The 69,410-nt window shown below is 41.9% G+C and overlaps 3 protein-coding genes across 3 annotated transcripts; all 3 read left to right on the top strand.

The window, feature by feature from the left end:
• Nucleotides 1-3,747: 3,747 nt before the first annotated feature.
• Nucleotides 3,748-7,327, top strand: LOC134318459 (transcription termination factor 1, mitochondrial). Its single transcript, XM_062999413.1, has 2 exons — nt 3,748-4,077; nt 5,882-7,327. The coding sequence occupies exon 2, from the start codon at nt 5,908-5,910 to the stop codon at nt 7,084-7,086; it is 1,179 nt and encodes a 392-aa protein (XP_062855483.1). The 5' UTR covers nt 3,748-4,077; nt 5,882-5,907; the 3' UTR covers nt 7,087-7,327.
• Nucleotides 7,328-10,102: 2,775 nt separating this feature from the next.
• On the top strand, nt 10,103-33,806 carry dus3l (dihydrouridine synthase 3-like (S. cerevisiae)). Its single transcript, XM_063015558.1, has 16 exons — nt 10,103-10,144; nt 11,558-11,629; nt 15,822-16,098; nt 18,238-18,359; nt 20,730-21,051; nt 21,250-21,333; nt 21,411-21,452; nt 22,199-22,351; nt 26,444-26,560; nt 26,782-26,847; nt 26,965-27,075; nt 27,224-27,320; nt 32,172-32,247; nt 32,409-32,597; nt 32,702-32,827; nt 33,611-33,806. Exons 2-16 carry the CDS (start codon nt 11,559-11,561, stop codon nt 33,681-33,683), a joined length of 1,926 nt encoding a protein of 641 aa, XP_062871628.1. The 5' UTR covers nt 10,103-10,144; nt 11,558; the 3' UTR covers nt 33,684-33,806.
• Nucleotides 33,807-37,002: 3,196 nt separating this feature from the next.
• On the top strand, nt 37,003-45,105 carry LOC134318452 (transmembrane protein 42). Its single transcript, XM_062999401.1, has 3 exons — nt 37,003-37,312; nt 39,587-39,733; nt 44,127-45,105. Exons 1-3 carry the CDS (start codon nt 37,136-37,138, stop codon nt 44,268-44,270), a joined length of 468 nt encoding a protein of 155 aa, XP_062855471.1. The 5' UTR covers nt 37,003-37,135; the 3' UTR covers nt 44,271-45,105.
• The last annotated feature ends 24,305 nt before the right edge of the window (nt 45,106-69,410 follow it).

Below are 69,410 nucleotides of genomic sequence, written 5' to 3'. Positions count from 1 at the left end.
GAATGGACAAGTGATTGAGGGAGTGAATAAGTGAATAATTGAATGAGTAAGTAATTGAGTGAGTGGAAAAGGGATTAAGTGAGTGAGTAAATAAGTAGAAGATTGAGTAGGTGAGGGAGTGAGGGAGTGAATAATTGAGTGAGTGAGTGAGTGATTGAGGGAATGGAAAAGTGATTGAGGGAGTGAATAAGTGAATAATTGAATGAGTAAGTAATTGAGTGAGTGGAAAAGGGATTAAGTGAGTGAGTAAATAAGTAGAAGATTGAGTAGGTGAGGGAGTGAGGGAGTGAATAATTGAGTGAGTGAGTGATTGAGGGAATGGAAAAGTGAATAATTGAATGAGTAAGTAATTGAGTGAGTGGAAAAGGGATTAAGTGAGTGAGTAAATAAGTAGAAGATTGAGTAGGTGAGGGAGTGAGGGAGTGAATAATTGAGTGAGTGAGTGATTGAGGGAATGGAAAAGTGATTGAGGGAGTGAATAAGTGAATAATTGAATGAGTAAGTAATTGAGTGAGTGGAAAAGGGATTAAGTGAGTGAGTAAATAAGTAGAAGATTGAGTAGGTGAGGGAGTGAGGGAGTGAATAATTGAGTGAGTGAGTGATTGAGGGAATGGAAAAGTGATTGAGGGAGTGAATAAGTGAATAATTGAATGAGTAAGTAATTGAGTGAGTGGAAAAGGGATTAAGTGAGTGAGTAAATAAGTAGAAGATTGAGTAGGTGAGGGAGTGAGGGAGTGAATAATTGAGTGAGTGAGTGATTGAGGGAATGGAAAAGTGATTGAGGGAGTGAATAAGTGAATAATTGAATGAGTAAGTAATTGAGTGAGTGGAAAAGGGATTAAGTGAGTGAGTAAATAAGTAGAAGATTGAGTAGGTGAGGGAGTGAGGGAGTGAATAATTGAGTGAGTGAGTGAGTGAGTGAGTGGGTGGTGGCATGTAATGGATTGCTGCCCTCTTCTGTGTGTTACTATTTTTGTTTGTGCCCAGTGTTAATAAGAATAAAGGAAAAAGTAAATAAACACCTCATTGAATGAATGAATAAATAAATGAATGAATGAATTAATTGCTGGGCGAATTAAGTCGCAACCGACAGATGGCAACAGCAAACGATCCAGCCACAATTAATACACACTGTACAAGAATATTGGCTGAGTCACAAATAGGTTTCTACTAATGAAACAGTCCACTACAAATGATGTAGGGACATTATTTATTTAATAATAATAATAATAATTTATTTTATTTGAAAAGCGCCTTTCATGACACCCAAGGACACTGTACAATAAGAATATAGAAAATCTAAGCAAAATAAATAAAATACACATTTACTAAGCAAAAAAATAAATAAAATAAAATACACATTTAGCAATAAATAAATAAAATACACATTTACTAAGCAAGAAATAAATAAAATACACATTTACTAGGCAAGAAATAAATAAAATACACATTTACTAAGCAAGAAATAAATAAAATACACATTTACTAAGCAAGAAATAAATAAAATACACATTTACTAAGCAAGAAATAAATAAAATACACATTTACTAGGCAAGAAATAAATAAAATACACATTTACTAAGCAAGAAATAAATAAAATACACATTTACTAAGCAAGAAATAAATAAAATACACATTTACTAAGCAAGAAATAAATAAAATACACATTTACTAGGCAAGAAATAAATAAAATACACATTTACTAAGCAAGAAATAAATAAAATACACATTTACTAAGCAAGAAATAAATAAAATACACATTTACTAAGCAAGAAATAAATAAAATACACATTTACTAGGCAAGAAATAAATAAAATACACATTTACTAAGCAAGAAATAAATAAAATACACATTTAGCAAGAAATAAATAAAATACACATTTACTAAGCAATAAATAAATAAAATACACATTTACTAAGCAAGAAATAAATAAAATACACATTTACTAAGCAATAAATAAATAAAATACACATTTAATAAGCAATAAATAAATAAAATACACATTTACTAAGCAATAAATAAATAAAATACACATTTACTAAGCAATAAATAAATAAAATACACATTTACTAAGCAATAAATAAATAAAATACACATTTACTAAGCAATAAATAAATAAAATACACATTTACTAAGCAATAAATAAATAAAATACACATTTACTAAGCAATAAATAAATAAAATACACATTTACTAAGCAAGAAATAAATAAAATACACATTTACTAAGCAAGAAATAAATAAAATACACATTTACTAAGCAATAAATAAATAAAATACACATTTACTAAGCAATAAATAAATAAAATACACATTTACTAAGCAAGAAATAAATAAAATACACATTTACTAAGCAATAAATAAATAAAATACACATTTACTAAGCAATAAATAAATAAAATACACATTTACTAAGCAAAAAAATAAATAAATAAATAAAATACACATTTAGCAATAAATAAATAAAATACACATTTACTAAGCAAGAAATAAATAAAATACACATTTACTAAGCAAGAAATAAATAAAATACACATTTACTGGGCAAGAAATAAATTACACATTTACTAAGCAATAAATAAATAAAATACACATTTACTAAGCAATAAATAAATAAAATACACATTTACTAAGCAATAAATAAATAAAATACACATTTACTAAGCAAGAAATAAATAAAATACACATTTACTAAGCAAGAAATAAATAAAATACACATTTACTAAGCAAGAAATAAATAAAATACACATTTACTAAGCAATAAATAAATAAAATACACATTTACAAAGATAGGAAACACCAAACATGTGGCACAGTTCTGAGTCAGCTGGAAAAGATGTTTTGAGGGTTTTGAACGCTGCTGCAGATGAGATTTCTGTACTTCTGGTGGGAGGAGCCTAGCATCACCTTGACAACCTCACGGCGTTGCAGTGACCGGAGTGAGGGAATGTTGCTGTTAGCATGCTGTTGGTAAACAGAAGTCCGACCTGAGGCTCGGTGGGAATATTTAGGCCTTTGCAAAATACCAGGGTCGCGGTGGAGCAGTAAAGATGTTGGAGGTTTATACCGTGAATGTCCCAGAGCATAGAGTTCACTGTAAGAGCGCTCCATCGTCATGATGAGACGTTGTCTAGACCAGAAAAGTTGCAGAGACTCCAGCCATCCAATCCCAGCAGCCAAAGGAGCAATTCGAAACCATCCACACTGACAGTTAGACACAACAGCAGATGTTACACAGAGCAGCGGACACAGAGAACAGTTAATCCGCTAACTCTCACTGCTCCGGATACACCGCTCCACATCATAGAAGCATCAGCAGCACAAGCACAGTAAAAAAGATCCCAAATCCAATGCATAAAATCCAGTCAAATGTTTCGTGCAATGTTTCCGTTCAAACAGTTTCACCGGGGGAGAAGCGGCATTCAAACGCACCAGCATTATCTCTCACGACCCAAAAATGCACAAATGGCTAGTGACCACAGGAGTGTGCGAAAAGATGAAAATGAAAGAAAATTACGATAAAAATAAAATAAAATAAAACAAAATACGGCAATTTACCTTAAATATGCAAAAGTTAAATCATATTAATATTCATATAAGTTTAAAGCATTTATCATAATAAAGTTTACTGTATAACATGTAGAATTCGATATTTTAAACGAAATGAAGTGCACCTATGTAGGGAACGAGTGGATATTTGGGACTGAGCTCAAGGAACTGCCTCTGTTAGCTTAGCTAGCATTACTACTCGATGCTAACCTCTTATACCAGTCAGAAACGTTTATAGTGAACATGAAGTGTTTTATGATTTTGTTTTATAAACGAACAGCTATTAATCCGTCCGTATAAAATCCAATGAATTGATTGATTTTTAGTTTTTAGGGTTGTTTATTTCGAATTAGCTAGTCAGCTGAACGGCAAGTGAGTCATGATTTCGGCAGAGTTACAAATTGCGTTAAGCAACCTACGTAGACTCAGTGTTGCGTAATGACGTTTGCACCCTATCTAGTGGACTTTAAGTCGGTGAAGGAGTTATTTGGAATGCAGCCTTGCCCATAAAGTACATGTGTTATTATGGTAAGTATAAACATATAAAACAGGTTTTTTTATGGTTCGTCTTATTTTAAATCTTTACTCATATTAAAATATCACTATTGTTTTTTATATAGAATAAATTAGCATCTAGTTTAATGACAGAATGTACTTGTGTTGACTGAAAGAAGTGGTTTATAAGGACACAAATTCACCACTTAGTAACAAAAATTTAATGGAAAGCCATAAATACAGCCGAAGTCAAAGTTATAATACAGCAGTCTGCGTACAGTATATTTAAAAACGAGGTAATCTTCCTCCTTCGTTGTTCTGTCCACTTTCTGATATGTATCGCCTCCACTGGCAGTGAAACAGCCCCAGCGTACTACCACCACCACGCTTCAGAGTAGGTACAGAGTCAGGTTTGACTGCCTCACCTCTCCCCTCCTAACATGCCTTTAATCATCGTGACTAAATAACTCAATATTTCTTTTATCCAGCCACAAAACTTTCCTTTCTCGCAAAATGAAACTAGTTTATATACGTTTTAAAGTAGGTGCTACTTTCCTGCGCGCCTGACTGTGGACAATCGGGTTCTAATTGAATATTTTCTTTTATGGTTACAGCTAGGGTGACCACTTCCATAACCCCAAAAAGGAGGACATCAGACCTCAAAAAGAAGGGTGCGACAGTGGAGAGTCAGGATCGTGTCTACAGCACATTCAACGAAATTAAAACCTTAATTGATTTAATTGTGATGAAATTAAACGAAGTATAAAATCAGCACGTTAATGAAGGTTCTGCTCACCACGTCTAGAGTCGACTTGTGATACTTTAGTACAAGAAGAATAAAATTAATCTTTCCTGAATCTTCCGAATGAGTCGGGTGCTGAGCGACCACTCGGAGCTGGACGCTGTTTTTGGTTTTGACATGTCGACAGCGTGAGCGGTTATTAAAACTTAGTCATTAATGAGCATTTCAGGGCTGGACGTTCTGCAATAAAGTGGTGGACGTCCTCCTAAAAAAATAGTGGCTTTAAACTGATGAAATACGAGTTGTTTCTTTAAATATTGGTAAGCCAATGAGAGGCAAATAAATTATGATCGTTACAAGCGTCCGCTTGTCCAAAGGAGGACAAATACGTGTCCATCCAGGCATTACGCTGGACTGCAGATGGGCAGATGAAAAACTGGTCCTTCCTCCCTAAAAATGGACACCCTAGTTATAGCATGAGGTGACTTCAGTTTTTCTACCCAACGTTGTCAGAGAGACCACTGCTCCATGTTCTTGTACAGAACAATCGACTTTTGTTTTCTGAGCTTTGGGTAATATGGAGTTTACTTATTAGAACAGACAACTAGTTTTGAACTGCTGTCTTCAAATGTACTGGCTCACAATTGATGTCCCAATGCATCCTAAAAGTGATTAATGGAGCTACTCTGCAAACCTCCTTATGGAGCTTGATGGAGGAGAAAAGGACCTTCAACAAACTGCAGTGACAAAGTTAAAAGCGAATAATATGTAATTTATTGTAAATGTGATACTGTGGGGTCATCCAAGACCAGAACTGAGCCCTTATTCCTCAAAAAACAACTGACAGACGCACTACCCCGTGTCTGAGTGCCCATGTCAACCCCGGTCCTTATTCCAAAGTGTCTACAGTGGGTGTGGATTCATTATTCATACATTTTTTGTCTTTGTGCTGTCTGTGCTGTCAAACTGTCCATTTATTTATCTTTCTTTCTTTCTGTCTAGTCTTCTGTCTGTGTGTCTGACCTTAACTTTCTCATTTCCACTTCAAATTCCCATCTATAAATCTTAATATAAATGTTTTATGTGTTTTTTCAGACTCTGTTGTGACTCTGTGGTGAAAAATGGCTTTGCTGCAGATTTTATTATCGCTCAGGCCTCACTCGAGCCGATTATTACGGCCTCTTACCGCGTGCAAACACTTCGACACGACAAAAGCGGACGACTATGAAGCCAAACCGGACTCGAGCGATGATAAAACCGACCCACCCGTGACCGGTTACGAGAACACGTCTCTGCTGGAGAACCTGAGCGTGCTGGGCGTGGACGTACAGATGGCGCAGCGACGTCAGCCTGGAGTCTTCCGTAAGATCCAGACCAACGAGCGCGGGCTGGTGGACTTCCTGGGCAGGAAAGGCGCCAGCCGGGACGTCATAGCCAGCATCATCTCCCGTTTCCCGCGCGCCATAACACGGACCGAGGAGCACCTGGAGGAACGCTGGCGTCTGTGGCGCAGCATCTTCAACAGCGACACCGAGGTGGTTCAGATTTTGCACCGCTCCCCGGAGTCGTTCTTTCGCTCCAGCGATAATGAAAATCTGGAGAAGAACATCCGCTACATGAGCTCGCTGGGGATCACGCCCAAGGCGCTGCATCGCCTCCTGACGATGGCGCCCAGGATCTTCTCCAATACCCTGGAGCTGAACCAGATGATGGTGGAACTTCTGGAGAACGTGTGCACCAGCCTGGGCGGAGAAGACGGCGAAAACTTCGCCCGCACCATCATCTCCAGGAACGTTTACATCCTGATCCGGAGCACGAAGCGAGTGAGGTCCAACATCGAGTTCCTCCTGAGCGCCTTGGAGCTCGGTGACGACGAAGCCCTGGCTCTCATGCAGACTCACGGAGCCAAAATCCTGGACCTGTCGCACGAGAGCCTGAAGACCAACTTCCGGAACCTGCAGCAGAAGATGAGCTCGCTGGGCCGCGGCCAGGCCGACGCGAAGACCATGGTTCTGAACTACGCCCTGGTGCTCTTCGTCTCGTCCGAAACGCTGAATCAGAAGCTGGACTGTCTGATCGAAGGCGGCATCGACGTGAGGCGCGTCGTAGAGAAACCCAGAGTGCTGGACTACAGCGTCGCCACGTTGAAACAGAGACTCCAGGACCTGCACCAGCTCGGTTACGACTTCGAGCTGAACGGAATCGCCGTTTTGGACCTGAGTAACAAACGATTCCAAGCCAAACTGGAGAAACTGCGAGAGCTTGGAGTCTTAAAGACTGGCAACCAAGAACTTTATTAAATACGAACGAGCTATCGATGCCTCTGAGACGAACCTTGGTGGAAGGTTGCAAAGAGTCACGGTGGTCCCAGGTTTTCATTCCATCTATAATTAAGCCGTGTCTGATTCCACATGATTAAAGGCCCTTAACCCTCTGGACTCCAGGGGCGCCAAACAAGCTGGGATATGTAAAAGAAAATAATTTAATCGTACTGTACACCAGTATATGTATATATGACCAATAAAGACAATGTTCTAACTACTTGTTGTCTCATTAATTAAAGGTGTGGCTCCTGTTTGACTGAAATAAAAAGGACGCCTGGTCCAGGTGAGAATGATCATGCTTGAAGCATAGCTTAGTGTTCAAGGCTAAAAGCAATTTGTTTTGGTCCTGTGAGTATCCCATGTTTCAAAACGTGAGAGTCAGTAGTGAACTAATTTATTGTATAATAGTTCCAAACTAGCGGTGTAGAGCCTCCTGATGCACCTCTCACACTGCCTCGCTACACCTCAGTGAATCCGGCCAGCTCATGCTCTCTTTTGGATCTTGGTTCCAATTTTTTTCCAGGAGAAAGGGATACCAACATTGCTATCTATAGCCACTGGTCAAAACCCGCAACGGGCATCCTTTAGGTGTGACGTCACTGGTTTATGATGCTCTATCAGGAATTTCCAGGCAGCTTGTTGCCTGCCAGCCTCTCGCAACATTTTCACAAGTCTCTGTGAAAATTTGTATCTGTTCAATATGAAGAGCATCGGCCAGACATACAGACATACAGAAAGGCCTGGCTCACAGTCATTTCAGTGGGTGGCTCGGTGGGTAGCACTGTCGCCTCACAGCAAGAAGATCTGTGTGGGTTTCCTCCGGGAGCTCCGGTTTCCTCCCACAGTCCAAAGACGTGCAAGTGAGGTAAATTGGAGACACTAAATTGTCCATGACTGTGTTTGATATTAAACTTGAACTGATGAATCTTGTGTAATGAGTAACTACCGTTCCTGTCATGAATGTAACCACAGTGTAAAACATGACGTTAAAATCCTAATAAACAAACACTCACTGTCCATTTTATCAGCTCCATTTACCATATAGAAGCACTTTGTAGTTCTACAATTACTGACTGTAGCCTATCTGTTTCTCTGCATGCTTTTTTAGCCCCCTTTCACCCTGTTCTTCAATGGTCAGGACCCCCACAGGACCACCACAGAGCAGGTATTATTTAGGTGGTGGATGATTCTCAGCACTGCACTGACACTGACATGGTGGTGGTGTGTTAGTGTGTGTTGTGCTGGTATGAGTAAATCAGACACAGCAGCGCTGCTGAAGTTTTTAAACACCTCACTGTCACTGCTGGACTGAGAATAGACCACCAACCAAAAACATCCAGCCAACAGCGCCCCGTGGGCAGCGTCCTGTGACCACTGATGAAGGTCTAGAAGATGACCGACTCAAACAGCAGCAATAGATGAGCGATCGTCTCTGGCTTTACATCTACAAGGTGGACCAACTAGGTAGGAGTGTCTTATAGAGTGGACAGTGAGTGGACACGGTGTTTAAAAACTCCAGCAGCGCTGCTGTGTCTGATCCACTCATACCAGCACAACACACACTAACACACCACCACCATGTCAGTGTCACTGCAGTGCTGAGAATGATCCACCACCTAAATAATACCTGCTCTGTGGTGGTCCTGTGGGGGTCCTGACCATTGAAGAACAGCGTGAAAGCAGGTTAAAGGTGAGAGAAAGATCATGATTCTTTCATTTCGTTGTTTGGTTTTAGCATTAATAATGAAATACTATGAAAAATTGGGAGTATTTGGTAGTTTAGTCGTTTGGCACTGACATTTCATACTTGTATTATGAGGATTTTATAGTCTGTGAGCTTTAACATTTAGAGTCTGTCTTTGTTTAAGACAGCTGTAATAAAAAACGTTGGGAGATGAGGATGTATGTTAAACTTAGGATGTTTGTTATTTTAAACCAGTTGATTATGATAATACAGTGTACCGCAGTGTACCATCAGCAAATAGTGTGTGTGAAGGTGTGTCTGTGTAAAGGTTACTGAGGTCAGGCTGCTGAAGAAGGGCTGGCTTACAACTGATGTTTCAATTCACCTCAGAAATGCCCAGTATGGCTTTGTGGAGGCTGCTGGAGTTCCTCTGTACCAAACTCATGTCTTTATAGACCTCGCTTTGTGCCTTTATCACACTGTTGGCAGCATATCATTTATTATATATGGCATAGAGGACAGTGGTAGCCTAGTGGGTAGAGCTTTGGGCTATCAATCTAAATGTTCAGTTAGATCTTAGATCTGCCATGCAGCCACTGTTGGACCCTTGAGCAAGGCCCTTAACCCTGTCGCTGTAGGGGTGCCATACAATGGCTGACCTTCTAAACAAGCTGGGATATGCAGAAAAAAGGGAATTTCATTATACCGTACACGTGTCTGGCTCGGTGGGTAGCACTGTCGCCTCACAGCAAGAAGGTCCCGGGTTCGATCCCCAGGCGGGGCGGTCCGGGTCCTTTCTGTGTGGAGTTGGCATGTTCTCCCCGTGTCTGCGTGGGTTTCCTCCGGGAGCTCCGTTTTCCTCCCACAGTACGAAGACGTGCAGTCAGGTTCATTGGAGATGCTGAATTGACCTATAGGTGAGTATAGGTGAATGGGCGTGTGTGTGTGTGTGTGTGTGTGTGTGTGTGTCTGCCCTGCTATGGACTGGCGCCACGTCCAGGGTGTTACTGTGTGCCTTGCGCCCATTGAAAAGCTGGGATAGGTTCCAGCACCCCCTTCCCAAACCCTAACGTGTCTACGAATATATGACAAATAAAGGCGTTCTATTTCATCTTGGGATTCAGAGATTCTTGTCCAGTAATTGAACGATTAAATGAACACACACTTCTTCATACCACCTCCCAGGACATGCAGAAGGTGGATTGGCTCCCCAGTCGTACCTCTAACTGTGAGTGAGTGAGTCTCCACACGTTACTGTATCTTGTATTGTGGTCGGAACGAAAAGCGGAGGGATGCGTTTCGAGCCGAGCTTGTGTCGGAGTCACACAGCTACACTGCACGCTTTAGCAGGTGAGTTGCAGGACTGTGATTATGATTTAAATGAGTAAAAAAATAAAGTAAAGAAATTAATCTGGATTATTTTACTGCATGCTTTATGATAAGTATAAAAAAAATCTGCATTTTAATAAATACTGTCTATAATCTAAAGAGGTATACACATGTGTAACAGTGTTCCGCACAGTTACTTTTATAGCTAAATTTAATATTAACTATAGTTTTTAAGTGTAAATTGTTTTGAAGAAAAAAACATTAGTGTATGAAGGTTGCATTGGCATTTGTTTGGTCTGGGAGCTGATATAATTAACATATAACTTTATGAAACTGTTGCCAGCTGTGCGGAACACTGTTACACTGTTGTTCTTTGGTCTGATCAAGAATAGTAAAATAAATACATTATAAAGTACAAATGGCTTTAAGTTTACACCTATAAATAACTATCTGTATAAATACACTGATCAGCCATAACATTAAAACCACCTCCCTGTTTCTTGCACTTTGTAGTTCTACAATTACTGACTGTAGTCCATCTGTTTCTCTGCATGCTTTGTTAGCCCCCTTTCATGCTGTTCTTCAATGGTCAGGACCACCACAGAGCAGGTATTATTTAGGTGGTGGATGATTCTCAGCACTGCAGTGACACTGACATGGTGGTGGTGTGTTAGTGTGTGTTGTGCTGGTGCTGATGGAGTTTTTAAACACCTCACTGTCACTGCTGGACTGAGAATAGTCCACCAACCAAAAACCTCCAGCCAACAGCGCCCCGTGGGCAGCGTCCTGTGCCCACTGATGAAGGTCTAGAAGATGACCGACTCAAACAGCAGCAATAGATGAGCGATCGTCTCCGACTTTACATCTACAAGGTGACCGACTAGGTAGGAGTGTCTAATAGAGTGGACAGTGAGTGGACACGGTGTTTAAAAACTCCAGCAGCGCTGCTGTGTCTGATCCACTCATACCAGCACAACACACACTAACACACCAGCACCATGTCAGTGTCACTGCAGTACTGAGAATCATCCACCACCTAAATAATACCTGCTCTGTGGTGGTCCTGTGGTGGTCCTGACCATTGAAGAACAGCATGAAAGGGGCTAACAAAGCATGCAGAGAAACAGATGGACTACAGTCAGTAATTGTAGAACTAGAAAGTGCTTCTATATGGTAAGTGGAGCTGATAAAGTGGACAGTGAGTGTAGAAACAAGTGTGGCATCTAAAAGAGTTCGAATTGTTCCTTTTAACCGGTATATTACATTTATCCCATAAATAAAAGTCGTGGACCAAAACTGGCCAGTTGTTTTCCTTCTTGTTAAGCTGAACTGGACTGAATTTGTGCAGAACTGGTCAGGGGTGTGTAAACTTTTGCATGAGAGTGTCTCAGCGATGTGATTCTTTATTAAAGTGATTCTTGTTGAATGTTTCAGGATGGAGGAAGAAAAACAGAAGAACACTTCAGTACAGAATGCTGACCGAGGAGAAGTGGCTCTCAAAACACAGTGAGATCATTCATTCATTCATTCATTATTAGTTCAATCTTAAAAGGAACAGTGGAAGCCTAGTGGGTAGAGCTTTGGGTTATCAATCAGAAGATTGTCGGTTTAAATCCAGGCTCTGCTATGTAGCCACTGTTGGACCCTTGAGTAAGGTCCTTAAGGCTCCAGCTTCCAAAGTCTCAGGACGCTCTTTTATTTCAGAAACGAAAGGGAAAATGACATCTCTGAATACCCCAGGAAGTAATGGGTGAGGAGGCCTATCTTTTAGGCTATGTCCGGAACATGGCCGCCATCTTGAAAGCCGCCATATTGGTCAGGTTGACCTCACCACTGACATAAAAATTGGCCTGGTCACTGAACAGAATGCCCTGTGCGGATGCGGGATCCCGTTGATGTTGGTCTAACGCCCAGGTGCAGAACTCGACACGTCTATCAGGGTCGTCCTCTGGTAGTTTCTGCTGCAGCTGGATCTTGAAGCCACTTATTGGTATGAAGAATCCGTACAAGGGACGACCGGCTGACACCAGGGCTGCACGATATTGGAAAAAACTGACATCGCAATTTTTTTTCTTCCTGCGATATATATTGCGATATTAAAAAAATATTAATAATATTAGTAATGCATGTATCTTACTCTAAATAAGGGGCTCATCTGTGGAAAAGCGTGGTGCCTACAAGGGATACAAAAGATTATTATAGACCAGCTACATCTTTGTACTGGGTTGAAACTGAGCATTAAACTAAGAAAGCTTCAATATCACATGTGGGAATTAACAGGATCGACAAAATTGGTCATTTAATATTTTATTTCACAATCAAAACCTCTTCAAGTAGTAAACATTATTAAAATAAAACTCTACAAACAAAAGAGCAGCTGTACACCCGTTCCAAATCCCAGATGCCTTACTAAGCTCACGAGTGAGAATCGGAAGCGTCCTTAGTGATTAAGGCAATCCCAGAATTCATTGCGGCATCTCTTCTCTCAAAAAAAAAAAATAAACGTGGCTGACGGTGCGGACAAAGTTATTTTCAAACGTAAATAAATAATTATTGATTTTTAACGAGTGTTTTTATTAGCAAGTTTGGGCTCGTCAGCAGACGTAAGAGTTTTCTGTACACGAATCCAGATGTTATGTTGACATGTTAGCGCCGTCCCACCTCATTCCATTGGTTTTAATGGCAAGATGCTAAATGCTAAACGCGAAACCCGATGGAATAAAAGTCAATGACTGATTAGAATCCTCTCCACTGAGGCGGCTGCACGTGTAGGCAGTAAGACGGCGAGGCGGCTCACTGGGTTTTCGAACACACTGGTGTAGATACGTCATGGAAAATGAGAACGCTGTGAATTTTCGTTTTGTGTCGAGCAGCAAAAAAGGTGTAGCGTGACGTATTTGATTTAATTTGCATTAAGTGACATCGCACGTCCCGCCATGTGACTATCGCGCATGCACACATCGCGATGACGATGCTGAAACGATTTATCGTGCAGCCCTAGCTGACACCACATTCTGCTGCGAGACGTGGACTTTTCGCAAAGGTGGCCAAAACCATCGTTGAGGTTAATTCGGCGGTAGCGGTCTTCGTAGGCTTGTTGTCCACAGTCCCGGTTTCTCGGAATTTGACTATGAGGGATGCAACAGTGCTGTGTGAGATCGGTGGTGTTTCTGGGTGTCGGTTGTTGAGGTCTGCGGCTATGATACGGCAGCTGCGTTCCCCGGACATCAGAATCACCTCGATCCTCTCTTCTTTCATCGATTCCATCTTCAGGTACCTGTAACCAACAACATAATGTTGAACTTTCTGTGTTGATAACTTTTGAACCGCAAGAGATATTGCAAATCTGATCGCGGCAATCGATTTCTGAGAAGATTCTGGTCTACTTCGATATGCTACATGACCACCTTCCCATTGGAACAACTTGCCCTTGATCCGATATGGCGGCTTTCAAGATGGCGGCCATGTTCCGGACATAGCCTAAAAGATAGGCCTCCTCACCCATTACTTGCTGGGGTATTCAGATATGTCATTTTCCCTTTCGTTTCTGAAATAAAAGAGCGTCCTGAGACTTTTGACTCACCCTGTATATGACAAATTCCTCTTTGTTCATTTTAAAAACCCCTAGATATGATTAAGGGGATGAATGCATGATGATGTGATTGCACAACGAATCATTAAAAACATCCAGTCCACCTTCTGCAACCCCAGATCAGACGCTCCTCCATTCTGTGATACCTGGCATATAGCCATTTCAATCAAACATATACTAACTGAATGTTCTAAATACTTACAGCAGCAATCTAGTGCAATACCAAAACCCAAATACCATATAATCAAAGGAAAAATTGGTCTAAAGTAGCGCATCTAAAGAAAAACACTTGACAAGGACTATAAACTGTAATATGAGAATTACTTATCGTGTAAACACGGCATAAAACATAAACTCAAACTCAAAAGAAGCTTTATTGGCATGACAAATAAGGACATTCGTATTGCCAAAGCAAGTTAGAGAGAAATAATAAAAATAACAATAAGAACAAAAATATACAGAACAGTTACATGTACAGAAAATAAATAATAAATAAATAATAAATAAAATAATAATAAAAACAGTGCAAATAACAATAAAAAAGGTGACATTTACATTTACATAGATATGGTCACCCACTGTCCCTCACCCGGTGACAGGTGTGTGTATAGAGTGCTGCTAGTGTGCAGCTCTCTCTGTGCTCCCCCAGTAGGTGGGGCAGTGTATCGGGGTCTGGGAGGGAGGTAAAGTTAAGGATGATGTTATTAAATTAAGGGAAGAATTGGGAGCGGACGTGGTGGTACTTGGTACACCGGGTGAGGAAGTGCAGCTCCGTCTCTACTGTACTGAGAGTGCAGTGCTGACACGACCTCTCCTCCCGGGGCAGCCAGGACCGGGTGTGTCGCCCCGTCTCCACGGCCAGGTCGTGTGCGCTCAGTCTGTACCTCTTACAAAATAAATAAACAACCCCAAATCAGAAAATAATGAGTGTTACTTACTTTTATTTGATGTCAGACAGGATGAAGATGAAGATATTTCATGTTTTATCTGCTCAACTTCATTTCATTTATGAATAAACATCCATTCCTGCATTTCAGGTCTGCAACACATTGCAAAAAAAGTTGGGACAGTAAAGCATTTACCACTTTGTAATGTTGCTGTTCCTATTTACCACTTAAAAGAGGTTTTGGCACCGAGGAGACCAAGTGATTTAGTGTTTCAGCTTTTATTTTGTCTCGTTCTTCCTGCAAACACGTCTTAAGATGTGCAACAGTACCGGGTCGTCAGTGTCGCATTTTTTGTTTTACAATTCTCCACACATTCTTTATTGGGGACCGGTCAGGACTGCAGGAGAGCCAGTCCAGTACCCGTACCCTCTTTTATTTGATGCATTTGTTCACAAACAAATCCTGGAGATCTTCTGGTCATCTTTGCCAATCAAAGACTCAGCCTTTCCTGGATGCTGCTTTTGTACCAAACCATGATTATAATCACCTGTTTACATCACATCATTATTTCGTTTTTTGTTTCTTACTTCATTATAACCCTAAATTGCCCCCATCCCAACTTTGGAGAATGGGACAAAATAAAAGCTGAAACACTAAATCACTTGGTCTCCTCGGTGCCAAAACCTCTTAAGTGGTGAAAAGGAACAACAACATTACAAAGTGGTAAATGCTTTACTGTCCCAACTTTTTTTGGAATGTGTTGCAGGCCTGAAATGCAGGAATGGATGATTATTCATAAATGAAATAAAGTTGAGCAGATAAAACATGAAATATCTTCATCTTCAGGTTCATCCTGTCTGACATCAAATAAAAGTCAAAGTAAATGTAGAAAACACTCTATTTTATTAGCATTTTCCATACTGTCCCAACTTTTTTTTTGGTTTTTAGTTGTACATGCAAACAATTATCATTTTAATAAATGAATACTAGCTTTCAAGGGAAATTTGATGACTGATTGACAAGAATGATAGATGCATGACCATAAAATCCTTCAGATGATTCAGAAGGTTCCAGTTTACCCACTAAACTAACTGAGGAACCGCTGAGGAACCTTCTGAGTGTTTCCACCTTAGAGCACCGTATCACTAAAGCCTCTCCTGCGAACCCTCTGGTGCAAGGTGTGAGAACTAAACGATCTTCACCGTGTGTAAATCTTCAGGTACGTAACGACCAAAGAGAAGTTCTACGAGTTCCTGGCTGCCGGCTGTGAGAAGAGTGAGAACGCCGGCGACGAGAAAGCATCAGGAGAAACCACTCGAGATGGAGCGGAGGAACCAGGCGGAGAACCGGAGACGAAGAAGAGGAAACTGGACGATAAAGACGAGGCGAGAGACGAGAAGGAGGAGAAGAAGAAACGGAGAGGGCGGAACAAGGCGAGACCTCACATGAAACCTCACAGCTATGAGAATCGCCGGCTCTGTCCTTCGATCGTACAGGTAACACTCACACCGTAGAGGGACCGTTAGTAGTTCAGTGGGAGGTCGCTGGTTCAAGCCCCACATCCGCCAGTAGAAGTGGGCGGCGTTTCTGGACGTTGTTGATATTTGGAGTCTGAACTTGTGTTTGTAGATGCAGTGATGAACTGTGTTTAGTGACGACGGTTTTCTGAAGAACTCCAGAGTCCATGTGGTTCTGTTCATTATAAGGGGCAGCGGTAGCTCAGCCAGTGGTTAAGGTACGAACTAGTAATCATATGGTTGCTGGTTCAAGCACCAGATCTGCGAATTTGCCACTGTTGGACCCTTCAAGCAAGGCTCTTAACACTCCATTGCTTGCAGTGTATACAGTCGCAATTGTAAGTCGCTTTTGATTTAAGCTTCTGCTAAATGCTGAAGATTTAAATGTTAATTACTAAATCATGCCTGGTTTTTATTTTAGTCCCATTCGAGGGGTCGAAGGTCACAACTATTCAGTACTAATTGATGGCGTATTTTAACTTTTTCCTGTATCTTTTAATAATCATATGTAGGGATGTACCGATCCGATCTCAAACATTTTTAACTGATTCGTATGGGCTTTACTAATCCCGATCCTAATCCCGATCCTTCGTTTTACGTCAGCATGTCCGCTGTGTGGAAATACTTTAAATTGGAAAGTGAAACGAGTCCAACAGTGAAGTGTAACGTCTGCAATTCACGTGTTACAAGACTGAACGACATCTCAGTATCAAGCTCTCTGATTGGCTTAGTTATGTAACCGAGCGTCGTAGTGATGCACTCGCTTAATAAAGAAATAAATACACGCTATATTCACAAGTTGTCGGGAGCATTTAACACTTTATTAACTTCTACTGTTACAGCTGGAGTCATCGCGTTAGCCAAGCACGCTATTCCATGCACTGTGGAAGCCCCAAAGGGTCAAAACACACTCACTTCACGTAGAAACATCCATCAAACCATTGTCACAACATTTTGAGTGTTCGCCGCTCAGGTGGCGCAGCGGTAAAAAGAAACGCGCTGCAACCAGGGCTGGATTCTGAGAAGCGTGGTATCGAATCCAGCCTTGCTTTACCGGTTCGAAGCCGAGTGGCTATATGAGCAATGATTGGCCGGTCGCTCATATGGGGGGTGGGACAAAGAACCGGATGTGGGTCTCTCTCTGTCGGAATGCGATCGCGTTCTCTGCCGGCTGATTGGAGGCGCTTACACGGAGATGGGAGAGGGTGCCCTTAGGGTGTGTCTCTCCGCATGCAACGCTAGGTGGCGCCAAACTCGTCGATGTGTGGGTGGCAAAGATGCATCTGGCTGCTGCTCGTGTTTCGGAGGGGATACGGGTTAGCTTCGATCACCTCCGTCAGGGCAGGGTTCGGCATAGACAGAGAGGAAGCACAATGCTAATTGAACAAGTTTGTTTACTTTTATTTAGTAAAAATAAAAGAACATTAAGCAATAGTTTGGATGCAGCATTTATTTTCCTACAGCACTGCAGAGCTATTCAGTTGTTAAACATGTACGCTGGATTAATTTGAATAGCTGTGATGTACTTGAAGTGTGCACTGTGTGAACAGTATTATCCAGTTCTTATCTAGAAGATACAAGTATCGGTTTGAGACTCGGTATCGGATCGGGATAAAAATTAATGATCGGGATCGGGAACAAAAAAACGTGATCGGGACATCCCTAATGATATGGACTGTAGATGGAGGTTGGGTCAGAATTTGGCATAAACAGCCTGAATCCATGAACCCAGCCTGCCTCGTGTCATTAGCTCTGAACGGAGATGCTAGACATGGTGGTGTGATGTTGTTTTGGTGATGATTTGAATGCCACAGTCTGTATTAAGTGTTGCTGCCGAACACATGCTTCCTCTTTATGACCGCAACTGACCATCATATTCATATAATGAACCTCCACCTTGATGGTGCACCTCAGACTGGTTCTCTGAATGTGACAGTGAGTTTGGTGAACTTCAGTAGCCTCCCCGGTCACCAGATCTGAATCCAATGGAGCATCTTTGGGATCTTCTAGTGCAGGAGATGAATTGGCACCAGTTACAAGATACAATCAGGTCAACCAAGACCTGGTGTTCCTAATAAAGTGGGCATGTAATGGGATTCTTGTTTGATGTCCGTGCAGGAACGTGAGAGTAAGTGTTTCTACGGTGAGAAGTGTAAGTTCATCCATGACGTGGCTGAATACCTCTCCACCAAACCGCCGGATCTGGGAGACCGCTGCTACAACTTCGACTCCTTGGGCAGGTCCGTCATCGTTACATCACTGTACAGTCGAGGTCAAAAGTTACGTACATGCAAGATCTGGAATAGTCACCTCATCCTGAGAAGAACTTTGTTTCAGATGGTTAGATGAGGTCCAGGAACCACCAAAACTTAGCTTTGCCATTCATTTCTATCATCATGGGTTTAGAGACTGTCCTGCAAGAGAGATCCAACCTGGGCACCATAAAGTCGGGCTGAAGCTGGTATCTGATAACATAAACAAAGAAGAAATCAAGCAGGAGCTTTAAGTTCAAGGTCTGGAGGAAGATCCAAACCTCAAAAAACAGATCCATCATGAATCAGAAGCTTTTAGATTCTCACAGGTATTACTGACCATCTGACCATCCAGACAAATTTAGTCTCAGGTGACTCAAGTTTGGGTTTCCTTCCTGACAAGAGCCCAGTGATCCATGTACAGGTGTTCACAAACTTCTGAACTGTTCTAACCATTCAGTCAGAGCAAAAGAACCGTTGCAGAAATGATTGGAATCCCCAAACTGTGATGGAATGCCTGGTGTATACGGGTGTATGTAAACTTTTGACCTTCACTGTATATAAATATCTGCTCCTCACCTCATCCATCACCACTTGACTTGGTAGTGTTCTGACGGTCAGTAGGACACAAAGATCAGGTTAGAATGACATGAAGATCATGAAAACAATGAGATCAAATCAGTAGGACATGGACATCAGGTTATTAGGACATGGAGATCAACAGAGCTTGGAGAGCAAAAATAGAAGGACATGAAGAACAGTGAGATATGGAGGTCAGATCAGATGAGCTTGGAGAGCAGATCATTAAGACATGAGGAGGAGAGGACATAGAGAGCAGTGGATCTTAAAGAACATGGTGATCAGGTCAGAAGGACATAATGTAGGACATGGGGGTCAGTAGGTCATGAAGATCAAGTCAATCAAATTTATTTGTATAGCACGTTTTACAATAGACATTGACTTAAAGCAACAGAATCCAGGATCAAAGATCAGTATTATATGGAGAACAGGTCAGTAGGACGTGGAGGTCAGTAGGTTTAGAAGATGAGGAGAACATGGAGATCAGATCAGTGGAACATGGAGAATAGATCAGTGGAACATGGAGATCAGATCAGTGGAACATGGAGATAAGTAGATCAGCAGAACATGGAGATCAGGTCAGTAGGACATGAAGGTCAGTAGGTTTAGAAGATTAGTAGAACATGGAGATCAGGTCAGTAGGACATGAAGGTCAGTATGTTTAGAAGATGAGTAGAACATGGACATCAGGTCAGTAGAACATGGAGATCAGTGGAACATGGAGATCAGGTCAGTGGAACATGGAGATAATTAGATCAGCAGAACATGGAGATCAGGTCAGTAGGACATGAAGGTCAGTAGGTTTAGAAGATTAGTAGAACATGGAGATCAGGTCAGTAGAACATGGAGATCAGTGGAACATGGAGATCAGTGGAACATGAAGATCAGGTCAGTGGAACATTGAGGTCAGTATGTTTAGAAGATAAGTAGAACATGGAGGTCAGTAAGTATAGAAGATGATTAGAACATTGAGGTCAGTATGTTTAGAAGATAAGTAGAACATGGAGGTCAGTAAGTATAGAAGATGATTAGAACATTGAGGTCAGTATGTTTAGAAGATAAGTAGAACATGGAGGTCAGTAAGTATAGAAGATGATTAGAACATTGAGGTCAGTATGTTTAGAAGATAAGTAGTACATGGAGGTCAGTAGAACAAAAAGGTCAGTAGGTTTAGAAGATGAGTAGAGCATGAAGAACAGATCAGTAGAACATGGAGGTCAGTAAAACATGATCAGTAGGTTTAGAAGGTCAGTAGAGCATGGAGATCAGTAAGTTTAGAAGATGAGTAGAACATGGAGATCAGTAGGTTTAAAAGATCAGTAGAGCATAAAGAACAGATCAGTAGAACATGAAGATCAGTAGGTTTAGAAGGTCAGTAGAGCATGGAGATCAGTAAGTTTAGAAGATGAGTAGAACATGGAGATCAGTAGGTTTAAAAGATCAGTAGAGCATGGAGGTCAGTAGGTTTAAAAGATGAGTAGAGCATGAAGAACAGATCAGTAGAACATGGAGGTCAGTAAAACATGATCAGTAGGTTTAGAAGGTCAGTAGAGCATGGAGATCAGTAAGTTTAGAAGATGAGTAGAACATGGAGATCAGTAAGTTTAGAAGATGAGTAGAACATGGAGATCAGTAAGTTTAGAAGATGAGTAGAACATGGAGATCAGTAGGTTTAAAAGATCAGTAGAGCATAAAGAACAGATCAGTAGAACATGAAGATCAGTAGGTTTAGACCTGGAGTAAATCATGACCCTGTTTATTTCGTACGTCTGTTGGTAGGTGTCCGTATGGACTCAGCTGCAGGTTTGCTAAAGCTCACACTGGTCCTGATTTCAAAAACCTGGTGAACGAGGAGCTGTACGAATCCAAAGGGAAAACCGAGACGGTGAGGAACCATCTGGATAAAGATCTGCAGAGACGCCTCAGAAAGAAACAAGTGTCCTTCAAACAGACCGACGCTTATCTCAAGAGCATCGGCGCCGGAGGAGGAAAGAAACAAGACAGGAAGTCGAGAGAGCCGGAGAACGCCAGGAGTAACGAAGAGGACGTCCATCAGCGTGAGGAGAAACCAGAAGAACCCGCTGAAGAGCTGAAACCTGAGGTACGTTCTTGTAAACTGGAACCAGTCTGATATACAGGGCAGCTGTAGCTCAGCAGTTAAGGTACTGGACTGGCAATCGGAAGGTTGCCGGTTCAAGCCCCACCATCGCCAAGTTGGCACTGTTGGGCCCCTGAACAAGGCCCTTAATGATCAATTGTTTTAAACAACGATTAAGCCATTATGATGTGTGGTTCACAGGGCGGGGCGGCGCCTCCCGTGAGGACCATGGGGCCGATCACAGACGCCGACATTATCAAACTGCGACCATGTGAGAAGAAGCAGGTGAGTCACATGACCGCTCCAGATGTTGCTCCAGTGTGGAGGTGGACCCTGACCGTTTGCTTTTATTCCCCACACAGGTGGATTTCACCGATAAGCTCTACCTGGCTCCGCTAACCACGGTGAGTCCGCGCTGTTCCTTCCATCTTCTTGACTTTCATTTGGGGTCGCGACCCCATGTGGCGTCATGTGGCGTCATCTGGCGTCGCTCTTAGCCAGCTAAGCTAACAGCGACGTGTACAATCGAAACACAACCATGAGATACGTGTAGATTCATTTACATTTACATGTTCGGCATTTAGCAGACGCCTTTATCCAAAGCGACTTACATTACAGTTACAGTATACAGTCTGAGCAACTGAGGGTTAAGGGCCTTGCTCAGGGGCCCAACAGCAGCAACCTAGCAGTGGTGAGGCTTGAACCAGCGACCTTCTGGTTACTAGTCCTGTGCCTTAACCACTAGGCTACGGCTTGCCTAGTGGTTCAGCGATCTGATAAGATAAAGCAACCTCAAAACATCATGGAGCCTGGTATCAAACCTGGTGACATTGTGCCAGGAGGATACTGGAGTAGAACCTGGTGGAAGCTCACTGATGTTTTGGTGCTGCTTTGCTGCATTTGCCTGACCCAAACACACCCCTCCCAAAAACTGCCCCCCTACACACGCCCCACACTCAAGTACCTGCATGTGTGGATCGTTTCATTGTCAGCATGTGAACCCTAGTTAATACAGTCATACTGTACAGTAGGTAATGTCGCTCTGTGTGTGTGTGTGTGTGTGTGTGTGTGTGTGTGTGTGTGTGTGTGTGTGTGTGCGTGCGCGCGTGTGTGTGCGTGCGCGCGTGTGTGTGTGCGCGCGCTCTCTCAGTGTGGGAACCTGCCGTTCCGGCGTGTGTGTAAGAGGTTCGGAGCCGATATCACCTGTGGAGAGATGGCCATGTGTACCAACCTGTTACAGGGTCAGTCGTCTGAGTGGGCTCTGCTCAAGAGGCATCACACCGAGGATCTGTTCGGAGTGCAGGTACACACACACACACACACACACATGCATGATACACGCACATAAATATATGATATACACTTATACACACACACACACATACATACAGTGAGGGAAATAAGTATTTGATCCCCTGCTGATTTTGTAAGTTTACCCCCTTACAAAGACTTGAACAGTCTATAATTTTTATGGAAGGTTTATTTTAACAGAGAGAGACAGAATATCAACAAAAAATCCAGAAAAACAAACATTAAATAAAAGTTATAAATTAATTTGTATTTAATTAAGGGAAATAAGTATTTGATCCCCTACCAACCAGCAAGAATTCTGACCCCCACAGACCGGTTATGTGCCCATGAGGCTACAAATTAGTCCTGTCCCTGTATAAAAGACTCCTGTCACAGAATCAGTTTCTTCTGTTCAAATCTCTCGACCACCATGGGCAAGACCAAAGAGCTATCAAAGGACGTCAGGGACAAGATTGTAGACCTGCACAAGGCTGGAATGGGCTACAAGACCATCAGCAAGAAGCTTGGTGAGAAAGAGACCACTGTTGGTGTGATCATTCGAAAATGGAAGAAATACAAGATCACAGTCAATCGCCCTCACTCTGGAGCTCCATGCAAGATCTCACCTGGTGGGGTAAGAATGATTCTGAGAAAGGTGAGGTCAGTCCAGAATTACACGGGAGGAGCTTGTCAATGATCTCAAGGGAGCTCTGTTAAAATAAACCTTACATAAAAATTATAGACTGTTCAAGTCTTTGTAAGGGGGTAAACTTACAAAATCAGCAGGGGATCAAATACTTATTTCCCCCACTGTATATATACTGTATATATATATATATACACACATACACACACCCCAAGATACACACTTATACACAAATGCCGCACAGGCACACACAAACACGATATACACGTATACACACACAGGTACACACAAACACACACACACTGACACAAGATATACACACGCTTACACACATACACACACACTATGTATTTCTACACCCCGTTATACACATGTACACACACACTGTTACACAAACACACACACACGCGCACACCCAGATACGCACAAACACACACGAAACCCTTACCCACATACCCACACAGTATTTTACACACACACACACACACACACACACATACTCACTTCCAGATACGCACAAACACACACGAAACCCTTACCCACATACCCACACAGTATTTTACACACACACACACACACACACACACATACTCACTTCCAGATACGCACAAACACACACGAAACCCTTACCCACATACCCACACAGTATTTTACACACACACACACACACACACACACATACTCACTTCCAGATACGCACAAACACACACGAAACCCTTACCCACATACCCACACAGTATTTTACACACACACACACACACACACACACACACACACATACTCACTTCCAGATACGCACAAACACACACGAAACCCTTACCCACATACCCACACAGTATTTTACACACACACACACACACACACACACATACTCACTTCCAGATACGCACAAACACACACGAAACCCTTACCCACATACCCACACAGTATTTTACACACACACACACACACACACACACATACTCACTTCCAGATACGCACAAACACACACGAAACCCTTACCCACATACCCACACAGTATTTTACACACACACACACACACACACACACACACATACTCACTTCCAGATACGCACAAACACACACGAAACCCTTACCCACATACCCACACAGTATTTTACACACACACACACACACACACACACACATACTCACTTCCAGATACGCACAAACACACACGAAACCCTTACCCACATACCCACACAGTATTTTACACACACACACACACACACACACACACACACTCACTTCCAGATACGCACAAACACACACGAAACCCTTACCCACATACCCCACACAGTATTTTACACACACACACACACACACACACACACACACACACACACTCACTTCCAGATACGCACAAACACACACGAAACCCTTACCCACATACCCACACAGTATTTTACACACACACACACACACACACACACACACTCACTTCCAGATACGCACAAACACACACGAAACCCTTACCCACATACCCCACACAGTATTTTACACACACACACACACACACACACACACACACACTCACTTCCAGATACGCACAAACACACACGAAACCCTTACCCACATACCCCACACAGTATTTTACACACACACACACACACACACACACACACACACTCACTTCCAGATACGCACAAACACACACGAAACCCTTACCCACATACCCACACAGTATTTTACACACACACACACACACACACACACACACATACTCACTTCCAGATACGCACAAACACACACGAAACCCTTACCCACATACCCACACAGTATTTTACACACACACACACACACACACACACACACACTCACTTCCAGATACGCACAAACACACACGAAACCCTTACCCACATACCCCACACAGTATTTTACACACACACACACACACACACACACACACACACTCACTTCCAGATACGCACAAACACACACGAAACCCTTACCCACATACCCACACAGTATTTTACACACACACACACACACACACACACACACATACTCACTTCCAGATACGCACAAACACACACGAAACCCTTACCCACATACCCCACACAGTATTTTACACACACACACACACACACACACACACACACATACTCACTTCCAGATACGCACAAACACACACGAAACCCTTACCCACATACCCCACACAGTATTTTACACACACACACACACACACACACACACACACACTCACTTCCAGATACGCACAAACACACACGAAACCCTTACCCACATACCCCACACAGTATTTTACACACACACACACACACACACACACACACACATACTCACTTCCAGATACGCACAAACACACACGAAACCCTTACCCACATACCCCACACAGTATTTTACACACACACACACACACACACACACACACACTCACTTCCAGATACGCACAAACACACACGAAACCCTTACCCACATACCCCACACAGTATTTTACACACACACACACACACACACACACATACTCACTTCCAGATACGCACAAACACACACGAAACCCTTACCCACATACCCACACAGTATTTTACACACACACACACACACACACATACTCACTTCCAGATACGCACAAACACACACGAAACCCTTACCCACATACCCCACACAGTATTTTACACACACACACACACACACACACACACACACACACTCACTTCCAGATACGCACAAACACACACGAAACCCTTACCCACATACCCACACAGTATTTTACACACACACACACACACACACACACACACACATACTCACTTCCAGATACGCACAAACACACACGAAACCCTTACCCACATACCCACACAGTATTTTACACACACACACACACACACACACATACTCACTTCCAGATACGCACAAACACACACGAAACCCTTACCCACATACCCCACACAGTATTTTACACACACACACACACACACACACATACTCACTTCCAGATACGCACAAACACACACGAAACCCTTACCCACATACCCACACAGTATTTTACACACACACACACACACACATACTCACTTCCAGATACGCACAAACACACACGAAACCCTTACCCACATACCCACACAGTATTTTACACACACACACACACACACACACACACACACACATACTCACTTCCAGATACGCACAAACACACACGAAACCCTTACCCACATACCCCACACAGTATTTTACACACACACACACACACACACACACACACTCACTCCCAGATACGCACACACAATTGTCCGGACACACACATACACACACTTACCTAGATTTACACATTTACCCAGACACAAATACTTACACACACATCCACACACTTACCTGCACCCTACCACACACTCCGTAACACACACACACACACACACACACACAGTGGTTACCCTCCCCTAGATAAAAGGTGCTGATGTTGGGACGTTTATATGATGTGTGTGTTATGTTCTCTCTCAGTTGGAGGGCTGCTTTCCCGACACGATGACCCGATGTGCTGAACTACTCAACCAGAACATCGACGTGGATTTTGTAGATATAAACTCCGGCTGTCCTATAGACCTGGTTTATAAGAAGGTGCACACACACACTCACACACTGCAGGAGGTTCTGATCTGATCTCTTTAACTCTCTGTAACGGACACACTTGAGATCTCAGACTCGTCTGTCTCGAGTCTGGCAGAAGGAGCGGCACGGTTCTGATCCCGTGATTAAGATGAGATGTTCTCCTAACACGGGTCTGCAGCGAGGTTCAAACCTTGTGATGTGACGCTCACCGGTCTGTTTGATGTTTTTAGGGTGGCGGGTGCGGCCTGATGACCAGAACCAACAAATTCGAGCAGATCGTGCGAGGGATGACCTCTGTAAGGACCTGTTCATGTCGGGGTTTGATCACATGGGGGCGGATACTTTTTCACAGTGTCTTTCACCAGTCACAGACACATACGCCCTTCTGATCTCCGGTGCAAAACTGTCCGCAGGTTCTGGACGTTCCGTTAACGGTGAAGATCCGGACAGGAGTGCAGATGAACTGTAACATCGCTCACAAGCTCATTCCAGAACTGAAGAAGTGGGGCGTGGCCATGATCACTGTACGTACACACACACACACACACACACACACAGGGTTCCAGGTCGAACCGTATAACTATCAAACCGTAGCTAGCTTTGTTATTGGAAATATTGGGGGTGTCCACATATTTTTGGTCACATCGTGTGTGTGTGTGTTGTTTTTATCAGTTACACGGTCGATCCAGAGAGCAGAGGTACACCAAAACAGCCGACTGGGGGTACATCAACACCTGCTCCGAACTGTCCTCTCCTGTACCGCTGTTCGGTAACACACACACACACACTTACTTTATATACACACACATTATACACACACACACTATACACTTTACACATCACACACACACTACACACACATTATACACACACACACTACACTTTACACACACACACACACTTACTTTATATACACACACATTATACACACACACACACTATACACTTTACACATCACACACACACTACACACACATTATACACACACACACTATACACTTTACACATCACACACACACTTACTTTATATACACACACATTATACACACACACACTATACACTTTACACATCACACACACACTACACACACATTATACACACACACACTACACTTTACACACACACACACACTTACTTTATATACACACACATTATACACACACACATTATACACTTTACACATTATACACACACACTATACACTTTACACATCACACACACACTTACTTTATACACACACACACTATACACTTTACACATCACACACACATTATACACACACACACTATACACTTTACACATCACACACACACTACACACACATTATACACACACACACTATACACTTTACACATCACACACACACTACACACACATTATACACACACACACTATACACTTTACACATCACACACACACTTACTTTATATACACACACATTATACACACACACACTATACACTTTACACATCACACACACACTACACACACATTATACACACACACACTATACACTTTACACATCACACACACACACTACACACACATTATACACACACACACTATACACTTTACACATCACACACACACTTACTTTATACACACACACATTATACACACACACACTATACACTTTACACATCACACACACACTTACTTTATACACACACACATTATACACACACACACTATACACTTTACACATCACACACACACTTACTTTATATACACACACATTATACACACACACACTATACACTTTACACATCACACACACACTTACTTTATACACACACATTATACACACACACACTATACACTTTACACATCACACACACACTTACTTTATACACACACATTATACACACACACACTATACACTTTACACATCACACACACACACTACACACACATTATACACACACACACTTTACACATCACACACACACTTACTTTATACACACACACATTATACACACACACACTTTACACTTTACACATCACACACACACACTACACACACATTATACACACACACTTACTTTATACACACACATTATACACACACACACTTTACACATCACACACACACACTACACACACATTATACACACACACACTATACACTTTACACATCACACACACACTTACTTTATATACACACACATTATACACACACACACTATACACTTTACACATCACACACACACACACTACACACACATTATACACACACACACTATACACTTTACACATCACACACACACTTACTTTATACACACACATTATACACACACACACTATACACTTTACACATCACACACACACACACTACACACACATTATACAAACACACACTATACACTTTACACATCACACACACACACTACACACACATTATACACACACACACTATACACTTTACACATCACACACACACACTACACACACATTATACACACACACACTATACACTTTACACATCACACACACACTTACTTTATACACACACATTATACACACACACACTATACACTTTACACATCACACACACACACACTACACACACATTATACACACACACACTATACACTTTACACATCACACACACACACTACACACACATTATACACACACACACTACACTTTACACATCACACACACACTTACTTTATACACACACATTATACACACACACACTATACACTTTACACATCACACACACACTACACACACATTATACAAACACACACTATACACTTTACACATCACACACACACACACACTACACACACATTATACACACACACTATACACTTTACACATCACACACACACTTACTTTATACACACACATTATACACACACACACTATACACTTTACACATCACACACACACTACACACACATTATACAAACACACACTATACACTTTACACATCACACACACACACACTACACACACATTATACACACACACACTATACACTTTACACATCACACACACACTTACTTTATACACACACATTATACACACACACACTATACACTTTACACATCACACACACACTACACACACATTATACAAACACACACTATACACTTTACACATCACACACACACACACTACACACACATTATACACACACACACTATACACTTTACACATCACACACACACACACACTACACACACATTATACACACACACACTATACACTTTACACATCACACACACACACACTACACACACACACTATACACTTTACACATCACACACACACTACACACACATTATACACACACACACTATACACTTTACACATCACACACACACACACTACACACACATTATACACACACACACTATACACTTTACACATCACACACACACACACACTACACACACATTATACACACACACACTATACACTTTACACATCACACACACACTTACTTTATATACACACACATTATACACACACACACTATACACTTTACACATCACACACACACTTACTTTATATACACACACATTATACACACACACACTATACACTTTACACATCACACACACACACTACACACACATTATACACACACACACACTATACACTTTACACATCACACACACACTTACTTTATACACACACACATTATACACACACACACTATACACTTTACACATCACACACACACACTACACACACATTATACACACACACACTATACACTTTACACATCACACACACACTTACTTTATACACACACACATTATACACACACACACTATACACTTTACACATCACACACACACACTACACACACATTATACACTTTACACATCACACACACACACTACACACACATTATACACACACACACTATACACTTTACACATCACACACACACTTACTTTATACACACACATTATACACACACACACTATACACTTTACACATCACACACACACTTACTTTATACACACACATTATACACACACACACTATACACTTTACACATCACACACACACTTACTTTATACACACACATTATACACACACACACTATACACTTTACACATCACACACACACACTACACACACACACTATACACTTTACACATCACACACACACTTACTTTATACACACACATTATACACACACACACTACACTTTACACATCACACACACACACTACACACACATTATACACACACACACTATACACTTTACACATCACACACACACTTACTTTATACACACACATTATACACACACACACTATACACTTTACACATCACACACACACTTACTTTATACACACACACACACTATACACTTTACACATCACACACACACTACACACACATTATACACAACACATACACTATACCAGTGGTTCTCAACTTTGTTGAAATAACTTCAAAGATCATGAATGTTCCTTTTATCTTTATTTCAGTCATTTCTGTTGTACTTGACTTTATCAAACCACATTTGACTGCTCCTTCAATCAGTCTGCTATTTCAAAAAAGAAACACAAAGATGAATATGTGCCAAAAAAGCTAATTTATCAGTGTATTAGTGGCTGTTTTTCTTTTTATCCCTGTCAAATACCTCTCTGTTCTGTAAATCTAGACCATGTGTTTACACACTTCCATGGCTTGAGATCTACTGTTTCAGTCTACAGGTCATCATGATCTACTTTTTAAGGTCGGACTCATCATTTTTCAAAAGAGCTTTGAAGCTTTTTGAAATGCGCTTCAGTTCCTGTATTGATATTCAGCTTTACAGGGCAAGTGACTGAATAATCACACTGACCTTATTCTGATGATTTGCTCTGAATGGTATCAGTCAGGTTTATGTATCTGGACAGGAGCCGTTGATGCTCAAGCAGATTTTCAGGTGATCATCAGTAAGGATGGACTCATATTTAGACTTCATTATTTTCATGTGGGAAGTAGGTTGATGTGAAAAGCTGTCAAATATGTGGCAGTCAAATATGTGGAAGTTCCAGATTGTCCAGCAGAGACCCTTGATTTCATATAAATGTCAGATTGTAGGTTGAAATTTCTCCAACAGAAAAGTTAAACAGGGTGGGCCATAAGTTTCCATACATAGGAAAAATAAAAACATTTTTATTTATATAATATGCTCTACATGACTCATAAAACTCATTTTTTAGGGTATCTGAAATACAGGGTGGGCCATACTGTAAGTTTCCATACATATGCTTTTTTTACATATGCGTGTTTTAAAAGCAATGGCAGTCATGTAGAGCATATTATATAAATAAAATGTTTATATATATATATATTTATATACTGTATATTTCCTATGTATGGAAACTTATGTTAGAATGAATACTGACAGACCTGAAAACACGGTTTGTTTATGGTCCACCGTAAAAAAAATTCTGACGTTAGAACATTGGTTCCGCGCTTCATTTCAGTCAGACGCGCCCCCCCCTGTCATGCGCCCCACACTTTGAGAAACGCTGCACTATACACACACACTCACACACATACACACCACACACACCACACAGTAGTATTTCACCTGTACTTATTGTTGATGCTGTACACCAGTGTGCGTGTTGTGTGTTCTTGCCCTGGCGGTAGGTAACGGTGATATTTTGACCTATGAGGATGCGATGAAGGCCAGAGAGACGGGCGTATCAGGACTCATGGTGGCCAGGTGAGTTTCTATCGTGTCCTCATAGTAAGATACGGTGTTAGTGCTGTGACCTTGTTTTACCTTCCCGCCCCCGCCCCCGATGAGGCCGCTCCACATTAGTGTAATAATAGCGTTATATAAAGAGAAGCGACGATACCATTTTGTTCCGGTGTGTGTTTCAGAGGTGCTCTGATCAAGCCGTGGCTCTTCACGGAGATCAAGGAGTGCAGACACTGGGACATCTCGTCATCGGAGCGTCTCCAGATCTTCCGGGACTTCACGAACTTCGGACTGGAGCACTGGGGCTCCGACACGCAGGGGGTGGAGAAGACGCGCAACTTCCTGCTGGAGTGGCTGTCCTTCACCTGCAGGTGGCGCATCACCGCGTTCCACTAACAAAGCCGTTATATAGAACGAACCTGCAGGGGTTCGGGTTTGTAACTGTGTGTGTGTGTGTGTGTGTGTGTGCGTGCAGGTACATCCCGGTGGGACTGCTGGAGCGAGTGCCGAAGATCAACGAGCGTCCGCCGGTTTACATGGGACGCGACTATCTGGAGACTCTGATGGCCAGTCAGCACGTGGGAGACTGGATCAAAATCAGGTTAGGGAACGTCCTCGAGACCCGAAACCTCTGTACTAGAACGCCGCAATTTTAAATAATACAGAATTTAATGCAATTCCACATCTGACCACCAGATGTCACCATAAATCCACTGTGCTGGCGTACAAACTGGACATTCATCATTAGACTGATGGGGCCAGACTTGGGGTGCTTCAGAATTTGGATTATTTAAGCTAGTTGGTGGTTCCTCTTTGCTTCTGTGAGCCTCCAGCTGTGAGTTTTGGTCTCTAGGTGAAGCTTGCTTGACTGTGGACAGCTGACATCATGATTTCTGCCTTGGCGGTAGGGTCAGAATTTGGCATGAACAGCATGAATCCATGAACCCAACCAGTCCTAAGTAAAGACATGCTGGTGTGATGATGTTTTGGTGATGATTCGAATGCCACAGTCTATCTTGAGTGTTGCGGCTGAACACGTGCTTCCTCTTCATGACCACAATTGACGATGGATTGCATGATGGATGCAGGTTTTGTAAGCATGACGATGAGTTTGGTGAACTCCAATGGCCTCCCCAGTCACCAGATCTGAATCCAGTAGAGCATATTTGGGATCCAGAAGATTCTAGGATGAATCCACCAACTGTGGAGTCCATGCAGCAAAGACCTGATTCTGTTCTAAGAGCATAGAGCATCGGTAGCTTGGCGGTTTAGGTACTGGACTAGTATTCAGATGGTTGCTGGTTTAGGCCCTACAACAGTTGCTCAGATTGTATTCAGTGATAATTGTGATAAATCTATATATTTATTACTTGTTTCTTCACAGTGAGATGTTGCTGGGTCCGGTACCAGAGAACTTCAGCTTCCTGCCCAAACACAAAGCCAACGCCTACAAATGACGTGGAGCCGGACGCTGATCTGAATACCCGTGATTAGAACCAGTACAGATTTTATTTTTGGAGGATGAAATAATGTAGTGAATTACATCTGAGTAAAATAAAGATATTTATGTTTCATCTTTACCTGCACTGTGTGTGAGCTGTGTTTACTCTAGGTGATACGAGAGTGCTGCGACGGTCCTGAACATTAAACTAGGGATGTCCCCATCTGATCTCAAAGATCGCAATCGGGCCCGATCAAGGCATTTTTTAACTGATCGGTATCGGCTTTACTAAGCCCGATCCTACGCCCAATTTTTCGTTTTACGTCAGCGGTCAAGCAGGTGTCGTAAACGGAGAGTCCAGCACCGAAGTGTAACGTCTGCGATGCGAGCGTTTCACGAGGCGGTGGGAGCAGAGCCGCGTTCATTACTGTACTGTAGAATTTTACTGTTTATATGGTGTGTGAGTCGAGGATCACTCCGCTTTACAAAACAACAACTTTTAATCCCAGTATGAAAACTTCAGGACCATAACATACAGCACGAGTTACAAGACTGAACGACATCTCAGTATCAAGCGCTCTGATTGGCTTAGTTACAACACGCCTACAAGTACGGTGGCTCATAAACAAACCAGATATCATTGAACCAAACGATCTACCAATTTAATACGGCACCTAAAAAATAAACACTCGGCCGAATACAGCGAGTTTATTATTATGTGATGAGAAGAGGAACCGGCCGTCCGCTAACACGGCAGAGATGCTGATTCTCCTCAAAAAGAACCTTCACTTCATTCTGAGTGTTCTAGTGTTACTGCTACAATGCTGCACTAAGTTTGTTTACTTTTATTTTGTAAAAATAAAGGAACATTAAGCAATAGCTTGGATGCAGCATTTATTTTCCTACAGCACTGCAGAGCTATTCAGCTGTTAAATATACAGTGGTGTTCAAATAAATAGCAGTGATTTTAAAAAAGTGAATAAAGCACAAAATCATTATAATAACTTTTATTTCCATAAATGCAAATGCACTAAAAATACTACACTTTCAATTCTAAATCAAAACATTAACAAAATTTAGCCAGTTTGTGTTCATCCTTTACAGAAAGTTAAGAAAAATGAATATTAGGCTGTTCAAAAAAATAGCAGTGCAGCATTTTTCTTTAAAAACCTCAAACAATTGTTTCCGAGATCTGTGTTCCATGGAGTCGACCAACTTCTGGCACCTCTGAACAGGTATTCCAGTCCAGGATGATTAGACGACATTCCACAGTTCTTCTGCAATTTTTGGGTTTTGCCTCAAAAGAACACGTTTCAGACGTTGGGTTTGTTTTGTTTTCATTACTCTACTACACTTTCAAGTAAATACTTTGCTATGTAGAAACATCACTTCTACTAAAAACAGTGATTTATCAGGTTAATGGTGTTGGACTGCTATTTTCTTTGAACACCTCTGTATATCACACACACACCTGTTGAGCAGCAGGAAGATAATTCACTGCCCACCCTTGCAACATCCAGTGCTAATTTAGACACATACAGCACTAACAGGCTAAACAGGCCCCTCTCACTGAAATGGTTAGTGGTAACTGCATACACACACACCTAATTAATGTGTGCCATGTGTGGTTCTGTGATGAGAAACATAGGTGGTACTTGGAAGTTTGGGTTTGATAATGGGTGGTGGTACTTGGTCTACAAAGTTGAGAACCACTGTTCTAGGTGATCCAGAAGTGCTGCGACGGTCCTGAACGTTAAACTCATCGCTTTATTTCGTTTGCGCCTTTAGTATTTAGATCGTGGTGGAAGGTAGAAGGTTGGAACAAGTGAAGTCCTTCCTATATTTATAAATCAGGTACCAATAGATACCACTGATGAGGAATATCCACCCTGGCACTCCTACCAGTCAGACGAGCCAATCGTCGTCTGTTTAGGCGGAGCTGAGATTCAAACTTGCGAGTTTAAGACGTCTGCACTGGTGTGCTAGCGTGTATAAAAGTGTAGAATAATTTCACCAGATGATTAATAAGGGCAATCTGCTTAGATAGGTGGTCAGTCACCGCCAACCGGCTCTGAATTTATCAGATAAAAAAAAAGATCCTTCAAAAGCAAGACGGATACGAAAGGATACAAAAATCTCATCAAACATATTCATATACGATATAGGGCCAAAAGTATGTGGACACCTGACCACAAGCGCTATAACATGAACGTATAACAAACTCCACTGTTCCAGGATGGCTTGTCACATACTTTTTGAGTGTGTCTGTGGAAATTTGTACCTATTCAGTCAAATGAACATTTGTAAGGTCAGACACTGATGTTGAATGACACTGCTTAAAAGTTCATTTCTGACCAGAGGTGTTTAGTGGACTTAAGGTCTGGTCTTTTTTACTCCTGGCTTTGTGCACAGAAAAAGCCCTTCCCTAAACTGTTACCACAAAGTTAAGATCATATTAGATGATTTATATTATAGATGGTTTACACCTATTAGCGGCTTAACTTAATTATTAGTGGTGTCCATATACTTTAGACCGTAGAGTGTGTAATTGAAATAATTGTGCAGCACTGTGACAAGGCAGCTAATGTGGGTGTGTCACTGCCTGAGGAGTTTGTCATGTTCTCCTTATACTTGGTGGGATTCTTCTAAGTACATACAGAAAACATGCAGAAGGTGTGTTGGCTGCTCAAAATAACCTGTAGGTGTGAGTGTGCTGCCCTGTTCGGATTGTTATTCCTGCCTGACGATGCCTCCAGACCCACAGCGACCCTGACCAGAATAAATCGATTACTGAAGTTGAGTTTTCTTTTAAATCCCCAAAACATGACAGTAGGTTGATTGGCTTTTCCAAAACTGTCCCTTGTGGTAAATGAATTACAGAACGACTGGTGGACCCACCGCAACCCTGACCAGAACCAAGCGGTTAAAATCGCAGTGACGTTTTCAGCATGACAGTGCTTTCTGACGAGCTCCAGACCCTTCACGACCCTGACCAGGATAGTGCTTACTGAGCAGAGGTTTGTAAATACGAATCTTTAATATTATATATTTATAAGGATTTATTTCTATATAAATGTAAACAAATACATTATTAGAAACGACATAATGCTTTGAAAACTACGTCTCCCATAATGCACCTCCGCAGCCGCTTTACACGCTGTGACGCAGCAGATAAACGCTAATCAACGGTTCTGTTTCAAATCGCCACCGCGATTCCTAGATTTGTGCACTGCCTAGGGTGTAATGTAACGCTTTATACACCCTACCTAGTGCACTTCGTGTTTACTATGTGGTAAAATTGAGACGCGGAGTGATGAAAGTCATGAGGACGTGTAGCTCAGCAGCATCTCGTCCTTCACTCAGTCAGTCTGTCAGGAGGTAACGGTTATAATGCGTTAATAAGGGGGGTATGTAGGACTGTGGAGGGCAGTTTGGGTTAGTTCGTGTAGTCAGTTGAGGGCAGCCAGCATGTTCCCGGGGTTGTTATACTCGCTGCTGGCGGGGTTTCTGGGCGCTGTAGCCTCGTCCTCGGCTAAACTGTCCCTGGGTTCGGATTACCTGAAGGGAGTGTGTGAGACTGGGCTGAGGAACTGGGGGGAACCGAGGAGCTTCATCCATACAGACCAAAGCTCCACCTGTGAACGGGTAAGGTCCATCACCTATCTACAGCTGAGACCTTTACTTCAGTATTTATACTGCAGGGGTCTGAGAGGGCGGGGCTTGACAGAAAGGGGGCGTGGTTATGATAAACACGGAGGGTCACGCTGTGCTCTATGTGTTCCTCCACCACTCGTAGCGCAGAGGTCACTGATGCTGCAGCAATGAGGAGAAACCCTGATCCTGGCTAGGATTGTTCTCTGTGTAGCTGTTGCTCCTGCTGCTTTCAGGTTGTCCTGTGACTCTGTTCTAGTTACAGCTGGTTAGGATTGTTCTCTGTGTAGCTGTTGCTCCTGCTGCTTTCAGGTCGTCCTGCGACTCTGTTCTAGTTACAGCTGGTTAGGATTGTTCTCTGTGTAGCTGTTGCTCCTGCTGCTTTCAGGTCGTCCTGCGACTCTGTTTTAGTAACAGCTGGCCAGGATTGTTCTCTGTGTAGCTGTTGCTCCTGCTGCTTTCAGGTCATCCTGCGACTCTGTTCTAGTTACAGCTGGTTAGGATTGTTCTCTGTGTAGCTGTTGCTCCTGCTGCTTTCAGGTCGTCCTGCGACTCTGTTCTAGTTACAGCTGGTTAGGATTGTTCACTGTGTAGCTGTTGCTCCTGCTGCTTTCAGGTCGTCCTGCGACTCTGTTCTAGTTACAACTGGTTAGGATTGTTCACTGTGTAGCTGTTGCTCCTGCTGCTTTCAGGTCGTCCTGTGACTCTGTTTAGTAACAGCTGGCCAGGATTGTTCTCTGTGTAGCTGTTGCTCCTGCTGCTTTCAGGTCGTCCTGCGACTCTGTTCTAGTTACAGCTGGTTAGGATTGTTCACTGTGTAGCTGTTGCTCCTGCTGCTTTCAGGTCATCCTGCCACTTTTTACTATTAACAGCTGGTCAGGATTGTTCTCTGTGTAGCTGTTGCTCCTGCTTCTTTCAGGTCGTCCTGCGACTCTGTTTTAGTAACAGCTGGCCAGGATTGTTCTCTGTGTAGCTGTTGCTCCTGCTGCTTTCAGGTTGTCCTGTAACTCTGTTCTAGTTACAGCTGGTTAGGATTGTTCTCTGTGTAGCTGTTGCTCCTGCTGCTTTCAGGTCGTCCTGCGACTCTGTTCTAGTTACAGCTGGTTAGTATTGTTCACTGTGTAGCTGTTGCTCCTGCTGCTTTCAGGTCATCCTGCCACTTTTTACTATTAACAGCTGGTCAGGATTGTTCTCTGTGTAGCTGTTGCTCCTGCTGCTTTCAGGTCGTCCTGCGACTCTGTTTTAGTAACAGCTGGCCAGGATTGTTCTCTGTGTAGCTGTTGCTCCTGCTGCTTTCAGGTCGTCCTGCGACTCTGTTTTAGTAACAGCTGGCCAGGATTGTTCTCTGTGTAGCTGTTGCTCCTGCTGCTTTCAGGTCGTCCTGCGACTCTGTTTTAGTAACAGCTGGCCAGGATTGTTCTCTGTGTAGCTGTTGCTCCTGCTGCTTTCAGGTCGTCCTGCGATTCTGTTCTAGTAACAGCTGGCTAGGATTGTTCTCTGTGTAGCTGTTGCTCCTGCTGCTTTCAGGTCGTCCAGCGACTCTGTTCTAGTTACAGCTGGTTAGGATTGTTCACTGTGTAGCTGTTGCTCCTGCTGCCTTCAGGTCATCCTGCCACTTTTTACTATTAACAGCTGGTCAGGATTGTTCTCTGTGTAGCTGTTGCTCCTGCTGCTTTCAGGTCGTCCTGCGACTCTGTTTTAGTAACAGCTGGCCAGGATTGTTCTCTGTGTAGCTGTTGCTCCTGCTGCTTTCAGGTCGTCCTGCGACTCTGTTCTAGTTACAGCTGGTTAGGATTGTTCTCTGTGTAGCTGTTGCTCCTGCTGCTTTCAGGTCGTCCTGCGACTCTGTTCTAGTTACAGCTGGTTAGGATTGTTCACTGTGTAGCTGTTGCTCCTGCTGCTTTCAGGTCGTCCTGCGACTCTGTTCTAGTTACAGCTGGTTAGGATTGTTCTCTGTGTAGCTGTTGCTCCTGCTGCTTTCAGGTCGTCCTGCGACTCTGTTTAGTAACAGCTGGCTAGGATTGTTCTCTGTGTAGCTGTTGCTCCTGCTGCTTTCAGGTCGTCCTGCGACTCTGTTTAGTAACAGCTGGCTAGGATTGTTCTCTGTGTAGCTGTTGCTCCTGCTGCTTTCAGGTCATCCTGCCACTCTGTTCTAGTGACAGCTGGTTAGGATTAATCTTTGTGTAGCTGTTGCTCCTGCTGCTTTCAGGTCGTCCTGCGACTTTTATCAAATGACTCTTATCACTGTGTGTGTGTGTGTGTGTGTAGCTGCACATCCCCCTGCGGTTGCTCTGTGGTGGACTGCTGTTCACCTGTAATGCTGTGATGTGGACGTTCCTATCAAAGGCGCTCAGGTACTCGTCCTCCTCCACCCGGACCACCGTTACCACCACCGCCTCCAACCTCATCTCTTCTGTGAGTATCATTCACCCTACAGTCGTATATCAGCACCCTCCACCCTATTCAAGACCCTACAGCCTTCATTCTACACCCTACAGCCTTCATTCTACACCCTACACCCTTCATTCTACACCCTACAGCCTTCATTCTACACCCTACAGCCTTCATTCTACACCCTACAGCCTTCATTCTACACCCTACAGCCTTCATTCTACACCCTACAGCCTTCATTCTACACCCTACAGTCGTATATCAGCACCCTCCACCCTATTCAAGACCCTACAGCCTTCATTCTACACCCTACAGCCTTCATTCTACACCCTACAGCCTTCATTCTACACCCTACAGCCTTCATTCTACACCCTACAGCCTTCATTCTACACCCTACAGTCGTATATCAGCACCCTCCACCCTATTCAAGACCCTACAGCCTTCATTCTACACCCTACACCCTTCATTCTACACCCTACAGCCTTCATTCTACACCCTACAGCCTTCATTCTACACCCTACAGCCTTCATTCTACACCCTACACCCTTCATTCTACACCCTACAGCCTTCATTCTACACCCTACACCCTTCATTCTACACCCTACAGCCTTCATTCTACACCCTACAGCCTTCATTCTACACCCTACAGCCTTCATTCTACACCCTACACCCTTCATTCTACACCCTACAGCCTTCATTGTACACCCTACAACCTTCATTGTACACCCTACAGCCTTCATTCTACATTCTACACCCTTCATTCTACACCCTACAGCCTTCATTCTACACCCTACAGCCTTCATTCTACACCCTACAGCCTTCATTCTACACCCTACAGCCTTCATTCTACACCCTACAGCCTTCATTCTACACCCTACACCCTTCATTCTACACCCTACAGCCTTCATTGTACACCCTACAGCCTTCATTCTACACCCTACAGCCTTCATTCTACACCCTACAGCTTTCATTCTACACCCTACAGTCTTCATTCTACACCCTACACCCTTCATTCTACACCCTACACCCTTCATTCTACACCCTACAGCCTTCATTGTACACCCTACAGCCTTCATTCTACACCCTACAGCCTTCATTCTACACCCTACAGCCTTCATTCTACACCCTACAGCCTTCATTCTACACCCTACACCCTTCATTCTACACCCTACAGCCTTCATTGTACACCCTACAACCTTCATTCTACACCCTACAGCCTTCATTCTACACCCTACACCCTTCATTCTACACCCTACAGCCTTCATTCTACACCCTACAGCCTTCATTCTACACCCTACAGCTTTCATTCTACACCCTACAGCCTTCATTCTACACCTACACCCTATTCTACACTCTACATCTTTATTAGACACTCTACAGCCTTCATTCTACACCTGACATCCTTTATTTTACAGCCTACACCCTATTGTCTACACCCTGTACCATTCATTCTACACCCTACAACCTTAATTATACATTCAACACCCTTCATTCTACAGCGTACACCCTTTATTCTACACCCTACAACTTTTATTTTACACTCAGCATTTGTTCTACACCCTTCAATCTACACCCTACAGCCTTCATTCTACACCTTAAACACTTCATTCTACACCCTACAGCATTACACACTACACCCTGCATTTTATATCCTACACCCTTCATTCTACACCCTACACCCCTGATTTTACACCCTACAGCCTTCATTCTACACCTTAAACACTTCATTCTACACCCTACAGCATTACACACTACACCCTGCATTTTACATCCTACACCCTTCATTCTACACCCTACAGCATTACACACTACACCCTGCATTTTACATCCTACACCCTTCATTCTACACCCTACACCCCTGATTTTACACCCTACAGCCTACAGCAGAATATCTACACCCTGCACTCTTTATTTTACACCCTACATTCTACACCACACAGCCTTCAATCTACATCCTACACTGTTCATTCTACACCTTACAGCCTTCATTCTGCACCCTTCATTTTACACCCTACAACCTTCATTTTACACCCTACAGCCTTCAATCAAAACCCTACAGCCTTCAATCTACATCTTACACCGTTCATTCTAAACCATACAGCCTTCATTCTACACCCTACATCTTTCATTCTACACCCTACAGCCTTCATTCTACACCCTACAGCCTTTATTCTACACCCTACACCCTTCATTCTACACCCTACACTCTTCATTCTACACCCTACAGCCTTCATTCTACACCCTACAGCCTTCATTCTACACCCTACACCCTTCATTCTACAAGCTACAGCCTTCATTCTACACCCTACACCCTTCATTCTACACCCTACAGCCTTTATTCTACACCCTACACCCTTCATTCTACACCCTACACCCTTCATTCTACACCCTACAGCCTTTATTCTACACCCTACACCCTTCATTCTACACCCTACACCCTTCATTCTACACCCTACACCCTTCATTCTACACCCTACAGCCTTTATTCTACACCCTACACCCTTCATTCTACACCCTACACTCTTCATTCTACACCCTACAGCCTTCATTCTACACCCTACAGCCTTCATTCTACACCCTACACTCTTCATTCTACACCTTTAATCTACACACTACACCCTTTATTTAACACCCTACAGATGTACATCTACACCCTACAGCTTTCTTTCTACACCCTATAACCTCATGTAGAACTTTATCTAGATGCATCTAGATGTTTTTATTTGGCCAGTGCCAGACATGCCTTTGTGTTCTTTTTGGTCAGCAGTGAGACTTTTCCATGGATGCCATTTTTGCCCAGTGTCTTTATTGTTATAGAATTGTGTACATCGGTGTGTTCAAACTACAGCCCGCAGGCCATTGCAGCGCATTTTAATTTTGTCTGTGAGGTATTTTAGAAATAAAATGAATATTGGCTCATTATTGGGCAGGTTTTTAAAAAGGAAATTCCTGGTTTGAACACTAGGTGCCGCTATTACATAGAATCAGTCTAAAACGCTCCTGAGTTGCTGTCCTCCCCCTACACCTACATTACCGTTCCAGAGGTTTTGGATAGAGATGGCGGCGCCAAAGAAATACGTCAGACACAGTGAGAAAATGAATATATTTTCACTACATTCAGAGGGAAATGGGTATGTTTAATTTGTCAGGAAACTGTTGCTGTAACGACGATGTTTAATAGTGTTCCCATTAGGGTTATTTACTGGTGAGTGAAATGACTTAGGCACCTTGACAAAGGCAGGTGAGACCTGAAGTCCTTTAGATGTTTCTCTGGGTTCTTCTTTTACCCCCTGGATGAGCCGTTGATCTGGGAAGGGTCACCGCTATTCTGAGTTTTCATTTTGTGGATAATGGCTCTCGGTGTGGTTCAGTGGAGTCCCAGAGCCTTAGCAATGGATTTGAATCCTTTCCAGACTGCTAGATTTCAGTGAAAGCAGCACATGATGCCAACTTCTAAAGAGATTCAAATACACACCGATCAACCATAACATTAAAACCACCTCCTTGTTTCTACACTTACTGTCCATTTTATCAGCTCCACTTACCATTTGGAATCTACAATTACTGACTGTAGTCCATCTGTTTATCTGCATGCTTTGTTAGCCCCCTTTTACCCTGTTCTTCAATGGTCAGGACCCCCACAGGACCCCCACAGAGCAGGTATTATTTAGGTGGTGGATCATTCTCAGCACTGCAGTGACACTGACATGGTGGTGGTGTGTTAGTGTGTGTTGTGCTGGTATGAGTGAATCAGACACAGCAGCGCTGCTGGAGTTTTTAAACACCTCACTGTCACTGCTGGACTGAGAATAGTCCACCAACCAAAAAAAAAATCAAGCCAACAGCGCCCCGTGGGCAGCGTCCTGTGACCACTGATGAAGGTCTAGACTCTAGACGATGAGCGACTCAAACAGCAGCAATAGATGAGCGATCGTCTCTGACTTTACATCTACAAGGTGGACCAACTAGGTAGGAGTGTCTAATAGAGTGGACAGTGAGTAAACACGGTACCCAGCAGCGCTGCTGTGTCTGATCCGCTCATACCAGCACAACACACACTAACACACCACCACCATGTCAGTGTCACTGCAGTGCTGAGAATGATCCACCACCTAAATAATACCTGCTCTGTGGTGGTCCTGTGGGGGTCCTGATCATTGAAGAACAGAGTGAAAGGGGGCTAACAAAGCATGTAGAGAAACAGATGGACTACAGTCAGTAATTGTAGAACTACAAAGTGCTTCTATATGGTAAGTGGAGCTGATAAAATGGACAGTGAGTGTAGAAACAAGAAGGTGGTTTTAATGTTATGGCTGATCGGTGTAGATACCCAACACAGTCAGCTCAGGAAGACGTCGTACCCACCGGTCAATCACGTTTGTGTGTTTCTTTCTGTCTTTCCACCCTTTCTGACCAGGTGTTCCTGGGGCAGCTGATTTTCGGGGACAGTCTCATGGCACTGTGGTGGGTCGGGGTCTCTCTCACTCTTTCCGGTCTCCTGGTGCTGCAGCGCTCCTCGTCCATCTGCGCGCCCACGGAGAGCGCCAGAAAGGACGAATGAGCGGCGAAAATCAACCACGTGACCGACGGCAGCTTTCAATCCATTACGACATGAGTAGAGTGGAAATGAATGGAAGCTGGAGATGATCTTGGTAACCAAGTTCTGTTATTGTTAACTGAACGGATGTATATAGTCAGACAGCAATAACTGATTGGTCAGTGACTGGTGATACGATCTACTGCAATATTCAATACACATAATCTTATTACCCGTTCGTGCTATTTCGGGGAAGAAAATATGAAGACGGGATTAAACCACGTCTTCAGATCCATGCAGAAAACACACATCATCCTGACCAACCTCAATCAGCTCAGTCAATCATGGAAGTTCCAGCAGCCGTAACGTACAGACGGACCTGCTGCCAAGATCAAACCTTAAATACGGATGTTCTGACGCATTCGATTGCTTACATATCGCCAACAAGAAGCACAGAAGAAAGAGCAACGGCTTATGAACCATCCCAACATATAGATCACCAGAATCCACAATCGTTACGATCACAAATCCTTCCAGATGTTCTTCCACCTCGTATATGGACACTGCAGAACCGTGAGGGAACCTACGTGTAATACACGGTCTGTGGTGAAAGGTTAGCTGGTCACACCAAAGACTTTAAACGCTGGTTTAGCTGGTGAGAACGGCCAAACCATTTCACCATGTCTGAAAACCTAGGTAGATGGGATTGAATTTTAAAAGGCGGATTATTAAATGATCCTAATTATTATTTATTAGGATTTGAACGTCATGTTTTACACTCTGGTTACGTTCATGACAGGGACGGTAGTTACTCAGTACACAACATTCATCAGTTCACAAGTTTAATATCAAACACAGTCGGTCATGGACAATTTAGTGTCTCCAGTTCACCTCACTTGCACGTCTTTGGACTGTGGGAGGAAACCGGAGCACCCGGAGGAAACCCACGTGGACACGGGGAGAACATGCAGACTCTACACAGGAAGGACCCGGACCGCCCCACCCGGGGATCGAACCCAGGACCTTCTTGCCGTGAGGCGACAGTGCTACCCACCGAGCCACCGTGCCGCCCCGGCGCTCTAGTTAGACATTTACATTTGTGGCATTTTATCCAAAGCGACTTACGATTTCTGACTGAACACAATTTGAGCAATTGAGGGTTAGGGGCCTTGCTCAGGGGCCTAACTGTGGCAACTTGGTGGCGGTGGGGCTTGAACTGACAACCTTCTGATGACTAGTCCAGTACCTTAACCACTGAGCTACCACTAGCCCTAGATCGGCCTAGACGGCGGTTACGTCAACTGCCCCCGTCTGCCACTTCAGTTTTAGCTTATTAAGCTAACAGAGTTAGCCTCAGACCCTTCAAACCCATGAGCTGAGGCGACACAACCCGGTAGCAAGCGGTAAAAACAGTGATAGTGGGCAGTGATATTAACAGGGCAGTGATAGCTCAGTGGTTAAGGTACTGGACTAGTAAACAGAAGGTTGCCGGTTCAAGCCCCACCACCACCAAGTTGCCACTGTTGGGTCCCTGAGCAAGGCCCTTAACCCTCAATTGCTCATCGTGTAAGTCGCTTTGGATAAAAGCGTATGCTGAAAATGTAAATGGAAAAACGATGACACTGTCCCTAACACCCAAAATTGCACCCATTTCTTTTGGAGAAAAGTGGTGCCGCACTGAATGCTGGGATTGCCTTCAGCGCTAAAGAAGCACACCGAGCTCCCTCGTTACTTAGAATAAGGCGTCTCAGTAGGATCATTTTAAGGCATCTAAGAATTTAGACACGCCTTCTTAATGGGACTTGTGTCTATGTAGAGATCACTAGGTTTTCAGACAGACCCCATGTGCATTAAAGGGAGCACCTAACGCCAGCATTTCTACTATCTACTTTTACTCTAATTGCACCATATCAAAACGTATTAGAGTATTAAATCAGCGGCAGTGCATTCATAGCATTGCTCTGTACCCCTGAGCTCTGTCATCCAACTACAACTCCATTACTAGTTTTAATTCTTTCGTACAAGAGGAGAAATCAGAACGTTACCATAACCCAACACAAAGACCTGCAGCACTTCCTTTACTGGGAGGGATTTTGCTGAGGGAACTAGTAAAACATACCAGTTGATCTTCCTCTTAACAACACGGCGTTCAAACACGCTAGCCCACCACCACAGACAGTCCCAGCTCTCAAGTTCGAGTCTCAGGGGTGCTACGGATCTGAACGGGCGTGTCTGAGGGGGGGAGGTTTGCTGCTGCAACAGTGACTCCCAGTAGTTGGGGAACACGTAGAGCATAGCGTGACTCTTCGTCCCGGAGCGTACTCTGTAGGAATCCACGGCCGACTGCACGGGTGCTCAAGGTTTAGGTGATAGTCTGCATCCCTTCTGGCCAGCTTCGGGTGGTGCGATTTGGGAAGGAATTTGAACAGGGAGTTGGAAATGACTGCAAAAAGTGTGCATCTAATATACAAAACCAGTTTCCAGAAAAGTTGGGACACTTTCTAAAAACTTGAACCTTTTATTTAACATATTAAAAGACAAAGGAAAGATTTCCAATGTCTTCACTGATCAGCTTCATAGAAACACATTTAGAATTTGATCCCTGCTTTACACTCCAAAACAGTTGGGACGGGGGCGTGTCCCCCCCCCCCAACCCCCTAACCTTACACAGCGTTTGCAGACCTCACCCACATAGTCCGGTCATCCCGCCCTAGCAGAAACGTGTCTGCTGCAGGCACTGCCAATTACGCCTGCTAAATGGCGCCCAGCCGTCCGGTGGCAACACGAGTTTCTGAACTGAGGAGTTCAGAATCTTGGAGCTGGTGTGCTAGCGGAATATCCACCGAGAATTCAGCTGCTCAATCAGTCTCTTCTTCATGATGTGCTGAGACAAATCTGGACTGCTGGCAGGCCGGTCAGGCATACACTCTCTAGTCTACGAAGGCACGCCGTTGTAACCTGTGCTTAATGAGGCCAGGCGTCGTCTTGCTGAAATAGAAATGGAAATGTGGTTTCCTGGAAAAGACGTCCTGACGGCAGCTTATGACGTTTGCACGCGGTCGTTTCCCCGGGCTTCCCGAATCTTTTTACGATGTTATGAACTGTAGATGGTGAAATAACCAAACTCCGACCGACAGTTCTCTCACAGCTCTTTCAAGTTTGGAACAAAGTGGCGAACTACGATCCACCCTTGCTTACAAAGACTAAAGCTGCGTCCGGAATCGCATACTTCCACACTCAATAGTACGCGAAAGCAGTACGCAAGAGCGGTTAGTATGTCCGAATACATAGTATAAATAATAAGGTACGCGAGAAGTACCCGGATGACCTACTTCTCGGGCAGCCATGTTTGAGTATGCAAACGATGCACACTTTCGGTCCGCTAATGTATCCCATAATTCAACTGGAGCTGCGTAGGCTGCGAAGCGGAATAAGAAACTAAGAAAGATGGTGGAAAACGGAGAGTCCTCTGTTTACAGGTGTATGTGTACTGGACTAGTAATCTGAAGGTTGCCGATTCAAGCCCCACCAAGTTGCCACTGTTGGGCCCCTGAGCAAGGCCCTTAACCCCTTAATTGCTTAAAAAAAAAATTCATGTTCAGTCATATATACTGTATATGTAAGTCGCTTTGGATAAAAGCGTCTGCTAAATGCCGAAAATGTAAATGTTAAGTGTAAGTAAGATAAACAAAAAAAAACATTTTATTCTTGCGTACGACCCTAAATAACGTTAAATATCCTAAATGTAGGCGAGTGGGGCTTGTAATGAGCATGCGGTCTGTAACTATGGTGATATTACGCCATCACGTCATCACTTGACGTTGGTAAGATGGCGGACGTAGTACGTAGGTGTCGCGTGCATACTGCACACTTCTGTACTGAAAGCGCCGCGTATTTCTTTACCGGCCGAGCCGTGCGTACTTCCTCAAGTCTAGTACGTACTCTGTAAGTATGCGATTCCGGACGCGGCTTAAGCCTTCGGCGGTTTTTAGTTTGTATAGTTTTTATAAAGTGTCCCTACTTTTCTGGAAATGGGGTTTGCAAAAAAAAATTAAATGCTTTAACAGCAGCCCAAAATACAAACGTTCTCTCACTTTGGTAATTACTGCTGTCGAGTATCGGACTGACATGAAACTGTCGGTGAGAGCAAATGTGGAAATTGTAAATATAACAACTGTGGAACTAAACTCACAAATTGAAGGAGGCAATAGCCTGAGTGATTTCACAATCATTTATTTAATTTGCTATTAATCAAGCAACCAGTGAAAGATCTCAAGGCTAGATACTTGCGTACATGATCGATGGTATTCATTTCTGCGCTTTTGGCAGCTATTTCTAAAGGTTCGGGTGTAGAATGCCGTCAGAAGTATGGAATATAATCACAAAAATAGAAGCTAACTAGGATTTAGACTCAAGATTTTCAGAAGGTTGTACGTTTTTCATATCACCCAGATCCCATCTAGAACGACTTCCTACCGGTGTCTGTGTTATTTCTGCTTTTCTAAACCATGTAGCAAATGCACGAACATGCAGCTGACGAGCAGAACCAACACGCTGCTCCTTTACAATAGCACACCTTCAACACGCCAGCATTGCAAATCCCACACTTCCTGTGAAATCGCCAGTGCTTCCTACTTTCTCACGGAGGTTCCCGGTGCGGAACCGTCCCTGCCGGATGCCTTTATCACCAGATCCAAAGTCATGTGTGGATCCAGTTTCCATGAAGTCCATGCCAGTGTGACGTCTATCGATTGTGTTTTGTTTTTATTTGAGATGCTGCTGCTTTAATTATTGTTGTTGTTATTCTCGACGTCGGTCTCTCTTTGTATCGAGATGTTTTGAAGGATTCTGAGCGTGGCAGGCTGCAGGGACGACTACAGGGACACCTCTGGTCACCTCACTATGACGACAAGTTAGAAGACTATGAAGTGAACGTAGAAGATGGTGTTACTGTATGAATTAGTATGTAAGGTTTAGATTTGGGGAGGTTAAATTGCATTAGCTAAACTGCAAAAAATACTATATTGTCATATGTTATGCATTGATGTTTAGCGAGTAGTTGATCCATTTCCATCATCGCTGTAGCATCTCTGCAGCGGCCACTGCTTAAAGACTACTGTTAATGTAAATGTTACTGAAATGTTATTATAGACCAGGGGTGCCCACACGTTCGTGGCTTGAGATCTACTATCTCAGTCGACAGGTCATCACGATCTACTTTTTAAAAAGGTTGGCCTCATCTTTTTGTTTTAAATGCGCTTCAGTTCTTATATTGATATTCAGCATTACAGGGCAAGAGACTGAAAAATCACACTGACCTTATTCTGATGATTTGCACTGAATGGTGTCGGTCAGGTTTATGTAGTCTGGACAGGAGCCGCTGATGCCGATTCTCAAGTAGCTTCCAAGTGTTCATCGCAAGGGTGGACTGATATGTGGACTTCATTATTTTCATGTGGGAGGCGGAACGGTGGCTTAGTGGGTAGCACTGTCGCCTCACAGCAAGAAGGTCCTGGGTTCGATCCCCAGGTGGGGGGCTTTCTGTACGGAGTTTGCATGTTCTCCCCGTGTCAGCGTGGGTTTCCTCCGACAGTCCAAAAACATGCCACCAGGCTAACTGGAAACACTAAATTGTCCTATAGTTACCCAGCCGCTAGATGCACAAACCAGTGCATTGTAGTGCCGGTCCCAAGCCCGGATGAATAGGGAGGGTCGTGTCAGGAAGGGCATCCGGCGTAAAAAAAACTGTGCCATATCCCGCCGGCGACCCCTAACGGGAAGAAGCCGGAAATGCCGACCCCGTAATGGAAAGGCTGAGGAACAAGAAGAAGAAGATTATTGTCATGTGGGAAAAGGCTGATTCACACAAGTAGGCTGATCCAAACATGCTGTCAAATATGTGGCACATTTTTTTATGTTTGGATATTTTTCCTCAGCCAGCAAGTTCCAAAACTGTCCAGCAGAGGCGCTTGACTATATGATATGAATGTCAGATTGTAGGTTCAAATTTCTCCCTCAGCTTCTTCCACGTATGAACGAAACAGCGTCTCTGCAGCGTTCTCGCCCCAATCGAAGCGTTTTTGGGTTTTTTGTGCTCGGTTTTTGCACTAAAGCTGCGTCCGCACACTTCCATACTGAACAGTACGTGAGAGCAGTAAGCGAGAGCGGTTAGTATGTCCGAATGCGTAGTATACATAAAAAGGTACGCGAGAAGTACCCGGATGACCTACTTCCTGGGCAGCCATGTCTGAGTATGCCAACGATGCACACTTTCGGTCCGCTAATGCAGTGTTTCCCAACCACTGTGCCGCGGCACATAAGTGTGCCGTGAGAGATCATCAGGTGTGCCGTGGAAGATTATCCAATTTCACCTGATTGGTACTGCGGTGTGTAGTGACAGGCAGAACGATTACATTCTCTTTCACTAGAGGGCAGGACAACTTCTTGGTGGTGTGCCGTGTGATTTTTCTAATGTGAAATATGTGCCGTGGCTCAAAAAGGTTGGGAAACACTGCGCTAATGTATCCCACAATTCAACTGGAGCTGCGTAGGCGTTCGAAGCGGAAGAAGAAACAAGAAAGATGGCGGAAAACGGAGAGTCTTCTGTTTCTAAGTGTGAGTAAGATAAACAAAATAAAAATGTTATTGAGTACAACCCTAAGTAACGTTATGATTAGTGCAAAAACACGATAAATAACCAAAATTTTAGCGGGTGGGGCTTGTAATGAGCGTGCGGTCTGTAACTATGGTGATAATACGTCATCACGTCCTCACTTGACGTTGGTAAGATGGCGGATGTAGTGCGTAGGGGTGTTGCGTGCATACTGAACACTTCTGTACTGAAAGCGCCGCGTACTTCTTTACCGGCCGAGCGGTGCGTACTTCTTACAATCTAGTACGTACCCTGTAAGTATGTGGAAAATTAAAAAATGGCGCAAACTGGCTACTGATGAATGAAAACTTTATAGATTAGTGGTGCTTTAAGCGGGCTGAGGCGTAACTCCGATAACAAACTGCAAATTAAACAAACAGAGGCCACATTTCACGTCAATCACGTTGACCTGTTTGAATGAGGCGTGATCTACCACGACGTATCGGGCACCCCTGGCATAGACCATACCAAAAGGGTTGGATAAAATATATCAGTATTCCATTACAATTGCGACAGAACTAGCTGTTCTGTTAGCGTTGTGCTGTACTGGTATAGCTAAAGGTGTTCGAAGCTCTTAGACGCCGGAACCATGTCACAGTGGAACTTTTGGGGCTGGATGATGATCATACTGTGAATTTCTCTTATTACACAGGTGGCTATAATGCATCATTTATAATGCTGTATGAACTATTTACTGTGTATATCAGATGCTAAAAATAAAGGAACACAATGCTAAATGCATAAAATGTTAGCGTAGCGTAGCGTAGACCAACGTAGAGATTAGCATTATGCTCATGAACACATATCAATAAATGAATGAACAAGAGTGTTTACTGGTTTTCATTGCAATTCATCATGTCTGAAATACAAACATATTAGCATCATTTCTGCTACAGTCTTTTTCTGTGACTGAATAATTACACAATTATTGATCAGAATTATACAAACAGCTACTTAGATGAATTTTGGCAGAATTATAATGCTATTTAACTTTGTACTTTGGCCTCATAATGTCTCTTTCTTAACTAAAGTTGTATGACCAGGGCTGGTTTGACTTCAGTCATTATACACCGATGAGGCATAACATAATGACCGCCTTCCTAATATTGTGTTGGTCCCACCTTTTGCTGCCAAAACAGCCCTGACCCGTTGAGGCATGGACTCCACTAGACTAGGTGTGCTGTGGTATATGTCAGCAGCAGATCCTCTAACTCCTGTAAGTTGTGAGGTGGAGCCTCCATGGATCGGACTTGTTTGTCCAGCACGTCCCACAGACGCTCGATTGGATTGAGATCTGGGGAATTTGGAGGCCAAGTCGACACCTCAAACTGGTTGTTGTGCTCCTCAAACCGTTCCTGAAGCATTTTTACTTTGTGTCAGGGAGCATCATCCTACTGAACGAGGCCACAGCCATCAGGGAATAGCGTCTCCATGAAAGGGTGAACATGGTCTGCAACAATGCTTAGGTAGGTGCTACGTGTCAGAGTAACATCCACATGGATGGCAGGACCCAAGGTTTCCCAGCAGAACGTCGCCCAAAGCATCACACTGCCTCCGCCGGCTCGCCTTCTTCCCATAGAGTCAAGTCAAGAGAGACTTTATTGTCATTTCAGCTATACAAGTACATATTGAAACGAAACAACGTTCCTCCAGGACCAGGGTGCAACATAGAACAAAAAACAAATAGTGCATATTGGTGCGTGTTCCACAGGTAATATAGTGATATATAGAGAAAACGTGATTCATCGGACCAGGCCACCTTCTTCCATTGCTCTGTGGTCCATCTTATGGAAAAGAGCTTAGCGATTAATTATTTAATTATATAATTAATAGCTAATAATAAAATACAGGGCACCACTGGCATTTTTAAGGAGACATTACCAGGAAAATTGAATTCATAACATATCAGTCACTTCCTGTTGGAGTAAAGTTCGTTAGCTGATTATTTCTCTCACCCGGGTAATCAAACTCACAGCGTTAATTGTTTTTGAATCGTTATAATGTTTATTGAACTTACAAAAACATAACACATACAATAACAGCTAAATAAGTAAATGGCATAACTAAGTGGTAATGATAGAAATATAAATCTGTCGGTAAATATTACTTAAAAATAACATATGATTATCAATAGTGGATTGAATGGTGGGTAGAACCAGGAGGTTTAGAGCCTGACTGAAGCGTACGCTATCAATTATTAGTGGAAGCGAATTTAAAAAAAAGAGTATCGAAACCAAGACTTCACACCAATAACATGAAGACGTGTGTACCTGTCGGCTCATGAAGGAAGTCTTTAAAGGGGAGAGGCCCTTAGTAGAGTCACCTCACATCTGTTGGTTCTTCTCTCCAGCCCTGTTCAGCAGAGAAGTGGGCTTTCCGTCAGTGTTGCCAACTCCCCAGTAAGGAAAGTAGCTATTGGCTGTCCTAAAAGTCGCTAGAAGTCGCTAAATGACGTAATGGCCTAATTTGCATAAGGTCCATTTGCATGTAATTGACGCTGTAGAAAAGAGGAATAATAACATCATGGGAGAGACAAAAAGTGGGTAAAAACACCCTAAATATGTTTAGAACTACAAATGAACTGTCTTCTGTTGATTCGTGGTTTGTTTTTGTTTTTTAGAGACACTGAGCTACTCTGGGCAGGGTTGCCAGATTGTGACGGTAATTTTCAGCCAAAATGCAAGAAAAAACGCCCAAAACACAGGCATTTCACAAATAATAAACCAGTTAAACCATCATGACCTACAAATTAATCTCTTAAAATGTACAGATCAGTAATTATACATTATAAAGGACAAATTATTTTTGCTTGCATGCCTTTGAAGTAGCCTACCAAGTTTGTAAAATGCATTATTTATGATAGGTGTGAAAGAACAAAGAAATGTTAATTTATACATAACAAAAGGTGCATGGGTTGCAATGATTCCCAGATCCTGTGATGACGTCCAGATCCTGTCTTTCAACAGTTGCCATACATAACAAAAGACTGTCGCCTGCAATCAAGAGACTTACGAATCCTGTGTCCGCTGGGTTCAAACAGTTCCTACTCCCCACCTAAGAAACATCTGTTAATGTGTGAACTTTCCCACACAGCCATAAGGGCATTGCCACCATGTATATAAGAGAGACTGTTCCTTTGTTCCGGATTGCACTGCTGAGGTTTTCTACGTGAAGGGCTTGCCAGTGTGATCCGTATCTGCAGATAAGAATAAACTTCTTTCTACTTATAATACAGTCTTGCAGGTATTTATTAAAAGGTTTTTTTTCCCACCACATAGGACACACAACCTGCAACTTTGCAAGTAAATAAAAATAAACTTGCAAGCAATGAAAGTTTAACCTCTCGTACATATGAGACCTGCTTACCTTCATATTCAACTCAAATCACTTGTCTAACACATGAATCAGTGTATTGATGGGCGTGGCAACAGTGTCTTGGACTGGAAAGAATAACCTGTCAATCAAACTTTTGACAACGGGTTGGATGTGGTTGGAGAAGGTAGACCTATTTATATTCCATCTGCTTTAGAAAGCAATAGTTTTTTTTAATTTACATTTTAAGCCGCCAAAATGATGACAAACCAGCCCAAAATTAGTCCACCTGCTAAAGTGTGTTTTTCCCTGCCAATTTCCAACAAAATCCGCCCATTTTGGTGGAAAACCGCCCAATCTGGCAACACCGACTGTGATACTGACCGCCTGTGAGTGCTTTGGGACGGCGGAGGGGCTCACGGCAGGACTCGCTGCTCGTTGAGGACAGTAACTGCAGAACGATGTGTGCTTTCATGTCTGAGTCTTCAAAAGTCTCCAATAACACCAGAAAAAGTTGCTAGATTTGTCGCTAGTCGCTTTTTTGAAAAAAAAGTCCCTAGAGGGGTCTGAAAACTCGCTAAATATAGCGAGAAAGTCACTGCTTTCTGTGCCGCAACACTTTGCTTAGGTGCCTCGACCCAACGACGGTTGATTCTGAGGTGTTTGAATGGGACTGGAGCACTCTCCTTTTCTTCGTCTCTGAAGATGTACAGATGTGGAGCACACAGGTTAGCATGAGTGAGGAAGTTGGATTCTCTACATACAGCCAAATAGAAATTTTACCGGCGGGAAAGTTCAGAAGTGGACAATTCAAGTCAAATCCAAACTTGCAAAAAGACGAACAGTGAACTGCTGAATTAACTGAGTCGGCTCGTTCGGCCTAACTCTTTTTTTCCCCCCAATTTTTATCCCCCAGTCTAGTCGTGTCCAATTACCCTGATTGCGTCCTCTATACTGATTCGACCCTTCATTGCTGACTGAGGACGCCTCTCAACTGACATACGCCCCCTCCGACACGTACACTCAGTACAGACTGCATTTTTCACCTGCACGAGTCGAGTTCATACACCGACTGGCACTGTGTACGGAGGGCCACACCCCCATCGGCATTATTCCTCAGCCCTGTGCAGGTGCCATCAGTCAGCCAGCCAGCAGGGGCCGCAGTCGCACACTTTCTTACCCCTAAGAACAACAGCCAATCGTTGTTCATGCAGCCGCCCAGCCCAGTCGGAAGGCAGAGCTGAGATTCGATAAGATGTATTCGAAACCCCAACTCTCTGCCCTAACCCCCCCCCCCCCGTAATAAGCGTTTGGTTATTACTTTAAGTAGTGTTCACTAGGGATGTAACGATTCACCACAGTACAGTTAATAACGATTCAAAAATTCCACGATTCAAATCAATTTGACATGTAAAACAAATCGATATTCACTTTAAACAGCAGAGGGCGCTGGCGCTATACACCTCGCCTCGATGACGTCACTGGCGCTATACGCCTGGTTGCCAAATTCAGGGTTTTTCAGCCAAATTGGGCTTAATTCAAAATTGTTTTGCATAGTTTGTAGAACTAAAAGGGCATTCATTATATAGATAAATAAAAGATAATCAATCGTATTTTATTTTATTTTTTTAAGAGAAATAAAAGGAAACTTTGTCATCATTTGTCTTCAATTTCAATAAAAAAAAAAATCGGGAAAAAATCGTATCGTGAACCCAGTATCGTGAATCGCATCGTATTGTGGGTAGAGTGTATCGTTACATCCCTAGTGTTCACTTATAGTCTCAGTAACGTCATATGTGCGCAGGTTATATCAGCATTACAATGTGTTTGATACACCGCTGTTTGAGTAGCGCAGTGGGCAGAGCGCATCTCGCATATTTTTCCACCCTAGGGTCGAATTCGGCTTAGGGCGAAACTAAAGTATCCTTGTACACAACAATGGTAACGTAATTCTTAACACTATATTTTGAGTCAAGGACAGTAAGCAATATAGAAACGATACATAAAAGATAAACTTATGTGGGCAGTATGTCTGAGGGCACTATTCAATTCAGTACAATGCAAAGCAGTTGTTAAATTGTCCTTTTGGTAGAATTACCGTGGCTTAGTTCATTTCCAAATCTTTTCCAGGTCACTGGAATTCCAAATGAGTGTCTCTCTCTGTGTGTGTGTGTGTGTGTGTGTGTGTGTGTGTTTGTTTGGTTGCCTCTAGCCTCTGTTCTTTGAAAGTCCAGGCTTGGAAAGAGGCTTGATTTACATACCCAAGATAGTAAGTAAATTAAGGGTCAGTCTCTTTCCTCCAGAGAGGTTGTAAAAAGTTACGGTATATTTTGGGATGAGAGAAGAGTTGGTCCGAGCTGTGACACGGCTTTAGGATTATAAATGGGGGTATGCCATAGATGCAGAGTTGTAAATGTGGGGGATAAAGTCTGAGATTCTCTTTTACGAATCCTGAAGATAAACAGGCCCTGGCAGGTAGGCCTCATGATGAAGTGGACAGATAAAGAGAAACTTTCAAAGAATAATTCATGGAATAGTCCTTTTGGCAGCGTTCCACTACATCCAGTTCTGATGCTCACGTACCCATTGTTGGTGCTTTTAGCGGTGGACAGGGGTCAGCATGGGCACCCTGACTGGTCTGCGGCTATGCAACCCCATACGCAACAAACTGTGCTGCTCTGTGTATTCTGACACCTTTCTATCAGAACCAGCATGAACTTCTTCAGCAGTTTGAGCTACAGTAGCTCGTCTGTTGGATCGGACCACACAGACCAGCCTTCGCTCCCCACGTGCATCAATGAGCCTTGGACGCCCATGACCCTGTCACTGGTTTACCACTGTTAAGTCAAGTTAAGTCAAATTTATTTATATAGCGCTTTTTACAATGAACATTGTCTCAAAGCAACTTTACAGAATCCAGGACCAACAGACCAAAAACCCCTGTTGGGCAAGCCGAGGTAAGTATAATGTTTAGTGTGCTAAATTTCATGATGTCCTAATTTATATGTGTGTTTGGTTCCCTGAGATCTGGGTCTTTTCTGGAAGGTTATAATTTTGGTCTTTTTGAGGTTGACGGTCAGGGCCCAGGTCTGACAGTACTGCTGCAGCAGGTCCAGTTTGTGCTGGAGACCCCGGGGCGCTGGGGGACAGCAGGACCAGATCATCTGCATACAGCAGGAGTTTAATCTCTGAGTCGTGTAGAGTGAGACCGGGCGTGGCTGAGTGCTCTAACATGGAGGCCAATTCATTAATATAGATGTTAAATAGAGTTGGACTTAAACAGCAGCCCTGTCTCACTCCACGCTCCTGAGAGATGAGATGTTTCTCTTACTGCCGATTCTTATTCCACACTGGTTTTCTGTGTACATGGATTTAATAAGATCAGATGTTTTACCCCCTACACCACTCTCTAACATTTTATAGAATAATCCTTCATGCCAAATGGAATCAAAAGCTTTTTTAAAATCAATAAAACATGCAAATATTTTAGATAATATCTCTCGCAGTTGAAGTGTTCCTACGATAAAAATTACAGGCCTCTCCATTTTTTGTAGGTGGGAAAACTTGCAAAATCGGCAGTGTATCAAATTTATTTTCCTCACTGTAGGTCATCGGGTAGTTGGAAAAATGTGGAGGGGGGGATTATAAATAAACCTCAGTGCAATTATAAATGCTAAAGTCCAATGTTCTACAATCTTGATTATGTTGAGATCCAATTTGTAATAATAAAAAAAATTAATATAGCACCTTTCATATAAAGCGCTTTACTGAGTCAAAGAAAAGACAAAATTATACAGTGTAAAAGGGTAAACAGTGTAACCTATTAAAATAATAGAAATGTGACAATATAAGAGTCTAGATTGAAAATAATAGAAAAATAACAATATAAAGGCCTTTATTTAGAAATGATACATCAGAATGTGTTGATATTAACTAAGTGTAAACTACAGATGGTGTACTATCATTATGAAGTGGAATTGTTCAGTGGAAACTAGAGAATTCCTTTTAATAACAGTCTAGATTGAAAATAATAATAAAAAAAACAATATAAAGGCCTTTATTTAAAAATGACACATCAGAATTGCTTGATATTAACTGAGTGTAAACTACAGATGGTGTACTATCATGATAAAGTTGAATTGTGGTTTGGACACTAGAGAATTCCTTTTAATAACAATCTAAAGTTAAAATAATAGAAAAATAACAATATAAAGGCCTTTATTTAGAAATGATACATCAGAATTGCTTGATATTAATTGAGCAACATCTACAGATGGTGTACTATCATCATGAAGTGGAATTGTTGTGTGGAAACTAGACAATTCCTTTTATTAACAGTCTAGATTGAAAATAATAATAAAAAAAACAATATAAAGGCCTTTATTTAGAAATGATACATCAGAATGTGTTGTTATTAACCGAGTGTAAACTACAGATGGTGTACTATTATTATGAAGTGGAATTATTGTGTGGAAACTAGAGAATTCTTTTTATTAACAGTCTAGATTGAAAATAATAATAAAAATAACAATATAAAGGCCTTTATTTAGAAATGACACATCAGAATGTGTTGATATTAACTGAGTGCAAACTACAGATAGTGTACTATCATTATGAAGTGGAATTATTCTGTGGAAACTAGAGAATTCCTTTTAATAACAGTGTAGATTGAAAATAATAATAATAAAAAACAATATAAAGGCCTTTATTTAAAAATGACACATCAGAATTGCTTGATATTAACTGAGTGTAAACTACAGATGGTGTACTATCATCATGAAGTGGAATTTTTGTGTGCTAACTATAGAGAATTCCTTTTAATAACAGTCTAGATTGAAAATAATAATAAAAAAAAACAATATAAAGGCCTTTATTTAGAAATGACACATCAGAATTGCTTGATATTAATTGAGCAACATCTACAGATGGTGTACTATCATTATGAAGTGGAATTGTTCTGTGGAAACTAGATAATTCCTTTTAATAACAATAAAAATTAAAGAGCTAAGATTACATTTTAGTTTACTTTAAATTTAAAGTAAAATCATAATGTCAGGTTATTAGCAACTCTTTTTTTCAAAGCTTGAAATTGTATCCCAAATACAGTTTGCAGTAAGAAATGGGTTTATTTAATTATTCAATTTTTAACTGATATATTTATACATTTTTTTAACTGATATATTTATATATTTTTTAAGTTATATATTTTAACTGATATTTATATATATATTTTTATAATTTTAACTGATACATTTATATATTTTTTTAACTGATACATTTATATATTTTAACTGATATTTATATATATATTTATATATTTTCTAACTGATATACTAATATATTTTTAACTGATATATTTATATATATTTTTATAATTGTAACTGATATATTTATATATTTTTCAACTGATACATTTATATATTTTTAACTGATACATTTATATATATTTTTAACTGATATATTTATATATATTTTTATAATTTTAACTGATATATTTATATATTTTTAACTGATACATTTATATTTTTTTACTGATACACTTATATATTTTTAACTGATAGATTTATATATTTATAACTGATGTAGACTCGTTCACGTCGTCAGTGACTTTTTTTCAGTGTTACCAGACGCTATTACCCTAATGTTTAGTATACGCACATCCTCACAAACAATGTGGGGGCTGATTTGACTGAGCATTTCGAAGTGGAGGCTGGCTTGACTGTTAATTTACAGTGAGAAATGCTAAGCAACTGAAGTTCGATGGTAAGTCATAAACTTAAACAGTTTATAATAATAAACATGAGAAACTATATTGTGGCGCCGGCGAGCAGGAAGGTGAGCGTCAGGGCCTCGAGTGAGCTGCCCTTGGCAGATCTCTCAGTGGTTTAGGACGTACACTCATTCATGCACACATACATCCATACAACAGACAAACATATAAGCTACCTATCCAGCTCTCACCGCAGCCACCCAGTCTCCCACACTGGGATACACGCTGACGGTAAGCCTGGATACCACGGCTCCTCCCACTGACGCTACAATATTATCTCTGAAATGTTATTAAAAATAAGTGGTCATTGTAGAAAGTCGAAAACAACCCAGGTATCAGCATGAAATGTTTTCAAATGAGTAACTTGGGACGTTAGCTAAACGTTAACATTAGCCTTCTCACTGTGCATTTTAAATACTTAGTAATGAGGTGTCTGGAAGGTTCATATAAAATAATTTGGTCAGATATCTCTTTTTAATATTCCTTTTAAAACAATCTCATATATAGGTTATTGTGTAGAAGTGTTTCCCACACTTCTGGGATGCCTCTCATGAGACCTCTACATTCCATAAGGAGGCCGGGGTGTATTCGGTTGCAATCCCACATCTGGGATCCATTTTAAATGCATACATTTCTGTTATTCTATAGAAAATATATTAATCACACAGAGACCCTAACTGTCAGTGGGACTGTGGGAACCTCTACTGAGTTTTAAGAAAATGACACACCCAATACATTCCATGTGTTTTTTGTATGGATATTCAAGTATTTAAGGAGAAGCAAATTTCATTGGAGTCAGAGAGCAGCAGATCCGAACACAAGCTCTCTCCGGACAAAGCCAGGCTGTCCGAGCGACACTGCTATTATTCTGTAATAAACTTCTTAATTACAAATAAACTGTGTCAACGGAGTCGTCATTTCATCATTGGCACCTCATCGCTGAGACAAAGACACGTCAGTAATGCTTGTTAAGACTGGTGCAATTACTTAGTTTATAGTGCTGTTATTGTGCTGAACTGCACTTTAATAAACTTATGACTTTTAATGATTTTAGGTTTACAGATAATATTACTTAGAAATGAACACAGAGAAGTTTGTAAATGCTTTTAACATCTCTTACGAGACAATTCACCTTTGATGACAGATCTATACACATATCTGTACACATGAATTAAATGTGGACGTTAACCTGCATGTTACACTTAAAATACTGGAGGTCCAAAATTTTCTTTCAAATAATAGGTTATATGTGTGCTTTAAACCACCTAAACCCACCAACAACCCAGGTAACCCTGCATCTGTGCCATCGTGTTTAGTTATTGTAGCATTCTGTTAACTACAGATTTAAAATATGAAATTAAAAACAGGTTTGTTTATTCCAGGAAAATGGCCACATGTGAAGGAGGGCTGCTGAGGTAAAGAGAGTCTCAGTGTATTTGCCTTCATTCACATCAGCACAAAAGGATGGGTCGCCCATATTCAAGTTGCAGTGGCAACAAGTTTGACATTTAGTACACTGCTCCACAACCAGATTCACACAACGTCAATGTTTTTGTACCCATATCCTAAATCAATTGAAGTAAGTGCTAGATGACTTTTTTATTAAAATATATTGTGTTAAAAATATATTTGTGTAAGAATATATTTAAGCAATAGAACGAACACTTGAGGTCGTGTGTTATCGCGAATAAAATCACGGCTGTGATTCGGTCGCAGGCACGAGCCGAAGGTGAGTACAGTAGATCATCACAGCCGTGATGTTATTCGTGATAACACACGACCTCAAGTGTTCTATTGCTTTTATACAACAGTTTTTACAAAATAAAGAAAGAAAATAAATCAAAGAAGCCCTAAATTTAATAATAAATATGCTTTAATATTGACAATACCTTCCGCCAAAAAGTAGTTCCACAGCGAATGTAAAGTTTAACATTACAAAGCAGACATCCCAAGTTGCAAAAACTCATTTCAGGGAGGTAAGAACAACAACAAGAAAAAGGCAAAAACCTCCGAAGGGAAAAAAAGAAATAAAAAAACCTCTCGCACACACCAAAGGATTATGGATTATGGGTGATAACAGAACTACTAGGAGCTGCTAACTGGGCTATTAAGCTAACTGTTCGCGTTACAAACACATTAATGTTCCCTAAATAGTGCACTAGATTGTGTATCAGATCGCGGATTTATGTTCCCTACATAGTGCACTAGATAGTGAATTAGACAATTGATTTATGTTCCCTACACAGTGCGCTAGATTGTATATCAGATAACGGATTTAAAACGCGATCAGGAAATAAAGGCTGTGTCGCCTGCGTGCGCGTTTGTGTGCATGAAGCTTGTCGTTACTGGCAACGCATCAGCAGAGTAATACAGTTGTGGTGTGAAAAGACCGTGTTGTTATCACGAATATCAGCACAGTTAGAACGCTTCTCAGCCAATCAGATTGTAAGGTCGGAACTAACTGTTGTATAATGTAGAACAACTCGCTTTTTTCAGTTCTGGTGCTGACAATATCTATTCATTCATCCACCTCTGTGCCCACTCGCCCACCTCTGTATGCTTAAAGCCCTGACTGTTATCACATTTTGTTGGGTGTGTTCACCTGAGCTACTTTGCAAAATAGATGTACTGCAGCATAAAATAAAGAAGTTAAAGAGAGAGAACATCTGTCTGAGGCCGTGCATTAGTGCAGGTGATGGTAAGTCATGTTTTTCAGCAATAAATATTTTGTGCACCATAAAAATTAATGCTGAGATCACAAAAGTTTATATATCTCTTGCAATATATTGACCACCCAAACAACAGATTATCTTTGAAAATAACGATACTCTGTCCCTTTAACTCCTGCTTAGGCTCAATCAATGTTGTGACCATAAAAATATTTCTTTTCTTTTTAAAGATCTTTTTTTCAGTTGCTGCCACTATTAAAAAAACATTCATAGAGTTCAATACCATATTGCAGCCAAGAGAGTTGTACCAAGAGACTGTAAGAAAAGTGCTCTTCCCAAGTGAAAGATTTAATCTGACCAGTCAAACCAGCTGCTGACTCACAATCAGAGCCATAACAGGTAAGTTTATAGAGCCTCACATTAGAGTGTTTAAGCAATATGGCACAAGTGAGAGTGGTGATACATTCTTGATAATATTGGTGAGCAAGAACAACATCTGGTTATATGGACTGTACTCTGCTAAATGTGAACATTTAAATGGAACAGTACTTGGGCTGCGAATGATGACGTTTCTCAAGTCCATAAGATTGCAAGTACAAAGAAGAGAACAGATTGAGGAAACAACCAATAGCTGATCTGTTGCTGCACAGTTTGTGTTAGTCGTCCTCTAGTCCTTCATCAGTGAAAAAACTGATTTTTATTCATTACTTCAATAGCTTTTAAAGTATTCAGCATATTAATAACTTTTAAAATATGCATCAAATTGCTCCAAAACAAGTTGTATTTTATCAAGTGCAACCCACATTACATATTACAACTCTTATACTGACACGTTTACTTTGTATTACATAATAAAAAACTGATTTTTATTCATTACTTCAATATCATTTAAATTATTCAGCATTTTAATAACTTGAAGTGCTTTTAAAATATTCATCAAATTGTTCCAAAACAAGTTGTATTTTATCAAGTGTAACTCAAATTACATACTACAACTCTTATACTGACACTTTTACCCTGTATTACATTATAAAAAAACTGATTTTTATTCATTACTTCAATAGCATTTAAAGTATTCAGCATATTAATGACTTCAATAGCTTTTAAAATATTCATCAAATTGTTCCAAAACAAGTTGTATTTCATCACGTGTAACCCACATTACATACCACAACTCTTATACTGACACTTTTACCTGGTGGACTATTCTCAGTGAAAAGAAGATTAATTAGATAAAAAGATTAACACTTTTTTTTCTTTTTTTCCCCCGTAGCTTTTTAATGTGACATATATCCTACATTTGTCTGAACAGTTTATAATCCTAAACTAACGTGTATGCACAAATCAAAAATGCTTCACTTCACATGTAGAGTTGCAACCAACGATTATTTTCCTAATCAATCTGGTGATTATGTTTTTGATCAATTGCTTAGTTGGATTATTTAAAATACAAAAACAATATTTAAATAAATATTAAAACATCCACAACACTAGTATGATTTCCCTTCTTAATTTTGTTTAATCAAGCTGGCTGTTTAATTATTTTATGGCGTATTAAATACTGCCATGTACCTCTATAATAATAATGCTATTTCATGATTTTCACTGTAAAAGTGACGAGTAATTCAACCATTAAAAAAGAGCCACAGACACCTCCTGCACATTGAAGACTTACATTAAATTGAAGACTGCAACATAACTTCAAGGAAGCTTTGTATTTTAGCAGCCCAGAATAACTTGGTTACAGTGTAAAATATTTTACATGTACTGATAAATATGCAGAAATACTTAAAAAACCTCTTTGATTACTTTGCAGGTGGAGAATGCAGAGACGGCCTGAATTACTACCTAACTTTATTTGTTTCCATTTATTCATTTACATTAGAATTTATATATTTTTTTCCATTTTTCATTGATTAATTTAAATTAATTGCTTGATAATAATAATAATAACAACATATAATAAATACAATATATTCTAACTGATTTTACCTCAGTTTATAATGGATAGAAAAATTTAGGGATTGTTTTATTTTTCATTTTTTGTTAATTTAATTGAATTTGATTGATGATGATAAAACATGTTTATATAACATAAATATTTTTGCATTGATTTTGCCTCCGTTTATGTCAGTATTATCACATGAATTGTTTGAATTAGCCCATCATAGCAAATGTTATCAGAGTGATTCAGATATTGTTTTTGAATGAATGGTAATGTCTGAGGGGGTTGGGGGGATCAGGACTGTAGTATATTAGAATTGTATTTGGTGATATATAACTGTAAGTTAGTTAACGGTTAGAAGGTGGCAGTAAATACTTAATGACTATATAAGATAATGAGGGTAGAATTACTAAGTGAATGCACATCAGAATCAGAATCAGAATCAGGCTTTATTGGCCAAGTTTGCTCACACATACAAGGAATTTGTTTTTGGTTACACAGATGCTTGCAGTGCACGAAAAATACAGTAAAGACAATCTTATTCACACAGCTCACTCTCTCTAACACACACATTCATACCGTAAACATAGAAAACATTGTAAACATTTAGCATGTGCAATTTACATTGTAATTTTAAAAAAGGTGCAGTTTTGTGCAATATAAAAACTATAGAAAATAGAAAAATATATATATATATATATATAAATAAAAAAATGAAAGTAAAAGTGAAAATCCTGTGTATGCCATTACATAAATGAAAGAGGTAGTTTTGATGTGCAAGTGTCCCGAGTATTAACAGTACAGTAGTGTTCAATTGTTCATGAGCGTAATGGAGTTTGGATAAAAGCTTCTCTGTAGCCTGGTCGTTCTGGTCTTCATGTGGCTGAAGCGTCGGCCTGATGGAAGGCACCGAAACAGGTGATGGCCAGGGTGAGACGGGTCAGTGATGATTTTCTCTGCACGCTTCCTGGTTCTGGAGGCATGCAGGTCCAGCAGTGTGGGCAGCTTTACACCGATGGTCCTCTCTGCAGACTTGATGATGCGCTGCAGTCTCTTGGTGTCGTGTTTTGTGACAGCGCTGCCCCACACTGTGATGGATGTGGTGACGATGGACTCTATGATGGCTGTGTAGAACTGCACCATCAGCTCTTGGGGTAGGTTGAACTTCCTCAGCTGGTACAGGAAGTACATTCTCTGTTGAGCCCTCTTGATGATGGAGTTGATGTTGCTGTCCCACTTCAGGTCCTTGGAGATCGTTGCGCCCAGGAACTTGTAGGACTCCACAGCCATCACAGTCCTGTCTAGGATGGTGAGTGCTGGCAGGGTTGGGGGTCTCCTCCTGAAGTGTTCAGCTCCAGATTGTTCTGACTGCTCCAGAGGACAACCTGATCAACCACCCGTCTATAAGCAGACTCATCACTGTCACTGATGAGACCAATGACTGTAGTGTCATCTGCAAACTTCAGGATTTTAACAGAGGAGTCCATGGAGGTACAGTCATTTGTGTACAGCGAGAAGAGCAGTGGGGAGTGTACACAACCCTGTGGGGCACCCGTGCTGATGGTTCGGGTCCCTGAAGTACACTTTCCCAGCCTCACCTGCTGTTTTCTGCCAGTAAGAAAATCAGTTATCCACTGGCAGGTGGAGGCTGGTACGCTGAGTTCAGTCAGTTTGCTGTGTAATTGTCCTGGAATAATTGTGTTGAAGGCTGAGCTGAAGTCCAGGAACAGAATTCTTGCATAAGTTCCCGGGTGATCAAGGTGTTGAAGGATGAAGTGGAGACCCATGTTCACTGCATCGTCCACCGACCGGTTGGCCCGATAGGCAAATTGCAGGGGGTCTAGCAGGGGGTCCGTGATTTCCTTTATGTGGTTGAGAACCAGTCTTTCAAAGGACTTTATGACCACAGAGGTCAGGGCAACAGGTCTGTAGTCATTTAGTCCTGTGGTAGTTGTCTTTTTGGGAATGGGTATTATTGTGGAGCATTTAAAACAGGATGGAACCACACACAGCTCCAGTGATCTGTTGAAGATCTTAGTGAATACAGGTGCAAGCTGGTCTGCACAGGTCCTCAGGCAGGAGGAAGAGATTCCATCAGGACCTGGGGCCTGGAACGGGTTGGAAGCATGAATGTGTGTGTGTGTGTGTGTGTGTGTGTGTAGAGAATAAATGTGCAGAGTTAAATGGATTCTCTCTCTGTCTGTAATCTCCTTCATCCAGTATATCACAGAGACAGAGGGATTAACATTATCTGTAGTTATGTTAAAAGTTTGTTAAAGTAACATTTAAAACATTTAAAAATGTTTGTTCTTTAACTTGTATTAAATTGTCTTGAGAATATTAAGAAATCTGACAAAAAACTGACAAAATAACGTTGAAGGAACGTTCTAATAAAACATTCATAGATCCAAAATGGAATGTTAAGGGAACGTTTAGAGGACCTTATTTAAAATGTTCTTAGAACATTCCAAGACAACGTTCCCAGAACGTTAAATTATGGTTGCAAATGAGGTTTAGGTAACGTTCTATGAACGTTTTCATAACTTTTAAAAAACGTTCTGAGAACATCAGGAAAACTGGACAAAATAACGTTGAGGGAACATTCCAATGCAACATTCCCACAACCAAAATGGAACATTTGGGGAACATTCTCAGAACGTAATTTTGTTAGCTGGGACAGAGTTTCTTACATTTACTTTGACTTTTATTTGATGTCAGACAGGATGAAGATGAAGATATTTCATGTTTTATCTGCTCAACTTCATTTCATTTATTAATAAACATCCATTCCTGCATTTCAGGCCTGCAACACATTCCAGAAAAAGTTGGGACAGTAAAGCATTTGCCACTTTGTAATGTGTGCAGCAGATGGTTTTGCATCGTCTTGTTGAAAAATGCTGGACGTCCCTGGAAAAGACGACGTCATGAAGGCAACACATGTTGCTCTAAGATCTCAATGTACTTTTCTGTATTAGTGCTGCATCACAGAGTGTAAATGACTTTTACCAAGAGCACTGACACACCCCCATACCATGATACACCCTGGTACTGACACAGCTCCATACCATGACAGATCCTGGTACTGACACACCCCCATACCATGACACACCCTGGTACTGACACACCCCCATACCATGACACACCCTGGTACTGACACACCCCCATACCATGACACACCCTGGTACTGACACAATCACATACCATGACAGACCCTGGCTTTCGACGCCATTTCTGGACATGGTTAACATGAGCCTTCTTTTTTTGCACAGTAAAGTTTTAAGTATCATTTGTGCAGTATTGTAGAGCTTGATAAAGGATTGATAAACTAATTCCTCACCCATGTGGTTATATCAGCTAGTGTTGAGTGGTGGTTCTTGACACTAACCTCACATTTAATCTTTGTATAAGAAAAACACTCTAGAGTTCTGTGTATTCTGCACAAGTATCTGTAATTTGGCAAGTGTTGTCTCGTGTGACAGCAACTTGTCTTGAAAACTCAGGATGAGGGCCTATACTTGGGAACGACGCGTGCCGGTTGTTATGGTTGCCGCTCCACTCTGGTCTACTTTCCTTTTTCCCTTTGTATTAAACCATATCCTTGCTGTTTTGCTACTTTTGCCCTTACATCTGAAATGTGGAGGATTACTTTTTTATCATACTGTCTCTGGATTCTCTGCGATGCTGTCATCTGCTGCTTTTGAATTTTTTTTTTTACCGGCATCGGCTGTTGCGCTTGCTGGTTACGCTCGCTATTTCAGTCACAGACCCACCGCTATTGGTGCTTCTGGCTGCCTACGAGCCCGCTCCAACTGGTTTGCTCCCCATTTCAGCTCTGCTGTGGTGAGTTACCTCTCCTTTGCTCAGTATCTGCTGTTCTGCCTTTCACTCGGCTTATTTATCATTTGCCGCTTGACTGTCTGTGGGCTGCTTGCTTTTGGTTGGCTAACGTAGCATAGCTTTCAGCTACTTGTGGCCCCTCGCGTGGTGTGGATAATGCCGATTCCCCTTGTCTACGCTATAGTTCTGCTGATCTGCATGACCTGAGATCTTTTTATCATCTTGACTTACAACCTCTGTCGTAATGCTGGCATCTCTTGTCGTCCACGGTATGTTCATCATGGTCGCAGGAGCCGGCGTTATGCCCATCATCCTTTTCATCCCATCCTCATCCATCAAGCATCAGCCACAGCCATCCCTACCATCTGGTCTACTGATCGTCGTCCCAGGAAGCGTTCGACCTGGCATCCTCGCGGCGCTGATCCTGGCGTACTACGTGTGATTCCTCGTACTAACCTCCCACCTGCTCTGACTCGGTCTTCTCATAATCGCTCGCTCACTATGGCACTATTTAACTGTCGCTCACTCACTGACAAGGCTGCTCTACTCAGTGATCGCATTACTCACAATAACACTGACCTTCTCTTTCTGACTGAAACCTGGCAACAGCCTAATGACTATATCCATCTGAACACCGCTGCACCGGCAGGATTTAAACATCTTTCGTCCCCTAGGGCTTCTGGGAGAGGCGGCGGCTTGGCTGTGCTCTTCTCCCAGGCTATTAATCTCTGTATCTGTAACTCCCCAAAGGTTTCTTCATTTGAATACATGGTGGTTAAGATCCTGTGCCCTAGTCCTACTCTCTTCATACTCATCTACCGGCCACCTAAAAATCCCTTTACTGATTTTTTGTCTAATTTGTCTGAAGTTCTGACGTCTGTGTGTGGTCTAACTTCGTCTGTAGTTTTGCTGGGTGACTTCAATATTCACCTAGACTCCAATACCTCAAACTCTACTGAATTTCTGTCATTAATTAACT

Source organism: Trichomycterus rosablanca, chromosome 1, assembly GCF_030014385.1.
Source record: "Trichomycterus rosablanca isolate fTriRos1 chromosome 1, fTriRos1.hap1, whole genome shotgun sequence".
Classification (NCBI taxonomy): domain Eukaryota; kingdom Metazoa; phylum Chordata; class Actinopteri; order Siluriformes; family Trichomycteridae; genus Trichomycterus; species Trichomycterus rosablanca.
The sequence above is the reverse complement of the archived record's forward strand: the minus strand, read 5'-3'. Positions and strand labels throughout refer to the sequence as shown.

What these genes read in the sequence shown, in the direction of transcription:
- LOC134318459 (XM_062999413.1), top strand. Translation starts at nt 5,908, where the DNA reads ATGGCTTTGCTGCAGATTTTATTATCGCTCAGGCCTCACTCGAGCCGA.
- dus3l (XM_063015558.1), top strand. Translation starts at nt 11,559, where the DNA reads ATGGAGGAAGAAAAACAGAAGAACACTTCAGTACAGAATGCTGACCGA. An exon ending in CTGAAGAGCTGAAACCTGAG is followed by an intron (nt 21,052 to 21,249) that starts GTACGTTCTTGT and finishes TGTGGTTCACAG; the next exon opens with GGCGGGGCGGCGCCTCCCGT. An exon ending in TCAGGACTCATGGTGGCCAG is followed by an intron (nt 32,248 to 32,408) that starts GTGAGTTTCTAT and finishes TGTGTGTTTCAG; the next exon opens with AGGTGCTCTGATCAAGCCGT.
- LOC134318452 (XM_062999401.1), top strand. Translation starts at nt 37,136, where the DNA reads ATGTTCCCGGGGTTGTTATACTCGCTGCTGGCGGGGTTTCTGGGCGCT. An exon ending in AAAGCTCCACCTGTGAACGG is followed by an intron (nt 37,313 to 39,586) that starts GTAAGGTCCATC and finishes GTGTGTGTGTAG; the next exon opens with CTGCACATCCCCCTGCGGTT. An exon ending in CCTCCAACCTCATCTCTTCT is followed by an intron (nt 39,734 to 44,126) that starts GTGAGTATCATT and finishes CTTTCTGACCAG; the next exon opens with GTGTTCCTGGGGCAGCTGAT.